This window comes from Parasteatoda tepidariorum, chromosome 4 (assembly GCF_982258835.1).
Source record: "Parasteatoda tepidariorum strain Cologne lab strain chromosome 4, Ptep-v5.0, whole genome shotgun sequence".
Lineage (NCBI taxonomy): Eukaryota > Metazoa > Arthropoda > Arachnida > Araneae > Theridiidae > Parasteatoda > Parasteatoda tepidariorum.
The window spans coordinates 92,008,182-92,073,183 of record NC_141758.1 but is presented as its reverse complement, the minus strand read 5'-3'; the positions used below and the strand labels follow the sequence as shown (position 1 = coordinate 92,073,183).

Below are 65,002 nucleotides of genomic sequence, written 5' to 3'. Positions count from 1 at the left end.
AGCAGTTGGAGGATTTGTCAGCTTGCCTGAGACGTAAAGGTGATTTGGGGCACAATGCAGATCATATCGCCACAGTCAAGCTTCTTGGCACAAAAATGTGGAACTTTTAACTCCACCGCTCCCTTCGCACACTATTGGCTGTTGTGGAAATGCTTTACTTTAGTAAGAAAAAGCGAATAATTCTGAATTAGCAAATAATTAACTTAAAATTAGCAAAGAATTAATAAGTAAATAAGTAAAAAAAAAAATAAAAAAATAAATAAATAAATAAGTAACTGTATAGCGAAAATGAATTCTAAAGACAAATAATCCTGAATTTCTTTTTTTAAAAATTAACTTAATATCAAAAAGCGAATCGCAATTACATATGTTACTCAACAACAATACAATGTTCAGTTATAAAATATTGCTATACTCAGTCATGCTAACATTTTCATATGTTAGGAATCGACATTAAATTACTTAAAGTGACATTAAAAAAGCATGGAGATTTAAAAAAAAATACTACCTTAAACAGTTCTTATCAAACTAAAATTAGATAAAGGAACTCTACCTTAAAGAATAATAGTTTTGGATGTTTAACTGTGACGTCATAGCAACATATTTTTCTAAGTTTCCTTTATGATTTGTGTCTGTTTTTTTCTGTCCAATAACTTTGAACGCAGAAAATAAAAATTTACTACGATAATTTAACGAAAAATATTTATCTAATGATAAATATTAGTCTTTTTCTACGCACCATTTTCAAGAAATTATTTCAGAATTTTTCTGAGCATATGACACCCTCATTTGTTGCTTCAAGATATTGTTAGGATTTTTATTTGTCAAAATATTTATTTATTTACTCTAAAATTTCTGTGCTTGTTCTCTATAACCGTAACTAACTAATACTTTCTCATAAAATTGACACTAAAAATCACATTTACAACGAAGTGTTAGGAGTAAGCTCAAGTATTTAGTGGAGTTACCATCAATATAATGGTCAAATTTAGCCAACAAAACCGTACAAAATTATATAAAAAAAGAAATTCAATTTTTTAAACTATTCGCAGTTTATCTTCCATCCATTGTTGATTATATTAGTAAATAACTTACCTGAAACAAAAGAACAGATATAAGAAAAATCATTATTATTTCCTTCGAAGAGCTAGAAATTTTAAATCTAAATACTTTGTGAATCATGCATTTTTTTTTCACTTTTTACAAAAGAAAATGAAGTTTAAATTATTGTATTACACGTTTTACTTGTTTGATCGTCATGTTTATAGTTTGCAGACAAAGATCTAGTTAATATGCCACGAACATGCATCGTAGAATGTATTACCATAAAACTAATAGTTTTGAAGGGTTTACATGAGATGACTACATTTCAAATTTTACAACTACCTGGAGAAGCTGCAACATTATAATTTGTATTATAACTTTTAAAGATAAACTCAGGTCTATTTCGGTTGCTATCGACTTGGGTCACTTAGGCTAGTTTGAGAAATACTGGACTGGCACATTTTATAGGGAGCGAGCTTCTTTTTCTTTATTTCTCAGATAGAAAACAAATGTTAAAATGAACAGAATGTAATGTTTCTGAACAAAATGTAATGTTTCTAAACAAAATGTATGATGAAATGAAAATTAAGTGTTTGTTTTTACATCTGCCTATGATAAAACGTTACAATAAATAATATAAGTTCCTATGGATGGGTGATCGTGTAAAGCTAAGGGTAGTGGCGCTTGTGGTAAAATTGCTCTTTCAAGACTTCCGGGTTACTGCTTCCGATATATTTTTACGCAGCAGATTGAAAATCGCGCCATCATATTATTGTATCATATCTTTTGCAGTATTTCACATGTACCGAGTTCTTTCTTTCAGCCTTTAAACTTCAGCATTATCATATTAATATTACAATCATTAGAATATTTTCTAATTAGGCTAACTTAAAAAGATATTTTAAAGATATTTTTGGCGACATTTTATTCAAATGTAGCCAAATAAGGGATAAAATACAAAACATGGCAAACGTTAAGAATTATTCACAATGAGATATTAACTTTCCAAAAATTTTTTTGGCCTTACGATCTCTGAGAATCAATACATTTCTGAAAGCTCTTGTGAATGGTACAATTATGTTTAGATTTGAACCCAAATTACAATAACAAAACTGCATAGAATATTAGGCTTGTTCACACATCGTCTCGTAGTCATAACATAAGCGGAGGGATACACCGGAAATTTTCTAAATTTCTTCCGGTTTAAGGACGCTTGTTATTGTTTACATTAGACTACCCATCCATAGAAAGAAATAATCCGCGTGAGCAATTGGGTCAAGAAGACACATGTGACCTATGACGCCAGCTAATCTTTATCACCAAAATGGCGTATTAAAGTTATGGTAAGTTTCTCTACATAATGTATATGTTAATTAACGATAAATTAATTAAATGCGGAGTCGTATCGCGCATTGAATTAGTTGAAATAAAAAAAATTTCTCGTCTACTTCTTTTACTTAACTTCTATTTATTATTTGTTTACGCATTTTATTGTAACCGTGATATATTTTTGTTTTGCGTATCTGGTAACTTCGATGCATAATTAGTTTGTTTATGTTCCAGATGACTTCGTGCCTGTCTTTGTGTTAAGTCTCTGTGTAAATATATTGTGAAAGAGTTGAAATCTTTGAGAAAGAATCTTTGTGAAAGAATTTAGAATGTGCTACTTAAGAGAATTGATACTTGAGGAGCTTGGCTTACTCGAAATAGAATGGAAAGAACAGTTGCCAACTCAAACAAATGCCACGTTACAACAACCAATCAGGATCGAGATACCCACACTACATCACTTGCAGGTATCCCTTTGATGCATTCTTAGAACTACCCTTAACTGTGAGCACTAATGGATTATTAAAATCTGTCTGAGCTAATTAGATTAGGTTTGTAAACTACGAAATTTGTAAACAAAAAGACAAAGGTTTTTGTTAGCTTTCAGACGTATAGAACAATGTCTTTCATCAAAGTATGCATTTATATTTTCTTTACTACACTTTTGCCTTGTATGCAGCAGATAGTTCAGGCAAATGTATAAAACCCTGGTGGACGTAAGTCAATGAATTCTTGGTAGGCAAGCTTCGCAGCATTTTCGGAATAAAATTGTTTTCCTATTAAAAATTTGTCCAAATTTCGAAGTAAAAGGCGTCAGTGGAAGATAGATTTAGTGAGTAGAGAGGGTGTTGAAGAAATCCCAATTCCGATTCCTATAGTTTTGCTACAGTCATTTGTGCAGGATGTGGCTTAGCCGTACCATACAATAATACAGGTGATGATCTGTAGACATATGTAGGCTGTTTTTCCTTAAATTTTTGATTCATTTCGTCTTGTTAGTTGAAGTCTGTCGAAACCATTGAGCCAGTTTTCATAAAATCATAATGAATCACACCATCGCGAGAGCAGCATATATGCCTCATCAGCTATTTTTATTAAACATTACTCTTTGGAGAGTGTCTTGATGCTTCAACTCAAACTCACAAATTTTATACTTTACGACTGAATAATTTAACAATAAAGGTATATATTTCCTAAATTCTCAGTATCACTTGAACAAATTAATAAAATCATTCATTTCTGCTCTAAAGTTGACATATCAAACCTATATTTTTCATTCTTTATGACCTAATAATTTAGCATTGAAAGTAATTATTTCCTAAATTTTCAATATCTCTTGCTATCAAAATCATCTATTTCTGCTTTAAAGTTGAAGCACCAAACCTATATTTTTCATTCTTTATGACTTAATAATAATTTAACATTGAAGGTAATTATTTTCGATATGTTCAGAATTTTTTATTTTTTTTAACAGAATCCATTTCTTTTTCCATATTTCCATCGGAATTGTTCATCCTTTTTGAACCATAAATGGCGTCATACTTCGCTCTTTCTTCTGCATAAACCTCTAATCCTCGCGTTGGATTCTCCTGTTCGTCACTCAGGTTCACAGTGAAAGGTAATTTTGGTTGCCAGAAGAATTTTCTATACAATCTGTACACACCGTACAACAAGATGCACAAACCAAAGAATCCTATGGCGAGGGCTGCGCTGTGAGAACTGGGCATTCTCGTTACTGATTCACTACTTTCTCGATCCCCAACCATTAAGGGATCGTTGGCGCTAATGTCTGAAGTTTCTGAAAAAATAATAGAGAGAGTGATTTTGACAATAAATTAAAATATTTACTTTGTAATATAAGAGAAACAAGGACACATTTTATAAACTTTTTTTTAAACTTTATTTTATTTGCTTTTAATTTTTTTGTGCTGCACCATCAATAATTATTATAATAGTCATACATTTTCCGTGACTCTGTAGCATATGATGCAAATTATTTTTTTAAGTTCAAAAATTTTTAAAAATCAGAAAACTTTGTTTTTAATTTTTGATGCTCCTAACTAAAATTATGTTCCTTCAAATTACACTTGGGCAAGCCAAGCTCGCCATACATTGGTATTTTGCGAAGCAAGTCTGGTAAGTACGCCTTTCGTTTGACAAGAGAGCACCGCTAAGGTGAATGTCCGTCTTATGCCCATCTATCCGTTAGAACCCCTCGAATAGATGGCAGCATCACTCATACGTGAGGTCACTTCCACAATTTAGACACAGATGTGAAGAAGAGGAATTTTTTTTCTATCGAACTCTGTACCCATGGTACTGTTCAGTGATTGACCACACAACTTTCAATTTCCCAAATTTTACAACACGTACATCAAATTTACTTGGTGGTAATGGAGTCAAGGATCATGCCCTGGACATTTTTGGACCGGAGTCGGATTCTCTAACCACTGGGCTACCACGGCCCTACTAAAACTATACTGCTTTAATATAAACATTTTCAAATTTATTTCGAATAGAAATATTCGCATCCAAACAATTTCTGCGGTATTTTCGACAGCAATAATGCTTCATTAATTCTTGTCATAGGTACTAATTGGAATGAAAAAATGAGCTATGCACTAAAGAGCAAAATTAATGGAGAAATAGTACATGTTCGTTTAAAAGAAGCTTAAAAAATCGTCACACTGTTATTGACGACAGTAATGCTTTATTAATTTTGAAAATAGGCACTACTGGTATTATGGTAATTGGTGCAGCTTTAATAGTGTGGAAATATTTGTTTTACGGCCCCTCGAGAAAAGAAAAATACAGGAAAAATTGCTTGATTGCGGTGTATTTTGACTATCGTGATTTGGCCCCGAACAACAGCATCATATAAAATGATACTGCAAGTTAATCTCTATTTTGGTACGTTAAACTAATAATTTTTTTTTGAACTAGTAAAGTAAAGCGACCAGTAAGGACAACAAATAATAAAAAAATTAGAATTATTTTAGTCATGTTAATTTCGTTGGTATATGTCTCTTAGTTTTATGCACGATTTTGTAACAATGTTTCTTAAAGACTCATTTATTACTTACTTTTTTAAGTGACTATACGTAGAACGGACACTCAGCTTGTTATATATAAAAAATATTTTTAAAAAAAAAAGAGTAACGCCCTCTAATTGTGAGAGTAGCAAATAATTGCTATAAAATTCAGGTACGCAATGGTACCTTCCTTGAAAAATTACAACAGAAATTTGCAGTATCATAAATGAAAACATTTAGTTAGCATAATAAAGCTGACAAAAACTAATTTTTGAATCAAAGATTAGAATCACCTTAGAAAAAAAAATTTAAATTTTCGTGGTTTGCGACTTCTTATAACGGGGCTAGGCTACTTTGTTTAATTCCTCAATCGTTGTCTCCAAAGAGTCACAGAAGACAAGTTTTTCTGACAACTAGTTTGTATAGTTTTATTTAAAAATACATAAGCGATATAAAAAATACTAACGACATTAACATTAAATTAGAAGCATATTATATTTCTATTCCACACTATGTCTCTATTCTCTGTAACGTAACTACAGAGTTGAAATTAAACGCGATTATGGACGACAATTTGAATTATAACTTTAAGGAGAATTATTTTTGAATTTCATTTTTTTTCGAAAGCTATTGCAGCTTTAAGTAGGATTTTTTGCATGTTTTTCTTTAACTAATAATTAAATATTCATTATTGTAGAAAAATATTTATTTCCCCAGCAATTTTTATTTAATAAGCTCGTGCTTGACTTGATGTCAAAAGTAGCAAAAAATAAATAAATGGGAAATAAGAGGTTAAATGTTTGCCAGGCATAAATCTTATCATTGAGACCTAAATTTTTAGATAATATGAAGACTGAATATGAAGAATAAAATAAAGACTAGATATAAAGAATTAAATATTAAGACTGAAGAACTGCTTCCAATAGGAGCTATTATATAAGGTTATCGTTATATTTTGCTAGCAAGTAAAATTACGTCTCAGTTATTGTTTTTTATTATGTCGCATATTCTGTTTTTATTTTTTTCCCCTTGGTGGATTCGATTATCTTTCATATCCTATATTTCGTTAAGATTAACAAGTTGAAAAAAATGTGCTTACATAAAATTGTAATAATTTTATGTTTTCTTAGCAAAATGATATTTTTTTAATCGATTTTTAAGAAGAAAAAAAACTCATAAGAAGATCTATGAGTTTATGATCATTAAAGCTGATTCTGAGAAAACACTTATTTGCATCGGACAGGAACAGTTTTTTCCACAGAATAAGATAGGTTGAACTCCGACCCACCCCAGGGGGGGTATACGGAGATAAAAATAAAATTATTACAATAAAAATTTCTCTGAAAACTAAAATTACAGTAAAATTTTGCCAAATGACAGTGGTGGTGATCAGTTAAAAGTGGATTAACGTGACAATTAAAAACATGCCTTAAAGGCAATGAAATCCAATAGCGCCGGTGTAAATGTCGAGAATTAAATAAGGAAACAAGAGACAAAAAATCTCAAAACCAAAATCAATGAATGCTAAAAGTCCTATGAGTAAATATCTAAAAGTAAAAGTCTGACTAGAAGTCGATGAAGTCTAAAATCAATAGTAGATAAAATTTCAAAATATAAGTCTAAAAGTTGATCAGTTAAAAAATTTATGATGACATGCTCTATTGTTGGTTCATGACTGGGGTCAGTTGATCTGGGGCTAAAATGTTCTCGAGGGTTTGTTTAATAATTTGAGTCACAATTTTCCTGCAGATCAATATGGCAAAGAATTGATGTTCCTCTTCGCAATTATTCATGTGGGTTCCACGAAGTGCCCGGAATCTTGGACAGTGCTTAAGTAGATGATCAATGTCCTGTCTCACTCCACAGTAATTACATGAAGCTGATTTTCTGAAATATTTTTGTTGATAGGTCCCGAACACTCCGTGGCCAGTAAGGAGCTGGTTTAAGTAAAAATTGGCCTGCAGGCGCTTTAAGCTGGGGTCTTTAAAGAATTTATAGGGTTGTCTTCCTTTGTAACTAGACCTCCAGTCATCTCTCCAGCGATTAAAAGTGATGTTCTTAATGTAAGATTTAATTTCACATTTCTCACCTGGGATCTCAAAATCAATCTGGCCAAGCTTAGTAGCTTCCTTAGCAACCCAGTCGGCCTCTTCATTCCCTTCAATGCCTGAGTGTGCTTTAATCCAATTTATATTATAGTTACAACTCCACATGGCTTTGGTGTCTTCTATAAGTTTGAGGTGTTTACGTGGGCCCTCCAGGCTCATGAGTGAAGAAAGGGTATCTGTGTAAATGCTTGCTATTGGAGAACCCTGATTTTTAAGCCATGGAGCACTGACTGTATCGCAAGGAACTCAGCCAGATAAATACTGCAGTTGTTATTCAAACGCGCCGAGATGGTACTGATGGTTCTGCCATTTATCTTCATTACAAAACCATATGCAGTTTTATTTATAAGTCTACCATTGTTCTCAGTTTGAATTCTCGACCCGTCTGTGAAGATTTCAATGCCATGGTTAGTTGGAAGAAATTTCCCCCAGGGCAACGCGAGTGAGTTTGAGGGGTGAACCAGTTTGGGAGGTAGTAAGGATCAGGAAAGTACATATGATTTTCAAGCCAATTGATGTCTTCTATCCTCCATTTTCAGATATTTCTTTTAATGTAGATCTCGTCAATGATTTTACAGTAGATTGGTTTTACCCCGGCCAGTATCTGGAGTGCATCAGTACTGACAGTTCTATAAGATTTGGTAATGGTAATAAGCGGAATTCTTTGAATAGATTTTAGTTTTTCTCTTATTTTGACTGTGTTTCTAAACCAGACACAGGCCGCATAGATGATGATTCTCTCGGTTGCCTGGAGGTAGATCTTTTTTAGAACATGATGGTTGAGACCCCAGGTGACTCTAGCTATCCTCTTTAATTTGTGATTGAACATTTGTACACGATCCTTAACTTCGTCAAGATGGGGAATCCAGGTGAGTTGTGGATCCAAGACAGATTTTTCAACAGTATGGCCAAGATTTTTCCACAGTATGATCTCCACTGAGTCATAACTCTCAGAGAGCGGAGGTACCAATTTTTAATGTTATTAATTGTTTTAAAATTAATTCAACCGTAATTTTGCAACAAAAAAAATTTGACATAAACCGTTCTTACTTTCTTTATGGATGAAAAAGAAGAAACCTTGGGGGTCGGTGAGCAAAGCGAACAGGGAGAGGAGCCTCTCAGTATAATATTCAAATTCTAATAATATTTATTATTACTATAATTTAAACTAAATAATCCGAAATACTTACTTAACACTAGAGAATAGTCGTGGTTTTTACAGTTTAACTAATTGCTGTAAAACTTAATTTTAATTGTTAGGCCTAGTTCATTGCTTTCATTTTAGTTCATATAGTTCATTTCCGATTTTATTAATGACTTTTAGAAAAATTAGCATTAAATTTTCAATGCTTACTAAACATTGTACTAGTGATTCTTTTTAGAGAAAAAAATGCACAAAATAAGAGCGAAGAAATACTGAAAATTGCAACGTGACTTATTAATTGACAAAAAATTAAAAAAAGTATTATAAATACTTGTTATAGTATTTGAACATACTTATAATATACTAATAAATATAATATACTTATAAATGTGAATACACTTATTATAAACTAATAAATATAATATACTTATAAATGTGAATACACTAATTATAAACTAATAAATATAATATACTTGTAAATGAATATACTTATTAAATACTTATCATAGTATGATATACATCAATACATACTCACCATTCGATTCGGTAATATTCATATCAATATTTCAAAATGATCTATTTAAAAAAATTTTAAAAAAAACTTTAGATTTTGCACACACTAAACTCTGATGTGTTTTAACTCGCAGAGATGATATCATAACTAAGACAAAAAAAAGATTCATTCAAAAAACTTATAAAATATGATTATGATTATATATTCAGAAATTCAAACAAAAGTGATTTTCACCAAGGAAAAACCTTATTTCATTGTGCGTCTAGTCATGACGAAATATTTTAAAATCAGGCGAACAAAAAAGAATTATAAAATCTGAATATTTTATTACTGTTTTTACCAAGTAAAAGTTGCAAAAACTGGATTAGGAATCATGTTCTTCTTTGAGTTGATATACATATTTTTTTGATGTATAGACAAAAATGAATGAAGCTCGTTTCCAGGCTTACGTAAAAAGAGCTAAAAACCTTATTAATGTTTCGAATTTAATGCATACATTTGTAGAAAGAGCAAAACCTTTGTTCATAGCATTTTTGAGACTTTAGTTACCCTGTAAAAAATTCTAACGTATACTTGCCGCTACCTTTGGAGTTGACGCAAAGCTTTTGTAATTCATGTAATGCTTTTTACCACTATTTACTGTTTCCCTGTTGTTTTAATTAATTATTTATTCAATTTTTGTTTGCTTGTTTACAGACAACACATATTTTGATGCGCAATAGAATTAATTTCAAAAATATTTCCTCTAAAAAACAAGCATATTTTTAGTATTTTCGCACTAATTCTTTCTAACAATTGTTATTTTTTCAATTTTAAGTAACATTTATTTGATCAGAAACTATAAAAGCAGTCCTAGTTTTTAGGGAAACTAATATAATGTTGTTAACTATATTAGTATCGTGTTTGCTGTTAAGTATTTAATTATTTTCAGCAAAAATTGAAAAACTTGTACTATTTTTTATATCAAGAATGAAATTCAACAGAACAAAATGCTTATGTTATTCTTATGGGTAAATACTGTTTAAAAGAAGGTGTTGAATTAAAATTTTGAATATACTTGAACACAACAAAATGCTTAATAATATTCTTGTGGGCAAATACTGTTTAAAAAAAGGTGTTGAATTAAAATTTTAAATTAATTTAAACACAACACAATGCTTAATGTTATTCTTATGGGTAAATCCTGCTTGGAAAAAAGGTGTTGAATTGAAATTTGGAATGAAATTCAACACAACAAAATGCTTAATGTTATTCTTATGGGTAAATCCTGTTAAAAAAAAGGTGTTGAATTAAAATTTCGAATGAAATTCAACACAACAAAATGCTTAATGTTATTCTTATGGGTAAATCCTGCTTGGAAAAAAAGGTGTTGAATTGAAATTTGGAATGAAATTCAACACAACAAAGTGCTTAATGTTATTCTTATGGGTAAATCCTGTTAAAAAAAAGGTGTTGAATTAAAATTTTCAATTTTATCCCTTTTCGGTCGCATTTTGTTTATGTTCAATAATATTCGGTTACTGGGAACAACCATAAGACCCCTAAGGGTTAAAATCTGTGCAGGGTGTTCTGTGATACATAATTTCAGTATCCTTGTCAGAAAAAAATACAAGTAAAACAATATTAAGAAACAATACAAAAAAGCAACAAAAGTTTATTCAACACAAAAAAACAAACAAATGCTGAAATTTTTTTAAAAAACGAAAATTTAGTTTACAAAACACACCTTGAACCAGCCAAGGTCCATATATAAACCAGTTACATTTAAATAAGTAGGAACATTAATAATAAATTAACATATAAGATGATGTTATTTTATTTTGAAGTCAACGTGATTATGAAATATGAAAATATTAAATAAAATTTTTAAATTGAAAAAAGAAACTGATAACTCTAAAGAACTTTATCCGAAGTTTCAATCAAAATTCTCACAAATGATATTCTATTTTTTTTAATGCCATTTTAATTTATTTTACAACTGATTTAAAATATTCCTGAATTAGTTTAGATCATTGTTTAAGATTGTATTGTAAGGATTTCACAATATTTAAGATTGCAATGAAAAGTTTAGTTTTATAATTGATTTTTTGCAATATTAATAAGCTTGAGAATTTAGTATAAGATTGGATTAAAGCTTTGCATCAGTTAAAGTCATCTGGGTCATTCTCACGAAAACTGTCATTTTTCAGTTCATAAAATCCCGAAAAAGCAAAGTGAATAAAAAGCTCTGAAACTTTTTATATTAATAGAAATATGTAATGGCATTATAAAGAAAGTATATATCCTATAAAATATACTTAATATTTAAATTAATTAATTTTTTAAATAATTAATTTATAATTAATTAATTTATAATAATTAATAATTAATTAATTAATTTAATAAATTAATTTTTTAATTTATTTTTCAAATTAATTAATAAGTAAATTAATTATTTTCACTATTTAAAAAGTGAGGGAATGACACTAATAGTGAGGGAATGATATTTTATTTTAATACATGTTTTTATCTAAGTTACATCTACCTAAAGTTTGAAAATGATAACATACTAAGTATATCTAATATTTATTATAATTTACTCTTATATATTTAATAGTTTTTACAGGTTTGGGAAATAAAATTGGCTGGCACGATTGAGCAAAAAAATTTTTTATAATATACTCATCTTGAATCATTCCCTCACTTCAGCGTCATTCCCTCACTTTATACACTAGTGAGGGAATGACGAATTCAATAAAATTTAAAAATAACAGTTAGGCCTAATTAATTTCTGAAGTCAATCACATACAATTATATTCATACAAGAAAGCAACATATAATTATCCACTTTCTCGATGAAGTTGTATTTTACTTTACTCTAAAAAATGACATGAGGGAATGACAAATGTAAAAAATTTTACCTGGTTTGATTCATTCAAATTTATTCCACAGGAAGCCTTCTTTAAGTTGAAGATGGAAACATACTGCAATTTTGTTCTATGATGCCAGTTGTTAACTTCTGAAGTTTTTATTAAAATATTTTTATTCTAAGAAGATTGCAGGTGATAAGAACATTGTAGTGAGGGAATGACGCGAAACACTGGGGACAAAGTTTAAAATAGTGCTGTGTTAATATTTTTATCAGAAATTAAATTTAAAATTGATTTTCGGAATTCTATATTTTAGTATTCTGAAATAAAAAACACGAATTTGTAAAAATTTTTTTTTTATTTCAGTAACAATTTTTTTCTTTTTTTTAAATCAGCAGTGGGGACAACATATTGGTATATTTTAATTACCTAAAATAAATAAAAAGTAAAAATTGATAATTTTATTTTTATTCTTTTGTTAGCTTGCATTCTGAAGGACACTTTCCCTGAATTTTTTTTTTCGTAAGCTGTAAAACAAACATAAAATATACTGGGGACATGAAAATGACTGTTTTTGTGAGAATGACCCATCTAATAGTTGAGATATAGGTAAGGTTTTGCAATAGATACGGTATAGTTAGCGTTTTATGATAGTTTTATAAAGTTTAAGGTTCTGCATTTTGAGTCTATTAATAATTAATGTCACAGTTTATGGTTCTTAATAAGATTTTATACAAGTTAAAATCTCGCTCATTATTGTATAGGTGAGAGTTAACGGTAAGTTAAGATTGGATTTTAAGGTTCTATATTTGATATACTTGTAGTTCAGTTAAGCTCACAGTGAATGGTTTAATAATTATGGTGTTGTTATAGTCAACCCAGATTTAAGAAAGCAGATGAAAAAAAGTTAGTTTTAAATAAATTAAAAAAAAACATGTGAATTTTATGCTAAAATGATATTAGTCTGCGTTCGACTCAAATGCTAAACTATATAACAATGTATTTTTTAAATGTTTTCGAAGTTCTCCAAATATAACAAATACACTATTTATGCCGTAGTAGAAGACATTGTTGATGTAGAAGTAGATTTCTTTGTCGTCGTTTCTTTTGTAGCTTTTACTGTAGAAGTAGTGGTAGTACTGGTGCTGGAAGAAGTCGAAGTAGAAGTATATACCTTATCTGGATCTTTATTATATAGATGTGAAACAATTGACGTTATACCAGCCCACGTTTCTTCGCTGGTTGGCAAGATTTCAGACCTGGGAAGCAGAAATCCATAAACGCCTCTGTCTCGTAGCTCTACGATGAAACTGTGCCGGACGCCAGCTACATCGTATACCCAGTCAGAAGCACTACCACTTGTAGCGTCTGAAAAAAGTGGTAAATAAATAAAACTATTAACTTCAAATATGTATAACTCTCATGCATTAAAATGATTAAAACTAAAAGAACGGGAAGAGAATAATGAATTGATATTTGATACATAAACTTCCTATGTTGTTACACACATAACAACCTATGTAAATGAACCTATGTCGTAATAACAAAACTAAAATTTAGGTACACTGTAAAAAGTTTCGGATCAAATTACGGTATAAAGTCACTTTGGGTGCATCATCTGTAAAATCCATTTTTACCGTAATTTTTACACTAATATTTATTTAATTAAGTCAGTGATTTTACGGTAATTATTACAGTAAAAGTTACAGTAGTTATAGTTATAGATTTTTTTTGCTCCATAACATGCTCTGATAAAAATAAATTTTACTGTAAAAAGTACCAATATTATTACAGTAAGAGTTATCGTATATCTGATTTTATTGTTCCGTAACATGTTCTGATAAAAATAAATTTTACGGTAAAAAGAACCGGTATTATTACAGTAAGAGTTATATAGTGTATCTGATTTTTTTGTTCCATAACATGGTTTGCTAAAAATTAATTTTACGGTAAAAAGTACCGGTATTATTACAGTAAGAGTTATAGTGTATCTGGTTCTTTGATCCATAACATGTTCTGATAAAATTAATTTTACTATAAAAAGTACCGTTACTCTGAGTGCCGGTACCTTTTACGGTAATTTGATCCGGAACTTTTGCAGTGTAGGATAAACAATGCTGTTTAAACCAAGTTAAAACCTATGCAGTTTAACTTTGGATGTTACAAACATAACTACAACCAGTGTAGTTTAATCTGTGGTTTTACACATAATTACACATAATGTGCAGTTACACACATAACGACAACCTATGTTGTATAATCTATGTAGTTACACACATAACGTCAACTTATGTAGTATTACCTAAATACACACATAACGACAACCTATGTAGTTTAACCTATGTAACTGCACACATAACCAGAAGATTTGCAGATACATAGTAGACACATATTTAAAACTATCTAGTAGTTACAAACCTATTTAATTTAACCAATATATTATATAGTGAAACATTATAGATACAAACATATACCCGACATATAATCCGATAGACATGAAAATTAACAAAACATTAATTAAAACAAGAAGCATTTTTTTTAAATAAATATAAAAAACGTACATTTTTAAGATAATTCATGTCAATATACTGATGAATTTTTTATAGCATATTTTTTTGTAATTGCACTACAAATTTTACCATTAATAAAAATAAATATTTATTTTTCTTTTAAGGGGGGACCCCACCTTGAAATGGTAAAATATTAACGTTTTTCTTGAATTTTTTTTTTAAGTAATAGAGACAATGCAGTGACTCCTTGTTTTTTTTATGTTATTAAGCAACAATTTAAGTCTAATTTAAATTTTTTTTAACAAAATAATAAAAAATAAGTTGGTGGCAGTTCCGTGTGTGGCTGGTCATCAAAAAGTAGCACCTCACTGGCCTCATGGATTTAGAAGTCCTGAAGAATAGGAAAATGATTTTGTTTAGATTTTCTGAAACATAAAGACATTATCTAAAAAGTAGCATAGCGATTTTTTGATATTCGCAAAATTACCAAAAAAAGAAATTACCTTAAAAAAAAAGTTAAGTTTTTCATCAAAAAATATTTATTAAAATACTAATATAAAATCGAAATATAAAAATATCAGAAAAATCCTATGCTACTTTCGAAAGAATATATTTTTACATAATTTAAAATAAAGAACAGCTTATTTCGTTGTATAGATCATGAGAAAAACGTTAGGCCAGGTCAAAAAACAGCGTTTTGTGAAAAACGCGTTTAAAGTTTTGACTTATGGTAGGGGGAAACGTTTAATTTCATATATATAATGGTCGATGAATGAAATGCCTACAATAAGTTTCTATATACAGTCAACAGAATGGATGAGACTCAGAAAGAATGTCCCCCCTCCTAATCCGGCCGAACGGGCCTTTCTACCTGCTTAGTGACGACTCTCTATTTTCCGGTATAACTTCCAAACGAAGTTAGGTACCGAGAAATTGTTCTAGACAGACATTAGGAAGGGTACAAAGATTCGAAAAATGCAATAAATTTTTTTTCGAATTTTTGAATTGTTCAGGGTAGTGCCCCCCCTTAAAAAGTAAGATCTTTAACCATGTGATTAAACTTACATAATGTCCGAGCAGATGGTCCATATCTGTATGAAACTCCATGGGTTTTTTCTACTGCTTTAGCCGCTATTTTCAACAATTCCATCTAAAAACAAAATTACACATATCAAAATAAAATAAGTCAAAAAAATTAAAACCGATTAAGGCAGTAGTTAAAAATAAATTTAAAAAATAGCATTACCAATAATTTCATTCCCTTAGAAGTAATTATATGCCTTTCTTTTTAATATAAGGCTTCGGGTTTTACAATTGAAGTGAGTAGTAGAAGAAGATCTTAACAAGCTCCTCTCAGTAAAAGAACGTACTAGTTACAATTTTAAAAACACTAAATTTTCGAAATTTAGAAATATACCATGGTTAACTCTAAGTATACGAGTAAAACATTAACTTACTCTGTAAAGTATTTAAATGAAACCAGCTTTCAGTTGGAAAAAAAAGCATTTTGTAAAAATTTTCTTGATTTGTCATAAATGATATTATTATGTAACTTAACATGTTCTTTAACAGAAAAGGACTTGTTAAGTAGCACTTGAGTAAAAAATTGAGTTATTTTCGGTTGAGGAACATGTTAAGTTATATTAACAAAAAAAACTATGTTCTCTAAGTTTAAGAACACCTCTTTGTTTTAAGTATAGATCATTCACTTTGCTATGTCTTTGATAAGCATCTTCTTAAAACTTCAAAATAATACCAATGAATTTTTCAAATTATGCAAATAAATGATACTAATGAAATTTTCCTATTTTCTGAAATTTACTAAAATGTCATTTGGTAAGTTTTTCTTAGCGAAAGAATATCTTAAGAAAAACTCCTTTCTCTTTAAGTTTAAAAATATATACTGGTTTGCTATAAGTATAGAACATTATTCATTTTGGAAGTTTTTAATTAAAGCAGATTTAACTATTTAATTCGAATGGGGAAAAAATGTGTACTATTAACATCTTTTTGACATTTCTCAACGTTCCAACAATGATTTAATCAAATTTACTTAACAAGTTCTCAATAAATCTTGTTTTTAGCGATGGAAAAATGCTGTAATTGCACGTAAGCGAAAAGCGCTATATATATAATTAGCTATTTATTTTTTCACTTTAAAATTTTGTGAACGTTCATCTCATTTTACTGAGTAGAAAAATCAAAATGAGTTCATTGAGTCTTCACGTTAGAAACAAACTCAATAGAAACATAGAATCGGGTACCTACAAGCGACGTCATCACAAGTAAGTCGAACATTTGCCTAGTCTATCATATTCGACACACACGTGTGACGTCGCTTACTAAAATCCCACTAAATATTATTTAAATCACATAGTTAGGTATAATTACTTTACTTCTTCATGGATAGATGGCAACACCTAATGACTGGTGCTGACATCTATCCGTAGGATTCTACGCTAAGATGTACTTTCATCCTTGCGGTGCTCTCTTGTTAAACGAAAGGAGCACCTTTTCCGGATCATTTTTGCAAAAACTGACCAGCTTGACTTCTTCAAGTGTCTTTAGAAACAACAGCAACAACTTCTTCTCGAGTTGCAAGTACCGTAATTAATTAAAATATGTTTTAAATAAATGCAAAATTTCAGGGATATTGGTGTTTTAGTTCGATATTTAGTAAAAATGTCCTCACGTGTTCTTCGAAATCGGGTGCTTGCATTGTTGTGTATCCGTGAGGGGTCATCCACAACTGAGAGAAAGAATGAAGTGTGAAATAGGCCCTAAGACGATGTCTGATGGCCATAACACCATCTCTGATGGCGGAACTTTCAGCCTCAGAGAAAGGATGGTCTCCCTTGAAGATTTGTGAACACGGAGTGGAGCTCGTGCTGGGACCTAAAAACCAATTTGTGGATCCAAATTAGTGAATTTTGAATATAAATAAAATAATGTTGGGGAAATAAATGAAGTAATTTGAAGTATAATTGAAGGAATTAAAAAAAATAAATGAAAGAATTAAAAATATAAAGGAAGGAATTTAAAATTTAATTTAAAAATGAAAAAAAAAACTATGCATCTGAAAAATACGCATATAAAGGATAAAAAAGGCATGAATTGAGACATGAATCGTAAATGAAAGAACGAGAAAGAAAGAAAAAGCGATACAAAGCATAGATTCACTTTTTCTTTTAAAAAATTGGAATAATTAGCTAGAGTACACATTTCATAATTTTAACTCGTTTTTTTTTAAAAAAAAAGTATTTAATAGGTTTGTGTCTTGGCAAGCAAAATACTTATACTAGATTACACAGATTACACTTTTTCTTTCAAGGAATAGAAATAACAAGCTATAATATTTAATTTAAAAAAATTTTAATCCAATTTTTAAAGCAAAATGTAGTTAACAGGTTTGCATCATCGCTAGCAATACATTTTTAATGGATTACACTTTTTCTTCTAAAAACTGGAATAATAAGTTATAATATTTGAAAAAAGAAATGTATTCAATCCAATTTTAAAAAAGAAATATAGTTAACAGGTTAGCATTTGAAATTAAATAATTATAAATGTAAATAAAAAAACATTAATAAAATAATTATGACTTGAAATTAATTTATAAATATGTGAATGGGACAATTGCGATAGGTAAAATAATAACAAAAAACAATCAATGGAAGTAAAAAATGAAAAACGAAAGTAATAATTATAACTAAAACAATTATGTTCATACAAGAAAAAAAAATTTACGATTATAAAATAAAACTGCTTGGCATACACATGTCAATGGTTAAAGCATATATACAGCATAGAGCTTGATACAAATAATTTCGATTACTGAATCTATTAAATTTAAATTTATATGTTTCATTAAAAAAAATTATAAGAAATACTTTTGAAGAACAAATCTATATTAATAAAAAAAAACTTTAAGAGTGTTGTAATAATTAATTTGGTGCTGCATAAAAATATTTTGTCACCTGCCTCCAAAAAATATATCAAAGTTCCTGTTTGGGTCTGTTCCTCGGCAAAGAAGAACTCCTGGGAAACTTGGAGCAACTGCTCTGTTTTTCCTCCATAGGCGATTCTAAAATAAGAAGCAGTAATAATTATAATTGTAATTATTAATATATATTAAAAATTATTGCAATAAGGATTGCATCGATCTATTTCATTTGAGCAGCGGTGACTCAGGAGAGCAATAGGGAAGCTTCAGGGGAGCATCTTATTATGAGGTGAAACGGGTTCGAATCCCAACGATGGCTGGTTGATACGAATCCACATCCGGCTGATGTAAAATATCCTCAGTGGTAGACGGATCATGAGTTAGAAACCCCTTGCCGTCAGGCTAACCGTGGGAGGTTCTCGTGGTTTTCCTCTCCGTAAAATGCAAATGCGGGTCAGTTCCATCAAAAAGACCTCAACGAAAGAAAATTTCTCCTTATACTTGATCCAGGAGTTCCCTTATCTACTGGATTGGATACAAAATTACAAGACTACGTAGTTGAACATTAGTAGTCATAAACCCAAAAAATTGGGTAGGCTGTTCAATGACGGTTTCATGATATATAACAACTCTGAGCCATAGTGGTTCAGGGAATAAAGCACTCTGCTCTCAATGAGGTGACCCGGGTTCAAATCACAGCGATGACTGGTCGATACGGATTACGCACCGACCGCAGTGCTGACCAAAATATCCTCAGTGATAGACGGATTATGGGTCAGCGAATCCCCGTCTTCTGAGAAGGAGGTTTCTGTGGTTTTCCCCACCATACAGCATAAATGCCGGTTAGTTCCGTCAAACGTCCTTCACGAAGACTAGTTGGTCTCGGTGGATGATCCAGGAGTTTCCTTGTCTTCTTGGTTGGGCTCGAAATCACAAGACTACGGAGTTGGACATTGATAGTCGTAAACTCTGAATTGGATGAGGCTGTTATAAAATAAAATAAAATCTATTTTATTTAAGTTAGTAGTTAAAAAATAAACACTCACCCAGTCCCACGTATGCAAATATCCGTCTGGGTTGACCAAAGGAAGGATGTACCAATCATGTGTATCCACCAGCTTGGTCACTTCTGGATCTGTACCATAATTAAGGAGCAAGTGATTAATCATGAAGAGAGCAGTGGCTGGAGCAACCCATTCTCTACTATGTATGCCAGCATCTACCCAGACTGCGGGTCGCGTATCATTACCTCCGGAACTGATCTATTAGATACAAATGCTTACATTTATTTGCAATATTATTTGCAATATTATTTACTCTATCACAAAAACTATTTACCTGTGCCTGCTATTTACACTAGAAAAAAGAAGTAAGTCAAAACTACCAGAATAGGGTAAAATTTACAGCGTTTCTGGGTTTTAGACCCAGAAACGCTGTAACACCAAATGGCTCGGTAATTTTTTTTATTAAAGCGCTTTGGTAATTATTTTAGTAATATTGATAATAAAATATGGTTTCTTATTAAGTGATACAATTTGGTAAATGTGGTAAAATTTGGTAATTTATTATAATACCTTACAGCATGGCATAAATATCATCTATTCGGTTAATTTTTTTTTTCAGTTTTGCATTTTTTACGAATTGTCTGGTAATAAAAACTATAATTTTGAAAACATGAATTTCCGGTAAACCGTTATCATATGAACGGAAAAATTACCAAATGGCTGGTTCAAACACCTCATATTTTGGTTTCAATTGCCAGAATAAAGGTTTTTGTACTAGAAAGACCATTACCATACAGTGCGATAATTTTACTAGAACTTTTTTTTCAGTGTATGGTAATATGCTATGTTCGCTATTGTAAGGGAACTTTTACGTTACGTGTAATATCAATCACAAAATATATTTTACTCAGCATGTTAGAAAGTACTATAAAATACATAAACTATATTTATTAGTTATTTAAAAGTTTACTATCAATTACAAAAATTATATCGCTATATTTCAGGAGGTGATGACGAATTAAATGCAGTGTAGATTTGCTTTTGTAGAAAAAACAGAGATAGGATCTGTTTGATGTTATCACGGGCATAAATTGGACATTGTAGAAATAGGAATATCAATAAATGTTATTTCTATCATATTTCTACAATTTCTAGAAAAGTCCCCATAGTTTGATCAGGAGAGCAATCCGTAGTTTGGACCCCTTAATGTTCATGATACAGTTTGTGTATTTCGTCATATCCCGAAAACTTTTTAAAAGGAATTTAAAATTTTTTGCTGGCAATTATAAAATTTGTTTACCCAAATATAATTCTAGGCAAAAAAATAAATTTTAGTAAATATTTATTATTTTTTATTATTTTATTAAATAATGTTTGAAAAACATTTGAATTGCAAGATATCGATTCTTTTACTTCATTTTAATGCTTGAAATTACGATGCAAAATACGAAATTCGAGCAAAATCGGTTGAATAGTTCCTGAGAAATCGAACTTTAAAGAGACGTATATTTAATTATTAGTTATTACTCGTATAATAGTAGTACTATTTAATTAGTATATTTGAGGTCATCCTTTCGAATCATTAAGATTGAGACCTTGAACGCGAAAATCCGATCATTAGATCAAAAGTTATTCAGCGTAGTCCTTTTTTTCTTCTTTTGCGCACTCAACATTACATGCATTAAAAAATTGTTAAATTATGCAGTTTTGTGTAAAATTTAATAATGATTCAATTACACTATAAATCTATTTAAAATAAATACAGAGTAATGTCAAATTGCAAATATTAGAAGACTTACTTTCAATAAGTAAATTATATTTCCCTCATAGGTGTCACCCATATTCATGAGCTTGGTAAGATTGGGATATTTTCTACTTGTATCATCTAAGTATGCAATAATCTAAAAAAAATTCGATATCAAACCATTGAAACAACATATAAAAAAAAGCAACAAGCAGAATATAAAAGCTGTTCCTATTTTGCTAATCACGTTAAGAAGATACTTGTTTAGATAGATTAAAGCGTAACAATATTTATCAAATTACAGGACGTTCTCAGTAACCCCACGTTTAATTTAATTTTTAAAAAATCTTTTTACCACAACAATGATGGTTAAAAATTGTTCCAAAAATTTAAAAAAAAATATATAGCAAAAATTTAACCAATCAACACCAAAATCAGCTCAGTTAAAATCTTGAAAACAACTTTTTGTGGGATGGCATCAAAAGATAGTAATAAAAATTTATATTCAGTACAAAAACTAAAAGAGGCACATTTCTTCAAACCTTCGTCAAATTACTTAATAGATCCGTTTCTTTTTTAGGTATCGGTATGGCTTTAAATTATTTGTTACGCTGAAAAAAAATTCTAGATCAAATCACGGTATAAAGTTTGTACTTTGTCATCATCCATAAAATTACTTTTAACCGCAAACACCGTTCTTTACACCTTAATTTTTACAGTAATATTTATTTAATTAGAATGATTTTACAATAAGTATTACTGTGATAAGTACGGTATATCAGATTTTTTTTTGTTGATCCGTATCATATTCCGGTAAAAAAAAAGATTTTATGGTAAAATGTACCGACACCCTGAGTGCCGATACCATTTGTCGTAATTTTATCAGGATTTTTTCGCAGTGCAGCTATCTAAATTACACATGCTTTATAAGATCTATATCCAGATCTGTCGTAAGGGTGGAACAAGTTTGACTTTCGCTAAAGGTCCTACATTCATCTCTAGGGAGCTCTACTCTAGGGAGCATACTCATTCATACTCTAGGGAGCTCCATGCTGGTTATATTAAAAATAATGTCAATAATTATAAAAATTTTAATATTAGTATTGCATTGTTAGTACTTTACTTTCTATGTAATTTACTGGTGGAATTTAAAAGAAGGCATTAGTCTTCAAATTTTAAGGAGCAGTGCACAAAATGCATTTTTATAAATCAAAATAGTATAATTAGAAAACCAAATTCATTCATAAATTTTTAGAGGGATATTTCTTCTAGGCTCTAAAACGTAAAATTTTTTAGAGCCACTAATGTATAATAAAGTTAAGCAGTAGTATAAAATTTAAAGAAAAAAGCGCTATTTGGATTTAGGAATGAAATTCGAAAAAAAAAATCAACTCTAAAAACGAAATTCTGATGTCCTATAGAGGGACAGCATAAAGAAATATTTAAATAACCCTGATTAAAGTTTTTTTTTTTTAAATTATTTTTTATAAAATATTGCAAAATCTAACGATGGTTCTATCAATGTTGAAAATAGTTTATATGGTTACCTATTGGCCTGATGGCTCATTTGCATTTTGAGGTATAAAAAACTGAAAATTAATAATAGAAAAAAATTTAAAATTTGTATTTTTATAGATATTTAGTTTTACTGTTATAATATTTTCCTTATCTTTTTATCTCTTGCAGAAATAACTAAGACAAACACCTCGTCTAGTGGATGGTAGACATCGAATGCAAATCCGGCCGTCCGTCCCTCTAAGTGTGTTCCCGGATAATTTTCTTCTCTTTCTCTCTCAATCCAACTACAAAACAAAAAAAAGATATCGATTAAGAGGTAAGGACATTATATTGTAAATTAAATAAATAATCCCAAGAAACTGAAGTCGTTAGATATTACTTGATTAAAGACGTCACGCGCTTCAAAAATAAACAAATTAGAAATAACAGTCGACCTGCTTCAAGCGCTCAAAAACAGGCGCTCATTTTAAAGATTTTCCAGACGTGAATAAAAAGAAACAGAGTTGATTAGGCATATAATACGTAAAGTTACCAAAGAAAAAAATGGAATTTTTAATCAAGTAGTAATAAATAGTACAAGGAATCACTTTTTTCTGCAGATATTAAACAGAAAATTTTACATTTCGAATTGGTAAGTAAATTGATTTTCGTTTATTGTGATTAGAAATATGCCAATGCACGCGTTTCAAACATTTTATTTTTATTTATTATAGTTTTGATGAAAGAAACGGATTATGATTCTACATAAAAAGTTAGAAAAAATTTTCCGAATACTATAATTTCGATACAATGTGTATTAAAAGTGATGAAGGCTGAATCTATCACCTTGTGACCAGGTCAACGAACTTTAGTCAACAATAGAAATTCAGTACTAATGCTGAATATTTTTTTTTCAAGACTCCATATTTTTTATATACCAAAAAGAGTTGAAATATCCTTGTTAACTAATAATCTGGGCTAGAATGTTGATGATAAATGCATTCAATTATTTATTTATTTGGCCTATTTAGTGTTTTTTTCTTTGTTGGAGACTGTTCATGTTTTTCTTGCCATTTTTGCACATTTTAGAATTCGTCCCTTTTTTAAAACATTTTTTATTAATCTTGAATTAAAGATATATATATTTTTAAAAGTTCTTTTTGCTTGAAAATTTGCTTTTTTTCCCTTATGAAATAGTGCAAATTTTGCATTGAATCTTATTAATTTAAATTTTCTCCAATAACAAGTGCAGTTGTTAAACAGAAATTTTCGAGATATAAGCGCTCGCTTTTGGCCAATCGACTATCTTTGAAGATTATCAAAAACATTTGAATAATACAATAAGCAATTCACATATGATGTTCTTGAAATTTGTAACAAAAAATTAATAAATTCTTTTATTTATTTTTATTAGGTATTTAATTTATTTATAAATAACATACTAACTTAAACTATGACATTATTTTCTTATTATGCTGCTGTTTTTATGACTCTTGGTCAAACCAATCTCGCCAGCCATTGGCATTTTACGAATTAAGTTTGGAAGGAGCACCTTTCGTTTGACAAGAGAGCACTGTAAGGGTGAAAGTACATCTTAGCTCAAAACCCCAAGGATAGATGGCAGCACCACTCAGTCGTGAGGCTACTTCCTCAATTTTGACATGGATTTGAATGGAATTGAAGTTTTCTCCAAATTCCTGTACCTATGCTACTGCTCAGTGACCGATCATAGAACTTTCGAATTCACAGATTTTGCGAGCACGTATATTGCATGTACTCGGTTTAACTTAGCGACTTAGAGGATAAAAAACGGAACGAAATCCGATGCTCTTATCACTGGTCGATCACAACTATTTTTTATCAATTCAAGTTACATTTGATAAATTTTTTAGAATTTTTTTTATCACAAGCCGATTCTCAGAAACTTTTATGGACATTATTTCTCATTTTAAGAAAAATTTTTTTATAATTTTAAAAGTTTTTTTTTTTTTGCTGCTCTTTTCAAGGATATTTTTTAGGAATTTTTAAGTCATCAACATCCAGCCTTGTTAATAATACTTGCCTTTGTAAATTATCAGTGATGGTATAGAAGGGCATCCCTTTTCTTCGAAGTGTGCCTTCAAATTGTTCTGCGGTGGATCCGGATACGTGAAGTGTAACATTTTCCATAACGCGCACAGGTTCCGTCCAAAAATCAAACTATGAGAAAGTAAATAAGGTTATACTATGCAAGTGAGTATTGAATAATAAGCACTTAATTTCATAGGGTTTTCGCTTCAGTAGAAAAAATATTTGTACTATGACACAAAAAGCAAAAATATAACAGTTTAAAACTTAGTAATAATCTAATAACTCTCTGGATAATTGTCTCTAATTGATAATAGTCTAAATTCTTTTCTCACTGTTGTTGGCTGCTGAAACATTCTACTACTGCAATAGCTACTGTGGCAATAGGTGCCTAATATAGGTACTGTGGTAATAAATTATTAACAAGCCCCGATGATATTTTTTTATATATTTTTTTAATAACGGCAGGCAGCATAACTTTCGTTCTTCGAATTAGAAGATGCCGGAAGTGTTGCTCATTTAACGTTACCCAGTGGGCACCTGTGAACCAAAGTCACGGAGGCGAGCAACATTACCCACGCTACACTGCCACAAATACCCGTTCATAGGGTGGGCCACATCCATACATTCACACATATGAAGACAACAGAGAGAGGGAGATACATCCATGCCCAGAGCGAGATTCGAACCCGCAGCCATTGGCTTCGCAGTCAGGCACGCTAACCACTCGGCCAATAGGCCGGCCCCCTCTGATATGGAATAATACCTTTTTTTCTGAAGAGTAGTACTAAGTAGAAAAAGATACTTAATAGTTATAGGGACCATGAACTCGCCAACACTTAGAAACATCGCCGAATTCTGGTTTAAACGGGTCACTTGTTACCGATAAAACCAATATAGGTGTACCGAAAACAACAATATCACGATCATATGACGACTAACGTACATATCGAATACGATAATATTGCGATCATTATTGATCGTCATAATTTTTATGTTAATATTATAAAATCGGGACTACATCATTGATAACATAAAGTATCAAAAAGATAATATCGCAAATATTATAAATAACTGTAGTTTTTAAATACGTTATTATTGTAAGTTCTCATAAATTTTATATTTGGGTAGCAAAAATATTGATTACTGCAAAAACATATTTATTAGATAAATCGGAAAATATCAAGATATACTATTAAACTGATGTGTATATATATATATATATATATATATATATATATATATATATATATATATATATATATATATATATATATATATATATATATATATATATATATATATATATATATATATATATATATATATATATATATATATATATATATATATATATATTCATTTTTTTACAGTACAACATATTAAAATTCGTAATTATAAGTCAAAGAGACCAATGTTTGTGTTGTGTGACTACGTGGAAAAGTAAAAACCAACATAAAATATAAGTTAAAGTTTCCACTGCCGATACTCTCAACTTTTCCCCATATAACTACTCGAGCCGTGATGGCTCAGGGGACAGAGCATTCGCCTTCCAATGAGGTGAACCGGGTTCGAATCCAAGCAATGACTGGCTGATACGAATTCCGCATAGAGCGTACACCAACCACAGTGATGACGTAAAATATCCTCAGTGGTAGACAGATCGTGGCTAACAGTGGAGGATTTTCGTGGTTTTCCTCTCCATGTCAACGTAAATACGGGTTAATTCCATCAAAATGTCCTTCGTAAAAAAAAATCTCCACAAATCTCCCAAATTTGGTCTAGGAGTTCCCTTGTCTTCTGGCTTGGGTTCAAAACTGCAAGGCTACTGTGTTGAACATTAGCAGCCGTGAACCCAAAAATTGGGTCGGCTGTTCAACGACGGTTATAAAAAAATATGAAAATAAAATATATAACTACTCGGAGCAGTGGTGGCTTAGGGGATAGAGCGCTCACCTCCCAATGAGGTGAATCGGATTTGAATCCTAGCAATGGCTGGTCGATACTAATGGCCGATTGCTAGTCGTAAGCCCAAAATTGGGTCTGTTGGTTAACGAAGGGTATAAAATATATAACTACTCGTTGTCGGAATAGTCTGGTCGGTAGAGCGTAGGACTCATGTTCATGAGAACGGGAGTTCAAATCCAGCTAGCCACAAAATACCCGCATATTAAATGGTGGCTATTGCAAGTTAAATCTGTCGGGAAAATTAAATCAGTAAATCACAAAGTCCACCAATTTCACTGCGCTTTGATCCAAGAGTTCTCTTATCTTATGGATTGGGTTCGAAATTACAAAGCTACAGACTTGAACATAGATAGTCCTAAACTTAAAATCGGAGTCGGCTGTTCAATGACGCTTATAAAATGAAATATTGAACTACTTTACCAATTTTTCCTTTCATATAGCTGATAAGTACCCCGAAAAATAGTTAATTCAAATACTATTTTTATTTATTCATAAGTCAAACTAGTGATTTTTAAAAGGCACATATTACCATTTAAATGCTCAAAATTAGTCAATTTAAATTGACTCTTTTAAGTAAACGAATATTTCCGTTCTAATTCTTTTTTCATCAAAATCAGTGAGTCTACTAAATACTTATAATTAACATTATTATTTAATTCACTATAATTTTGATTGGACGAAATAATAGTAAAATTTTACAAATTGAATTTTAACAAGTTCAAAATTTAACACATCTACTGATAGATTTTGGCATGGTTCAATCAAAACATGATAAAACAAAACTCATGGAGAATCCATCTAGTTTTCTGTAATGGGCAAGCAATTTTCATTCAATTTAAACATAATTTCGGAGATAGTAATTTTTGATGGCTATGTGGAACACTTTTGCCACAATTTCCTTTATGTTATTAATAAATTTTATGTTTTTTTTAATTGCACAGATTTTTGGCGAAATTTCAGATTATTAAAAATATTGTTCGTTTTTGGCAAATATTTAATCATTTAAGAATTTTTTTCTAAAGTTTTGCCATTTTCCTTTTCGATATTCTCGTCTTAACCGTGCATAAAAACTCTATAAATTTTTCCTTTCCAATTTTATCCTTGTTTCTAAGCAATATTCTTCAGGATCAATATTCGGCTTACTATCTACTTGTTTTTTTGCTCCTGTGCAACAATCTTCTTCAGGATTAATATTTGGCTGACTTTCCACTTGTTCCGTTCCCCTTAAGCAACGACATTCTTCTTGATTGATATTTGGCTGACTCTCCACTTGTTTCGTTCCTCTTAAGCAACGATCTTCTTCAGGATTAATATTTGGCTGACTTTCCACTTGCTTCCTTGCTCCTAAGCAACGGTCTTCTTCATGATTAATCTTTAGCTGACTTTCTGCTTGCTTCTTTGCTCTAAAGCAATATTCGTTTTTAAAATTTAGCAAGTTCTGAAGACATACTAAGGTTGGAGAATTGCTGTTTTTAATATTTTCAGCGGCAAATTCGACAGCAAAATCCATTGTAATGGAAGATAGCGTAACAGTGGTATTTAGAATTCTTGAAGGGAGAGTTTCTATAATTTCGTCAATTGTTTCCTCATACTCGTTGAAGATTGGCCTCAAGTACCATTGATATAAACATTCCACACCAGATAGCTTTGAAGATGTAAGCCAGAAGAAAATGATGAGAACAATGTCATTGTAAAGTGGGAACCAAAATCTAAAAATAATATCTGTCAGACTAAGGCAGACGAGAAACATTGCAAATAATATCCAGTGTAGTAGCCATTTTGAAATGTCCATTTGATTTTCAGATTTAAGTGCTTTGAGAGATCCATGAAGGGGTAAGATTGCTCCATAGATGAGAAGAATGGAATCAACGAATATCCGAGGAATCATTTTATTTATAAAATTCCAATTGCAAGATATAATTTTAAATTCTATATCATAAAAAAGAATGTAGGTTCTATGAACATATCATAAGAAATATTCAAATTTATTTCTGCGATTTATGCTATTTGCACGTTACATCTAGAGCTCATCTTGCTTGATTGAACCCCGTGAAAAAATGGGACTTCAGATTTACATACAGACATGCTTTAAGAAAAGAATACAGTTTCGTTGATTTGGTGGAAAGAAAAAGTATGAATACCATTTAAGCCATGCAAAACCTAGGAACGTTGATTTTTCATTAATACTTTTACCACTTTTTTATCAACTCACTTTCGTATCACAGAGGGTGATGCAATCGAAATTTCGATCATTTTCCGACTTGATAGAACATTCAAATGTCTGTTGAGTTTTCGTATCTGATAACAATACAAGTTTCAAGTCATTTTCTGATCACCACAAGCAAAATCTATCGTGATTTAATCACCAAATAAAATTTATTGTTGATCGAATTTCCCACTGAACTAAGGTTTTCAAATCTGATCTGGAGCTCCGTATCTGATGACAATGTAAATTGTAATCGTTTTCTAACTGCTATAAGCAAACTTTTTCGCCATATTGTAGTACATAGAAATCTCGATCATTTCCCCACCAAACTAAAGTGGAACTCCGTATCTGATGACAATGTAATTTGCAATCGTTTTCTAACTGCTATAAGCAAACTTTGTCGCCATTTTATCGTACATCAAATTTTTGACCATTTTTCCGCAAAACAAGAGTGCTTAAATCTCATCTGGAACTCCGTATCTGATGACAATGTAATTTGCAATCGTTTTCTAACTGCTATAAGCAAACTTTGTCGCGATTTTATCGTACATCAAATTTTTGACCATTTTTCCGCAAAACAAGAGTGCTTAAATCTCATCTGGAGCTCCGTATCTGATGACAATGTAAATTGTAATCGTTTTCTAACTATTATAAGCTATAATTAGTTATATTAGGCCGTTGATAATAGAAGCAAAGAATATTAAATCTAACCAAACTTTAAATTAATGGTACTTTTCCATTAGCTTGGCACTAGTAAATTTAAAGATTTTTTTTTAAATGGTCGTCACACAAAATAATAAGTGGAATAAAATAAAAAAGAAGAGCACCAGATTAAGATATAAATAACTATAATATGGTCACTCACGAAATACATTAATAAGAAATGGTCGTAAATATTAAATGACATTAGTTAAACTGAAGTTAAGATTCTAACTCTCTCCTGATTAACATAGGTTTACTAAATTATAAAAACCCGATTTGATAAATACCACAATGTGAAGGGAAAAAAACCAGCTCCTAAAGATTTAAAAAGAATTGAAAATTTTACATCAATAAGAGTCTTTCTTTTAAAATTCAATAAGGGCCGATTTACTGCATCAGGTTGAATTGATTTTTATTTTGGGCTTCACTGTTTTTCTAATTTTTGGGACATTTGTTTGAAGATAGTATTTTCAGTTTTTTAAAGAAAAACATAAAAGAAGTATCAAATCACATATAAGTTTAATCGTAAAACAAACCTCAGGATCTTCCATGTAATATCGGAGTGTTTCCACTTCATCTGAATTTCTCGGTACCATTCCCAGTAACTTGTGTCTGTGAAAAAAAAGGGGGAACTATTAAATGAACAGTGATGGTATTAAGAGATTTACATGGTAATCCTTATGCTCCACTTGTAATATCATACTTTTAGGATCAGTAATGAAAATTAAATTTGTAGAATCGACTTTGAAGGGATCGCAAATGGAATCAGCATGTCTACGTTGAAGAGATCGTAAACGACATTATAGAATCTACATTGTAGGAACCGCAAATGAAATCTGTTGGATTCCTACAATGTAGATCCTAGTGTATACGAATTTCAACAAATTCACTTACAATGAATGAAATCTTTAAACCCCGCTTGTAATAAACACTTTTAAAATCAATGTTAAAAGTGAAGCAAATGGGACTTACATTGAAGGATTGAAAATTAAATTTGTAGAATCGACTTTGAAGGGATCGCAAATGGAATCAGCATGTCTACGTTGAAGAGATCGTAAACGACATAATAGAATCTACATTGTAGGAACCGCAAATGAAATCTGTTTGATTCCTACAATGTAGATCCTCGTGCATACGAATTTCAACAAATTCACTTACAATGAATGAAATCTTTAAATCCCGCTTGTAGTAAACACTTTTAAAATCAATGTTAAAAGTGAAGCAAATGGGACTTACATTGAAGGATTGAAAATTAAATTTGTAGAATCGACGTTGAAGGGATCGCAAATGGAATCAGCATGTCTACGTTGAAGAGATCATAAACGACATAATAGAATCTACATTGTAGGAACCGCAAATGAAATCTGTTGGATTCCTACAATGTAGATCCTAGTGTATACGAATTTCAACAAATTCACTTACAATGAATGAAATCTTTAAACCCCGCTTGTAATAAACACTTTTAAAATCAATGTTAAAAGTGAAGCAAATGGGACTTACATTGAAGGATTGAAAATTAAATTTGTAGAATCGACTTTGAAGGGATCGCAAATGGAATCAGCATGTCTACGTTGAAGAGATCGTAAACGACATTATAGAATCTACATTGTAGGAACCGCAAATGAAATCAGTTGGATTCCTACAATGTAGATCCTAGTGCATACGAATTTCAACAAATTCACTTACAATGAATGAAATCTTTAAACCCCGCTTGTAATAAACACTTTTAAAATCAATGTTAAAAGTGAAGCAAATGGGACTTACATTGAAGGATTGAAAATTAAATTTGTAGAATCGACTTTGAAGGGATCGCAAATGGAATCAGCATGTCTACGTTGAAGAGATCGTAAACGACATTATAGAATCTACATTGTAGGAACCGCAAATGAAATCAGTTGGATTCCTACAATGTAGATCCTAGTGCATACGAATTTCAACAAATTCACTTACAATGAATGAAATCTTTAAACCCCGCTTGTAATAAACACTTTTAAAATCAATGTTAAAAGTGAAGCAAATGGGACTTACATTGAAGGATTGAAAATTAAATTTGTAGAATCGACTTTGAAGGGATCGCAAATGGAATCAGCATGTCTACGTTGAAGAGATCGTAAACGACATAATAGAATCTACATTGTAGGAACCGCAAATGAAATCTGTTTGATTCCTACAATGTAGATCCTAGTGCATACGAATTTCAACAAATTCACTTACAATGAATGAAATATTTAAACCCCGCTTGTAGTAAACACTTTTAAAATCAATGTTAAAAGTGAAGCAAATGGGACTTACATTGAAGGATTGAAAATTAAATTTGTAGAATCGACGTTGAAGGGATCGCAAATGGAATCAGCATGTCTACGTTGAAGAGATCATAAACGACATAATAGAATCTACATTGTAGGAACCGCAAATGAAATCTGTTGGATTCCTACAATGTAGATCCTAGTGTATACGAATTTCAACAAATTCACTTACAATGAATGAAATCTTTAAACCCCGCTTGTAATAAACACTTTTAAAATCAATGTTAAAAGTGAAGCAAATGGGACTTACATTGAAGGATTGAAAATTAAATTTGTAGAATCGACTTTGAAGGGATCGCAAATGGAATCAGCATGTCTACGTTGAAGAGATCGTAAACGACATTATAGAATCTACATTGTAGGAACCGCAAATGAAATCAGTTGGATTCCTACAATGTAGATCCTAGTGCATACGAATTTCAACAAATTCACTTACAATGAATGAAATCTTTAAACCCCGCTTGTAATAAACACTTTTAAAATCAATGTTAAAAGTGAAGCAAATGGGACTTACATTGAAGGATTGAAAATTAAATTTGTAGAATCGACTTTGAAGGGATCGCAAATGGAATCAGCATGCCTACGTTGAAGAGATCGTAAACGACATTATAGAATCTACATTGTAGGAACCGCAAATGAAATCAGTTGGATTCCTACAATGTAGATCCTAGTGCATACGAATTTCAACAAATTCACTTACAATGAATGAAATCTTTAAACCCCGCTTGTAATAAACACTTTTAAAATAAATGTTAAAAGTGAAGCTAATGGGAGCTACAGTGAAGAGATTGAAAATTAAATTTGTAGAACCTATGTTGGAGGGAGCGCAAATGAAATCAGCAAGTCTACGTTGAAGAGACCGTAAATCTGTAGGACCTTCGATGAAGAGATTATAAATAAAATTAGTAGGACTTTCAGTATAACAGTTGCTCAATGGTTTTCTAGATGAGAGAAGGAGAAAAAAGTCTCACGCCAGAACAAATTTGAACTGAAATTTGACATTCACAAGTCTAAATGCTTCCTTTTTATTTTTTTATTCTAACTCAATTGAAATTGGTTTAAATCTCCACGTTTTTCATGGAGTGCAAACCAAGAGTTTTGACTGCTTCTGGTTTGCATACAGAGTTTCAAAACACTTTAATTAGCAAAAAGGAGTTGGATGTTGCATTTTGAGTACTTTCTGCCGATAAATTCGTTATGAAATCGCTAGTATTTCCCGTCCTGTTTTAATGAAAAAATGCTTTTCCAATCAGATCAATCACATTATACAGAGTTTGATTTAAAGACTGAGAAAGCTTCTTGAATTTTTGTACTCGTGAAACATGGTTAAAATTGATTTTAAATGTGCATAAAAAAAGTTAACACACATCACCTAACCATGAACAAGCCCCTATTTTTTTACGGCCATGGTTGGAGTGCTACTCAATTTTATCCTTGATCAGACGTCTGAGGCAGTGCCTGAGCTAGCCCTTTCTCCAAACCTCCATAGAACAACAGACAAGAAAACAAACGACAGATTAAACGTCACTTAAGTTTCAGTTGGCTACCAGGATCGAACAAAAAAATTCATGTAAGTTGTTAATAACCATCAAATACTATCATAAATGCAGGATTATTCATAATTCCCTCCGCCTGTAAACGTCATTTTTCTTTACTACAACTGGATTCAGTGGTACATGTTACTGCCATCTACCGGCAACTGCTTAAATTAAAACTTGAATACTTTCAGAATAATTTCATATGTTCTTTTTTGCCATATTCGTCTTCGTTTTCTTACTGTAACACTTCGAAAACCCGGAGGGAATTATGAATAATCCTGTATATAATAATTGATGGTTAGAACAAGAGAAAAAAACAAACATTTCAAAATTAATTTTACTTACCCAGTAAAATTTTGAAACGCATTCAGATGACCAATGAGTATAAATGTTATAGTATGAAACAAAATTCTTTTCCGCAGCGTCATTTTTCTAAAATAAAAAATAAACAAAAAAAAAATTAATCAGAAATGCTATTACGTAAAATAATAATAATAATAAATACTAATGAAAACAATCTATGACATCCTATATATTGGTGGACAGAAGTTTACAGCTCATAAAAATATAAAAAAGAAAATTTTTATAATTATTAAATTTTGCAATTTAATTCAACAATGCTCGAAAATTTCTTAGCATATCAGTCCAAAAAAATTTCTCATGATTTAGAAATATTTTAAACTGTAAAATCCTAAATGTATCTAATACAATATCTATGATTCTAAATATATCCCTATATGTACTCCTAATACAATATCTATGATCCTAAATTTATCTCTATATGTACTCCTAATACAATATCTATGATCCTAAATTTATCTATATATATGTACTCTCAATACAATATCTAAGATCCTAAATATATCTCTATATGTACTCCCAATACAATATCTATGATCCTAAATTTATCTCTATATGTACTCCCAATACAATATCTAAGATCCTAAATATATCTCTATATGTACTCCCAATACAATATCTATGATCCTAAATTTATCTCTATATGTACTCCCAATACAATATCTATGATCCTAAATTTATCTCTATATGTACTCCTAATACAATATCTATGATCCTAAATATATCTCTATATGTACTCCCAATACAATATCTATGATCCTAAATATATCCCTATATGTACTCCCAATACAATATCTACGATCCTAAATATATCCCTATATGTACTCCTAATACAATATCTATGATCCTAAATATATCACTATATGTGCTCCTAATACAATATCTATGATCCTAAATATATCTCTACATGTACTCCCAATACAATATCTATGATCCTAAATATATCCCTATATGTACTCCTAATACAATATCTATGATCCTAAATATATCCCTACAAGTTTATGAGCAATGAATTTGCAAAAGAGTTGTACTTTGCTTCTCGAAAACTATTCAGCTTCGAATCAAATTTCGTATTGTGTTGAATAACTTAGCGAGAATGGCGCCAGACTTTGCCGGACAGGGGGGCTCAAGCAAATTAATTCGAAATATTTAAATTAAAACGAATTTTATACCTTGCATTTTTTTTTCTCACATCATTTTTTTCAAGTGCGTTTCTAAGAATCTAAAATCACTAATATTGATAGCATAATGTGCAGATTCATTTTAATGTAAATTTAAATAGAATTTTTTTCTGTTATTGATGTATTTTGTACTGTATGGTGGAATTTGCAACTCATTGTAAGCTTAAAAATTACTGAAATTAAATGCAAAACTTTTTCAATTCGCTTAAAAAAAAATTTGGGAATATAGTGAAATACGCAAAAACTAAAGTTAACATTTAAGGGTCCAAACTTACAAACGCGCTCCTGAAAATGTCACCAGATTGAAGCTACTATATTTTAGGGACCAGAAATCTGAATCCGTCGAAAAAAGGTATGTTTAATCAGAGAAAGTGGTTCGTATGCCTAATTTCCTAACTTAAAATAATTTTAGCACTAATTAATTAGTATAGTTGACGTCACCCTTCCGAACCATTAAGAACGAGTCGTGGATAGGACTGGGCGATATTAGAAATTATATATCGTGATGCATCGTCAGTTTTGCATCGCGATATAGTGATGTATCGCGATATAGTATTTTTGAATTTCATTTACTTGTAAGGCACAGAAAGTCAGATTTCTATCAAAACTTCCTACTCAGATTGATTTAAATCAATTTATAAATTTAAAGATATATATGTTTTGCTTAAGAAAGATATTAAATAAATTGACTACAATGTACAAATCTTACTTAAAATATTTATTGAAATGTTTGTTTAGAAACTCATAATACGCGTAAAACAAAGTGTTAAAAACTTTTTTTAAAGCGTTTTTTACAAATTAATGTTTTCTTGCACTATTATGCATAAATAATTACATAATTATTAAGTTCGATCGTAATGTTCAATTTCTAAATTAAACGTTAAAAATTATTTGCATGTTTAAAACAAAGTGCTATATAAATTTTAGAAAAAAAAAACGCTTTTAAAACACTATTTTTTATTATTATCATTTCAGTTATTATAGTTCTATTATAGATCATTTACGTCACACTAGAGCTGCACAATGGGCTATTGGCGACGATCTGGAAAACATCCCTGAGGATGATCCGAAGGCATGCCATCACAATTTTGATCCTCTGCAGATAGGATGGCACCCCCTGCTTCGGTAGCTCGACGATCTGCACCCGAAGTTGAACACTTTACGGTAGAACAGTTTAACGAGGACCAATACCTCGGACCCTCGGTCCCTACGCAGACTGATCCAAGTGGTCACTCACCCGCACACTGACCGCAACCAGTGATGCTTGACTTTGGTGATCTGCAGGGAACCGTGTCTTAACGATCAGTCCACTGCGGGACCTTATCATTTCAGATAAATAATTAAATTGAATTATATAATGACCGAAAAACAAAGATTTAATTTCTTAAAAATAAAAAAAATGTGATATTCGATAATATATTTAGCTAATTAACAAATAATATGAAAAGAATATTTTTAAAAAAAAAATTATTATACTCTCTAATAAAACGAAGTGCTAAGTGATTTAAAAAAATGAATAAAATACGCAAACCTTTCAAATTTTTTTGTATAAACAAAGTTGATTGACTTATGTCCAAATCTAAATGACAAAAATAAATTTCGTTTTAACTTTATTTCTAAAAATAAAAACAACAAAATTTATAAATTTAAAATCAGTAATAAAAACTCATTAAATTATTAGAAGTTTCATCCAAAAAGTTTTTAATAAATTAAAAGAAAGTAAAAAAATAACCTAACAAATTCAATTCTTTGGGCGCCTAAATTAGATTGCCGATAATTTTCACATTTAAAAATAAAAAGAAGATTTTTTAAACAAAAAACTTATCTAATTAATGAAGAAACTCTTCTTTATATATTCTTTTCAATAATAGATTGCCTTCAGAACAAGGTAGCATCGGCGATCACGAAGTTAGTCCCACTGAAAATAATCTACAAGAAAAGTCGCGACAAAGAAAAAAAAAGCTAAGAGATGCAAAAAGGAACATGCGATATAACGATATGTGTTCTCAAAACTCTGATTCTGATTCTACAGCACACCAATCAAGGTCATTTCAACATAACGAAACGAACATCATCTTCCACAGCGCGAGTCGACATCGGAACGTAAGAGAAGAGTCTTATATCGCAATATCGTTACATTATATCCTTGCGTGTCTTATATCGCTATATCGTTTTGGACTCGTTGTCTTTACTCGACGGCTTAAATCAGACTTCTGATGCATCGCCTTGAATGAAAGTCGCTGTATCTCTTGCCGATATATGCTTTAAATCGATATGTCTCGATGCATCGATTTAAAGCCCAGTCCTAGTCGTGGAACATGAAGATCCGAACTTTAGAACAAAAGTTATTCCGGTGGATCCATTTATTTTTTGCGTTCTGTGCATTTATTGAAGTATATGTCAATATTGCTGTTAATAGTAAAATATTGTTATATTTTGGTATAGGAAGGTAATTTAGCTGGTGTTTATCCACATATATATGCTTTGATAACTTTAAGGATTATGATTGGTGGAGGAAAATAATGTGAAATGATGTTCACTTTCAGTATTAATATCTGACATAAATAAATAAAAACGTTCTCTATTTTGTCATTTTTCGTTAATTTTAGTAATAGAAAAATTCATTTTACTTAAACGAATTTTTGCTGCTATTGCGGAAAGCTAATTTTTTTTTTTTTTTTTTTGAACTCGTTATAAACAAAGAATTTTTGTATCTTAAATATTAATGTTTTGAAGGCATCGTAATATCGGACATCTCGCAATATGAATCTCGATATATCAAGCTTTCACTGTACTTTTAATTTGCAAAAATAAGAAAGGAAATTTTGGTTTAAAGAATAAAATATTTGCACCTATGGAAAGTGTATTAAAATTATACTAAACTAGTTTTGATTATGTTGCAAAAAAGTTCCAAGAAAAAAAGTTACTATCTTTATTTTTTATTTTCATTGAGAATTTTTTAATAGTTTTTTTTTAAATTTTAAAACATATTAAATTTAATCTGAATTATAGACTCAAATCTATTAATGAAAAAGGAAGGAAAGGGTAATGAACCTTGCAATGTATGTACATTTACGAGACAAAAATAAGTTTATTCTAAATTATTAAATGAGAATATTTTTCATTTCATACAAAATTCTTGTTAAATAAATAAATATAGAATTTACTTTTTACCAAAAATAAGTAAATAAATATTAACAAAAAAATTTATTAAGGTTCATTTATTGCAAGACTTAAGGTATTAACTTTATTTTAGTACTGGTATTAATTCATGCAGATGATTTTTGCTTTTAACACTGAAACCCGTAGTTTTGCTATTTTGAACCAAACTTAGAGTACAAGGGAACTTCTTGTAAAGTTTTATGACAAATTCACTTTCATGGAGGACATCAGAATTGAAACAAGCTCACATTAGCTTTACATACACATATAAGAAATAACAGGGCTACATCCCTGTTATCATTGTTTACATTTAGCTTAAATAAGTAAGTCGTGAGCCAATTATTCCTTCATTAGTTTTATTTACGGATAGGCTGGTGGCTATAACATGTCACATCCACTCTCCACAAGGGAGGGGGTGGACAAAACTCCGGATGGTTCCAGCAGATCTTACATGGAATACATGATACAGCAAGAGTCGTGCGAAATTAATCGTTCCCGCATTAAATACTAACAGAGAATGATGTAAACAGGCTCAAGTCATACATACCTTGTAACTCAACGCATAATCGATAATCATTTAATGCTTCTTAATATGGAAGTGAAAGAGGGACAAGATTCTAAAAATAACTCCTCCTTTGAAATATAAATCTAATTATAATTCAATGGTATGTTTTCATCCTTGAAGTCCCAAAATAGAATTTCTACACCTATTCTTTACCAAAGACATTTAATGAAAACGAAAGAGTTTTAATAGTTTTATTAATACAAAAGTATATATATATATATATATATATATATATATATATATATATATATATATATATATATATATATATATATATATATATATATATATATATATATATATATATAAAAACATGAAAATACTTCATGGTTAGCTTGAGGGTAAGATTATTCTCACACATGATCCCTTTACCAATGGAAGTATTGTATGTCAGAACTGTGTTGTCAGTGGAAACCAAATGCAGTATATGAATAAACATGGGAATTCGAACCCAAGTCTCATCAGTAGGAAGTGAAATCAATTATCACATAAGCCATATCGGCTGTAGAACATATGTTATTTAAGTTGTAAAAAACAATGGAAAATTTAATATGCAGTATTATAAATTTCGTTATAATGTAAACGCGGTTTTGCCATTTCTCCATCGCTCGTAATTTTGGAGAAAGCGGTGTCTATAATAATACAAAAAACAAATAAAATTCGGAGTAATAGAATAAATTCTTATTTTTGTCGGGTTTTTTTCGCTGTTTTTTTTTTTTTTAATTTTCTCGACAGGAAGACGAACTTTTCCGACGAGAGCAGAGATTACAATCCTGATTTGTTTGTCCGTTTTGTTAATCCTAATTTCTGTTGTTCTTTCCAATGCCACTTGCCACACGGACAAGCCTGCTTGGAGAAACCGAGGAAATTTAAGGCAGAGTGTGCGTTGCTTGCTTTTCAGTGGCGCCATCTATGGCCAAGAATACGACTTCTGCCACACCATACGTCGCACCCGTTTATAGGACGGACCCATTCATGCATCCATTCATTCATCCACAGATAGTAATTTTGACCTGAATCAGATAACGATCGATCTCCAATCCAGTACCCCCAGAGTTATTGATTTGTTATTGGAACATGGAGGACTTTTGCGACTCGAAAGATTTAACGTGCGCCGGCCAGGTGGCCGAGCGGTTACCGCGCCTGACTGCGAAGGCATTGGCTGCGGGTTCGAATCCCACTCAGGGCATGGATGTTTCTCTCTCTCTCTCTCTCTCTCTCTCTCTCTGTGCTGTCCTCTGTTGTGTGTGTGTGTGAATGTGCCCCCCCCTATAAACGGATTTGTGGCAGTGTAGCGTGGGCAATGTTGCTCGCCTCCGTGACTTTGGTTCACAGGTGCCTACTGGGTAACGCTAAATGAATAACAATTCTGACATCTTCATAGGCAAAGATTCAATGCCTGCCATTAGGAAAAAAAAGATTTAACGTGCATCAGTCATTTTACTACACGGGGAGTCTTCGACCGGCGGGATTCAAACCCACGAACTCTCGGACATGGGCCTAGTGCCCTACCGACCAGGCTATCCCAGCCCTCCTAACTTCTTTATTATATTAAAAAAATTATGTCTTTTCATGATTAGAAACGCTATTTCTAATGGAATAGAACTTGCATTTTAACTACCGAATGATTGTGGTCCTCCTTATTGTAGTTCATAAGATAACTTGGAAGTTATTACAAATCCATTTTAATGTTTTAACTCATGTATGAGCAATTACAATTGAATTTATTAGCATATATAAATATATATGTTACCCGCAAAGTTTGAAATGCAGCATTCTATAGAATGCCTAGGCATTGTGTATAATGCCTAAAACTAGCCGGCAATCTATGAAACGATTTATATTTCACACATTTCCTAGGCATTCTATAGAATGCCAAATGAAAAACCGGAAAAGTGTAAATTACATCTCCGATTCATTTCGTAACGTAATGAAATGTAATTCAAAATGTCATTCAAGCCTGCCATGTTGCAACAAGTAGGTTAATTTCTTATTTTTTATATGAAAATTTTATTTCCCTTAATTAGGAACAGCATTTGTCATTCTATAGAATGCCTAGGTATTATATACAATGCCGGAAAGTATGAAATACTCCTCATATTTCATACCTTGCCTAAAAACATCCGGCATTATATACAATGCTTAGGCATTCTATAGAATGCCGGCGTTTTATACTTCACCGGTAACATATACACTATTTAAGAGCAAATTTAAAGAAAAAGATTGGCAGAACAAACTTAGTTCTTCACTACTTCCAAATAATTTAAAAATCGAATTCTTTGCATTAAACGGTGTGATGTTTAACAAAATACTTTTCTTTATTGAATGCGGAGAAAGTGTGCGTGCATTATCATCAGTCTCAAAAAGTGCGGTATCGTGAATACGATGGGGTAGGAGCTATTAAAATTTTAGAATTTAAAATTTTACCATATTAAATTAAAAGGGAAAAGTACCTTTTCATTCTCCCTCAGTGTATTTTCCTTAATGTTATATAAATTAAAAAGATCTTAGTACCAAAACATATGTCTCAACATAGGACATTAATGAGAATTTGAGAAAATTCAATTTCGAAACAATAGGCGAAGTTTTTCTTCCTGAATTAAAAACCATGTTTTTTTAATGAGAAGTAGAATAATTCAAAATGTTATTGAATTTAAAATTCCCCAATGAATTTTCCAACCAAATCCCGTATTTTTAAATTTATAAATTTAACTACATTAAATTTTTTATTAACATCTTTCTTCTAAATGATTATCAGTTGTGCATTTTATATGTGGGAAAAGTAAATTTGAAATTAAAATTTAGTTTGGTTTATTTACTTATTTATTTTTTTAGAATATAAAATTTTTTCCATGACTATATTTTTTCACAAATTTCCTTTTCCCTATTTCTTTCTTAACAATGGCACTTGTATGGTAACAATGGTATAAAAATGGAACCCTTCTTCTGTTGGTTCATTTTGAACGAATCATTGTTTAGCATTGTTGCGTATGTACTTCAAAAGAAAGTATAGTATATTAAACAATGATATAAACCATTTCTATTAGAAATACTTTGTATGCATGTGCTCTGAGTTTAACATTCAATTCTAAATCAACGATGTTTAAAGCGATCAAGAAAATGTAAGCAATTTTTAAATAGAATTTAGTTAATAACAATTTAAATTAAACATATCAGGCTCTTAAAGTATATTTAATTTTGAAATTTCTTACAAGGAGAAAGCAAATCACTATTCTAAATTAAAAACATAAGTCATAATCTATTCAAAATGCATTAGACGTAAGTTGAAATTTACTTAAAAGTTTAAAATTGAAATAAATGCAATAATGTACTTCACTACAAATGCAGATGGTAAAGTGATTTAGAACAATTTCATAAACTGAATTCGCTGATTTTAGTTTACTTTAGTACCATAGTTTAAAATATAGCCGTTTTAAAAATGAAATATATTTATCTTGAATTAATGATGCAGTGGTATAAGCAAAAGAAATGTTTTGAATTGCTGTCTAAAAATACTTCGATAAATTTAACTATGCTTAAATGAATGCCAATTTGGATTTTATTTAAATTAGTATTTCACGCGGAGTTTGATAGCTTTAAAAAATGAGGTTGGCTTAAACCTGCACTTCATTTTCGCTTAATGCATTAAAACTGCATTTCTTCAATTTATCTATTGTGACATCATGGAATAAACAAATCTTATCAATTCTTATCATTAATATTTATCATATTTTTTGATCTTTTGTTCATGTTAAACAATCAGAAATTTTCCATCATAGTTTCATAGAAATTAAATATTGGAACGATCATGAACAACCATCATCCCATTGTAAAAATTCGGACTAATTTATGATAGTCAACATAAAAAAATAATTGTTTTGTTGGTATATTCCTGTAAACCAACAAGAATTCCCTTTAAACTATCATCGAAATGTATAGTTGGAGCCATCACGGATTTTAGGTCCATGAGAATCAAGCTTATCTTGATGGTTAACCATCATAGTATCAAAGTAGCATTTCCCATCATGGAATGATGGAAGTTTGTTGGCATGTCAAAAACCATGAGCGTGTGATGAAAATTGTTGGATGATGGTGATGTTCAAATGATGTTGGACCATTATGAATCGCAGGAAACCATCACGAATTGTAGTACCATGAGAATCAAACTTACCTTGATGGTTAACCATCATAGTATTAAAGTAGCATTTCCCATCATGGAATGATGGAAGTTTGTTGGCATGTCAATAACCATGAGCGAATAATGGAAATTGTTGGATGATGGGGACCATCAAATGATGTTGGACCATCATGAATCGCAGGAAACCATCACGGATTGTAGTACCATGACTTATCTTGATGGTTAACCATCATAGTATTAAAGTAGCATTTCCCAACATGGAATGTTGAAAGTTTGTTGGCATGTCAAAAACCATGAGCGTATAATGGAAATTGTTGGATGATGGTGACCATCAAACGATGTTGGACCATCATGATTCGCAGGAAACCATCACGGATTGTAGTACCATGAGAATCTAACTTATCTTGATGGTTAACCATCATAGTACTAAAGTAGCATTTCCCATCATGGAATGATGGAAGTTTGTTGGCATGTCAAAAACCATGAGCGTATAATGGAAATTGTTTGATGATGGTGACCATCAAATGATGTTGGACCATCATGAATCGCAGTGAAACCTACATGAACCATCAAAATGTTTTGATGGGACCATCTAGAATTTTGACTTGGGGAGAATGATTCTCTTGATCCCTTTGAGAGAATTTCTCTTCCTTATTTTATAGTTTTGGAATGTGGCCATGTTCATCACAATAAGATTTACTGAATAAATAAATTTTTCCTAAACGATTTTATTTATTTTTATGGGATAAATATCTCTCCTTCGTATCCAAACTCTCACACGGTCAGAAATTATACTCAGATTCTGCAAAAAAACTACTGACCACTAAGAATTTGAACTGAACTACAACGAAAGTTTTATAGTTGTTTTTATGTATCTAAAATGATTTTCCTCTTCCAATTTTTTATTCTTACACTTCCATTTTGTTCTCTACGCTATGTGTTTCATGAATTTTAAATTCTATAACTACACTTTTCGAACGATAAAAAATTAGCTGCACAATCGTATTTTTTTCCCAAGGAGGTTGTATTTCCTCCCAATGCAAATATGCTGGTAAATTTCAAATGTAAAGCAATTTCAAATTTTAGAACATTTCGAAATTTGATGATCAAAAACTAGTTTATAGCTTATATTTCTAATTTTAAGGGGTCACAATACCTTTGCAACAATTTTTTAAAATAAAGGTATAATCATTCATTTTGAGGATGCTTTACATACTCATTTAAGTTATAATCAATAATTTATCTTCAAAAAGTAATTAAACTGTTTAATTTTTTTTAAATTTTTAAAAAAGTTGAAAAAATTCTAAATTTTTAAATCCCTAAGGCTTTTTTATTTTAACATATTTTCAAAACAAGTTTTTTTCATAGTGCTTGTAATATTTATCTTAATAATTTTGTGCATTCATTTGTTGATATATCAATTAGAATATTTTTTATAGATTATTTTGTAAAAAAGTAGAAAAAAAAGGGTAAAAATTCCTGTTAGGTATATATAACATGCCGTAAAAATTGTAATACCTCATAAAATGCTTATTCCATGCACAGTTTAAATAAGTGTATTATACTTAAGAAGAAAAAAGTTTACTTCAAAGCTTTATCTTAAATAGAAAAAATTCCTTAGAGATTTAATTAAGATTAAGACACAAAATTATCATCTATGCGAAAAAGCACTTTAAAGTCAGACTGCTGAGCAAGTTTCTGTATTAGAACAATTTAAAATCATTCATAACTTTTTTAAAAATGAAGATAGAGAGATGAATTTTTTTCTGTACATTTGAAATACTTTGAAGTTTTATTATAAGCAATAAAATTCTTTTTGGTATTTTTGTCATTTTTTGGGTACTGTGACCCTTTAAAAAGCAATATTTTGGTTTCCATCAAAAATCATCATTAAATTAAAAGATTTTTAAATGTATTCATGAGTTAGATAATTGAGTTAGCTAAGTTATCGTATAAAAAACAACAATGATCCATAAGGACTGAGATTGGGTGAAAATTGGAATATTCTGTATATCTATTCAGAATATATTATTCAGATTGTTTTCTTAAATTTTCTCTAAATTGTAAAACGGCTAATTTGTTTTATAAAAATATTTATATTTCTTAATTCAGTTATAAAATTTTTTCTTCGATCAAAAAATTTTCGTGGAGTTAATATTTAATTAATTTTGTTTCTGATTATAGTAAGGTAATGCCTTTACTTAGCAACAGGGATCACATTGTGCTGTTGAAATATATTATACATTCCCTGACCAAATTATTAGACGCACTATAACAGGGGTGGCGAACCTTTATGTATCAACGTGCCATTTTTTCTAAAAAAATGTTTAATTAGGTCATAGACGTGCCGTCAAATAATTATTGGGAAAATAATAATACTAAATACTATCAACTCAAAACTCTTCATTTACTACGGAAAAAAAAAAACATTTTGCAATGTCTCAGTTATACACGTAATTCAACTTAAAGTTAAATCAGTGTGACTTCTGTTGTTGAGGATTAGAAGACAAATAACTTATATTAGGGTTGTAAGATGATAGTTTAAGCAGAATGCATGCTGAACTGGAGTCATCTGTCAAACGGTTTCTAAGCGAGTCTTCAATGTTATTCTTCTCAGGCATAGGTAGATGAAAATATTGTTAAAATAGCACGATTCTTCAATTTCCAAGCAATCGAATTGGGACAAGTTCAGTTTATCAAATGAAGTTATATCAGGGTACATAATAAACTTGAGTGTTTCCGATAATTCTTTGAACTGAGAAAATCTCGCTGAAAATTCATTGATTGTAGAATCAATTACAGAAAAAAATTCTTCAGTGATTGTTTCTTCTCCTGGTTTTTCAAGTATATCTAAATCTTTGATATTTCTTTTTAAGTTTGAAAAGTACTTGTAGCTTCTTGTAATAATATCGTTCCTGAAAATATGCAGTTTAGCGTCAAGAGCGCGAATGAGATCTATCATGATGATAATTGTTTTATTAGGGCCTTGAAGCTTCACGTCAAGACATTGAAAAGGTTGGCATATGTCGTCTGTTAAAAACATCAATTTTGAGAGCCTCATAACATCCAACAACTGTGGGTATTGTTCAATTTTTCCCTCATTTTGCAGAAACAGTCTGATTTCTTCCAAGCAATCAATAAATCTTTGAAGTACGTTACCGCTGCTCAACCAGTGAACATTATTATACATCAGTAAGCCATTATACACCAAGTTGACTTTCTCCATCGAACTTTCGCTTATTAACGGCCTGCGACGAAATAAGGTTGACTATTTTTGTAACTACCTCCATTACATTATCAAGAGATGTTAAACCACTCCTAGCAGACAAGGCTTGTTGTTGAATGAGGCAGTGGAATTCAAGAATCGAATGTCCTACGTCTGTTTGAAATAAACTTATGAAACCACATTTTTTGCCCACCATACTTGGAGCACCATCAGTTGTTACTGAAACAATTTTTTTTCAAATAAACTTTTTTCTCAATAAGTCAATTTAAAACAGCCGTACAAATATCTGTGCCCTTTGTAATTGTTAGTAGCGATGTTATCTTAATTAATCCTTCCTTAATGACGTTTCCTACGCAATATCGAGCTAATCGTGCAGATTTAGTAATGCCAATGCTTTCGTCAAGACATAACGATATAAAAGGAGTGGAGTTAATGTCAATTTTTTGCTGATCTGTTACATTTTCGAATAGTTTTAAGATTCTCTCCTTTATTGCATTTCTAGATAGAGGAGTATCTTTAATGCGCTGAACTATCTCATCTTTTTTATCGAAATCATCAAAAAGTGAGGGCGCACAAGCTAACCAGGCTTCCTTCGAAAACTCTCACACTTGAAAAGGTTTACTACGCCTTTGCTTAAGTGTCATATTATGTCTTGTACAGTTTTTGTTTCGCTTTCTTTCACTCGCATAGCTTAATTGTTCTTTTGTTTTGTATTTTATTAATTATTAACTGTTAATTTTTTTTGCTTGTTATTTATTGTTAGCTTGTTTTTTATGGTTAATAATTGTTATTTTTTGCAAAAATTGTTAATATTTTTTAATAATTATTAATTTTTTTTGTTCGAGTTTTGTCAATTTTAATTTAATTGTTAATACGTTTCATAGTGAACTTTGTGATCGGTGGCGTGCCCAAAATATTCTGTAGCGTGCCATCAATGGCACGCGTGCCATTGGTTCGCCATCCCTGCACTATAAGATTCTATGTAACATCCTAATTATCAGGGGGTACTATACAGCTTTAGTGTTTTTAAGCGGCTGAAACCGGTTTGCACTTGTTTACGTTCGTGCATCAATTGGTTAACATTGTAATGCAATACGTTAACAATAAATACAAATAGGAAGTATATAAAAAATCTCCTGAATAAAAACCCATTACATGTATGTTTAAATATAAAAGTATTGAACTCACGCCACACATGTAATTATTAAAAATCTACAGTGCGTCTGATAATTTGGTTTAATTATTATAACATACTAATATAATAAACATTCTATATTTATATATCGTCTGATTTCTCCAATTGTAGCATTTATATTATATATTGTCTAATTTAACCAATTGATACACGATCGTAAGCAAGTGCAAAAAGTCACATAAAAATAATAAGGCTGTTTAGTATCACCTGATAATTAAGATTTTACATAGAATCTTTTAGTACGTCTAATAGTTTAGCCAGGGTGTGCAATTCAAGCTTATAACTTAAAAATGTAATGCAAATTTTAATTAAATATTATAAAAAAAAATGTTTGTGTGTGTAGTTTCCGTCTGGGAGGAAAGAAGGGGAGTAAAGAAGAGAAGGAAGTACTTCTTGAGAATGAAGAAGTGAAACACCAGGTAATGGAAGAAAAAAAGAAGAGTTCGTGCAGAAACCATACTGCACAGAAGATCGTGTAGAGGCTCGGTTCGTTGAAGAGTTCGACCAAGTAGGCAACAGCTACCTCACAGTGAAGCCGCCTGCTATTTGGTATCCGAACACTTACTCGGATGACTTTGGATGGTTCGAAGAATCCACGTACAACAGCAAGAAGTTCCATGAAATCTGGCAATGGATTGAAACGAAGGATCTGGGTTGGTACCCCTACGAGGATGAAGGGGAGAATGATTACTGTTTTGATGAAGAGGAAAGAAGGGACCCGAAACCACGACTGTCGGTTAGAGGACAGAAGGTCATGAAGAAGGACAGCATGGAGGACTGGTTGGCAAATGCATTGAGACATAAGTTTGCAGAAGCACATTACGACATGGATGGTTTTGAGAAAGAATGGCATTTTTTTGATGACTTCGAATGGGCAGTGCCTGATGATGAAGTCAGAATTGGAGTGAGAGTGACAGTAGAAGATTTGGACGACGAAGATTGGATTTCTACAAATTACTAAAACTATGGACAGTGAAGGCTCGGGATCCTTAAAGAAACCCAACATGCTACCGTAGACAGTGAAGGCTCGGGATCCTTAAAGAAACCCAAAATGCAACTGTGGACATTGAAGGCTCGGGATCCTTAAAGAAACCCAACATGCAACTATGGACTGTGAAGGCTCGGGATCCTTAAAGAAACCCAAAATGCAACTGTGGACAGTGAAGGCTCGGGATCCTTAAAGAAACCCAACATGCAACTATGGACTGTGAAGGCTCGGGATCCTTAAAGAAACCCAACATGCAACTATGGACAGTGAAGGCTCGGGATCCTTAAAGAAACCCAACATGCTACCGTAGACAGTGATGGCTCGGGATCCTTAAAGAAACCCAAAATGCAACTGTGGACATTGAAGGCTCGGGATCCTTAAAGAAACCCAACATGCTACCGTAGACAGTGAAGGCTCGGGATCCTTAAAGAAACCCAAAATGCAACTGTGGACATTGAAGGCTCGGGATCCTTAAAGAAACCCAACATGCAACTATGGACTGTGAAGGCTCGGGATCCTTAAAGAAACCCAACATGCAACTGTGGACAGTGAAGGCTCGGGATCCTTAAAGAAACCCAACATGCAACTATGGACTGTGAAGGCTCGGGATCCTTAAAGAAACCCAACATGCAACTATGGACAGTGAAGGCTCGGGATCCTTAAAGAAACCCAACATGCTACCGTAGACAGTGATGGCTCGGGATCCTTAAAGAAACCCAAAATGCAACTGTGGACATTGAAGGCTCGGGATCCTTAAAGAAACCCAACATGCAACTATGGACTGTGAAGGCTCGGGATCCTTAAAGAAACCCAACATGCAACTGTGGACAGTGAAGGCTCGGGATCCTTAAAGAAACCCAAAATGCAACTGTGGACGGTGAAGCCTCGGGATCCTTAAAGAAACCCTAAATGCAACTGTGGAGAGTGAAGGCTCGGGATCCTTAAAGAAACCCAACATGCAACTATGGACTGTGAAGGCTCGGGATCCTTAAAGAAACCCAACAAGCAACTATGGACGGTGAAGGCTCGGGATCCTTAAAGAAACCCAAAATGCAACTATGGACTGTGAAGGCTCGGGATTGGTAAGGCTTCAGATCCTGTCGGAATTCAAAATTTATAAGGATATTACTAATGAGAAGGACCGCTATTTTTTTTTCTTGTTAGTAATTTTTGAAAATTAAAACTTATGCGCATTTTATTAAAAATGTGAAATATCCATTAAAATTATCCTTTTTAATTTTTTGTACTTCTTTTCTGTGTTGTAAGCCATTAATAAAATTTCGAAAAATTTGTATGCGTGCACTATCTTGCACGTGCGTACAATATATATATGTACAGCATCGTACAATATCTTTCCCCATTCAAAAAATAAATAAATAAATGAGTATTTCTTGAAATCTGAGCAATAGCACTTGTAGGTTTGATTAGATTCTATAAAATTTTTTCTAAAAATTCTATAATAAAATATTCTTAAAGAAGGACAGTCATCTTGTTTCCTCTTATCCCACAGGGGTGTTGAATACCTTTCCATATGGAGACAAACAAAATACTTGTCCCTCAGAATTTTGTGAGGAAAAGTGAACAGGAATTTATTGGTAATGTGCAAGTAAAAGGAACACATTTCATGTTAATTTTTTTTATTTATTCTCATCTACGAAAAAATAAATAAATAAAAAAATAAAAAAAAAAATTTATTAAAAAAGCTAGATTTTTATTTTTAATAATGTAATTATATTTCTTTTCAAGACGGTAGTGTTAGTGTTTTCCGACGACACTTAAGTTCGTCCCGATAGGGGGGGGGGCAATTGCCCCCTCTGACCCCCTACTGGCACCGCCCTTGTAACTTAGTTTAAAATTAAGTGAAAATTTGTATTATTCACAGTTCAAAACATCTTCAATCATTATTAAATTAAATAATAATAAATAGCACAAAATTTATCAGAATATTATTCTGTTAGAAAAATTAATTTTTTTTTTTTAGTTGAAATTATCTTTGGATAAAAGATATATGAAAGGAAATTTGATTTGTTTGAATAATTCCAGAAATTTACACTAGATGGCAGCATCAGAAATATCTGAAAAATTTAGTTTCTCTTACAAATCGGACTAAGTTGAAAGTAAAATAGAAAATGGTTATAATAAATAATTAATCTTAAAAGCCTTAAGAAATGTTACAGATTCTGAATTGTGAAGCCAATTTCTTCAAGAAAACTTAAAATGAAAATAAAACCATTAAGAAATTCCACTAATTTGCTTAATTACTTTAGAACTTATAACATGGGCAACCTCGCAATGAGAATCAAGAGGTTGTGATTACATTTCCTAAAAAAAAAAAGAAAATAATAATTAAAAAAAAGAGAGTTATGTTTTAAATATTTTAATTTCAATATTTTATTCTTATTAATCTAAAATTACGCGTGTAATGCTCCACAGTGAATAAATGTTATTTCATAGAATAAATATAAAGCCGCGAATTAATAGATTAGTATTAAGAGATATTTCCAAGAATAAACTTTTGACTCATTATCGTTGAAACTTTATAAGTTTATAAAATACAATTTCAGAGCAACGCAGATAAATAAAATACTATAAATTATAATGATTGCACAAATGTAACTACTTTTTGGTATTAAAAACCACAATTCAAATCTTTTAAATGCAACCTAATTTTACTATTTTTTTTTTAAAAAAAAAACACAATGTGCCAATTATATTTTCAATATGTTATTGAGCTGAAACTTTTGAAATTATATTTATGTCTGAGTATTTTAAACAGACCTAAAAAAATATGAGACGTTTAGAATTTTTAAATAAATTTAAAAAAATTATAATTAAGGCACTATTACACTTCGCACTAGGCACTTTGTACTATTACATAGACATTTTTTAAAAAATGAATAGGATGTATTGTGCAAAATATTTTCAACAAAATATGTTAATGGATTTAATTCGTTTTATATTTAAATGTTATGCAACATTACTTCTGAAAAATGCTAGCTTATTCAAACGCTGATGGACCTAATTCGAGGAAAAGAGAAATAGATATGAATTACAATAATAATAATGGTATATCATCTAAAATACAACACGAAGTTATTTTTGTCAAGTTGTACTTTGAAAATAAGCTCATAGATTTTGATTTTGTATGATAAAATGTGTTAATCTAAATGTGTTAATCTGTGTTAATCTAAAACTGGTACTTTTCTGTTTGCCAGGTGAAAGCGAAAAGTCGCCAAAAAATGCAACAAACTATTAAAAAAATTTTTCTTTATTTTTTAAACGCATAGAAATTAAATAAAAAAAGGAAAAAATAAATAAATAAATGAAAAATAAAAAAGGAAAAAAAAATAAATAAAAATAAATTAATAAAAATAAACAAATAAAAAAAAAATAAAAAAGAATAAATAAATAATAAAATGTTATATTATCAATGAAATATTCCTTGTTTTTAATTTTGAAGGAACCCTTTCTTACGTTAAATTGTAAAATGACAATCTACTTTCTTATTTCGTAATTGATTGCTTTAAAATTTAAAGTCATTTTTTTAAAAAATGAAATGCAAGTGCCAATTTTGTCTGCAAACAAAAATCTTAAGAGTTTTTGTTGCTGTTACTAATGCTATAATACCTGCAAGCCTGTTATGGGAAAGTAATCGATTTTAAGGAAAAGGGTGCGTTTCTTGTTTTTCAGTGGCGCCATCTATGGCCAAGAATACAACTTCAGTCACACAAACGTCACAGCCCGTTTATAGTTCGGATTCACTCATGCATTCATTTATTCATCCACAGATCGTAATTTTGACCTAAACAGGAGAATGATCAATTCAGAGGTATTGATCGTTCCTCTCAATGTCCCAGAGGTGTTGATTTGTTATGAAAACTTGGAGGACTTTGTAACCCCGATAGATTTAACTTGCGTCAGTCTCCATTTATTTTAAAAATTGAAACATTAACTGAAAGGTACTTTTCCAACTAAACAATATATTTTCTTACATTTAAATCTTGATTATGTTTTGATTTGAACGATCTCCGAAGATAAAAAAATATACACATTTATGATATAAAAATCATAAATTATTCTGGATTAAGAGTTGATTAAATATGTAAAACAGATTAAATGAAAGCGTGATTGTAAAATTAAAATAATTTCTATAAGTTAGTTTATAAGGCAAGATTTGTTGGCAAAATTCCACGCGGTGAGTGCATTTCTGGTAAAATTACAGTGCTGTATAGTAACGACATATTTGTTTAAAAAAATAGTAATAATTTTGGTTAATAAAACTAATATATATGGTATTTAAACCATTAATTTGATAATTTAACCGCTCATATAATTACGGTTTATCTAAAATTCTAGTTTTCAAAATTATAATTCTAAAACTCACATTTAGTAATAAATATAAAACTAAAAAGTAAATCTGATCTAATAACTGGTTTTTATGACATTCACTAAGGTATCATGTTAAAATTACCAAATTTTACCACATTTATCACATATTATAGAACCATATTTAAATTCTTAATTTTACCAAAATCATAAACAACGCGCTTCGGTAAAAATTATCGAGTTTATTGTTCCCTTGGAGCCAGAAACACGGTATATTTTACCGCATTCTTGCAGTTTTGACTATTCTATTTTTCTCAGTGCAGAAACACCGAAATCATTACCACAATAACTGGAAAATTGCATAAATAAATGTTTGCAAAATTTGCCCTGTAACAAAAATCATAAAAGTAACATTTATAAATGAAATGGATATTTCTTACTGAAGTACAAATTATTTGTGTATCAAAATGATTATTTTCGGATAATATTAATAAATATCCCCAAGTATATAAACATATAAATTTATGCAGTGAAATTCATAAATCATTCTGAAGGGTAGATAAAGTTTGCAAGACAAATTTAATGAAAGTGGAAGGGTAAAATTAACATTGCTTTTTTTACCGTAAACTTTTAATAAGGCAAAACTACGTAAACATCAAAATCCCTACAGCAAAACCTGGTAAAATTACAGAACTAAGTCAAAATTTTTAAATTTTGCTAGTAAAAAAAAAAATTATTATTATTATTGTTTTGCACCGTATAAATTTATGAAGTAAAATTCATAAATCATTCTGAAGAGTAGATAAAGTTTGCAAGACAAATTTAATGAAAGTGTGAGGATAAATTTAAAATTGTTTTTTTACCGTAAACTTTTAATAAGGCAAAACTACGTAAACACCAAAATCCCTACAGCAAAATCTTGTAAAATTGCAAAAATAAGTCAAAATTTTCAAATTTTTCTAGTAAGCAAAAGTCTTTAAAGTAACATTCATTTTTCGTTCTAAACTGTACATTTCATTGTAAATAAATATTAATTATATTTGGACTTGAATAATAACTATTACAGAGAATATAAAACATAAAAAAATAAATTATGAAGTGAGAATCATAAATCATTTTGAAGAGCTGTTAAAGTATGCAAGACAGGTTTAATGAAAGCGTGATGGTAAAATTAAAATTGTTCTTTTGCCGTTAGCTTTGGATAACAGAAGAAAAAAAAGATAATCAAATCATTTTACTGAGGGGAAAAAAATTCCAATTGCACTGTAAGAATACAATTTAGAATACGAGAGCTATTAAAAGAAATTTAAAAACTTACTTCGTAGAAGGTGGCAGCAGGTGAGTATAAATAAATGAACTTAAAAAGTTCTTCTCCTTCTTTGAAAGTCGCAGGTGGCGCTCAAGTTCAAATAATATTCAAGTTTTTCTCATTTCATTTATTATTTTATCTCCCACCCTACTACCGGAATTTTTGGTTTACCCTAAAGCCGAAGAATGACCTAATAAACCGGAAGTGACCTCTGCCGACCGATATTGTTGGCGACAGATTGACGTCAAAAGAATTAAATCAAGAAATCGGTTGCATATTTAGGTAATTTTCTTCGAAAGTGAGATTATTTTGCGAAAAACCACAATTATTAAAACTATGTCAACAGTAGTTATAATTAATTAGATACTATAATTAGAAATTGATGCCTGAAAAAGAGATTAGAGCTTGGTAAGAAACACAACTTCATTCTCAATCTAGATCAAAGAATAAATGAATAAGAAATAATAATTTTAAATAGTTTGCAAAATGAGTTTAAAAACATTTGATTGTAATTAAGTGAGACCTTTTTAATGGTAAATTGAAACCAAGAGTAACGAGAGATAAAAATTCCCCTCTCTTGAACTTAAAAAATTATCTTTTTAATTTTTTATATTGGTATAGCGAGTGAATAAAGTAAAGGGGAAAACAAAAAAGCGAAGCAAGAAATGAATGAATCAGACAAACGGCAAATCAAACATTTTAATTAATCAGTAATTTAGGAAATGAGTTCTTCAATAAATTGATTAATCAATTTGTAAATAAAAAACGGGTGCTGAAGTTGATGACCACAATTATTATTATTCAAGTTATCTGCGTTCATATTATTTTTCATACAACCGAAATTTTATAGTTTTAATAAATTGTCTAAATGGAAGAAAAATTGAATCGTGAAATAGAATGAAGTTAAAGAATTTCATTCCATTTCAGGATTCTTCGATTGAATTAAATTGAAATTCAATTTAATTGAAGAATTTAAATTAAAGATCAGTGAAAAATCTTTGATTATCAGATTGATAGAATTATTGAATCAATCTAGTGTTGTTAAATTTAAATAGTTTTTGATTCTATCGCCATCGTTAAGAAGCCTGTTTTTTATTGTGTATTTGAGGCAATAACTTGTAATTTTGAGTTGAACTTGGAAGACAAGGAAACTTTCCATTGTAATTTTTTAATCTAACTATAAAAAAAAAAAATTTAAAAAAATTAGGGAACTCTACATTTTCTGTTAATTTTAAATTGATCTCAGAAGACAAGAGAACTAATTCAAGTATCAAGACACAGCAATTTTGAGTTAAGAGGAAGCTTGTCTTCAAGAAATTTGTGAGTAAAACCGCATTACAGGGACAGGAGAACCGCAGAACAGACTTAACACAGGAAAGGAGAATTACAAAAACTTCCCTCGGTTAGCCGGACGAGAATGGGGTACTAATAGTCTAACCAAAGATCTGTTTCGGATGGAAGAAGGATATTATCGCCAACACCGGCCATCGCCAACATTTCTATTAAGTCGCCTGAGTTAAAAGCTGCTTTTCAATTTTGTTTATCGTTATATTACACTCTATAACAAAAAAATCGACGCACCAAGAAGAAGCAATCATCCAATTGCTTTGAAATTTCGTATGCATGAATGTTTTGAACAGATATGGCTGGAATGATGCCGACTGGGGACGTATAGTCTTTAGAGACGAACCCCGCTTCCAACCAACACCTCCTAGAAAAGAGTAGGCCTCTGCACGGGTTACCATAAATATCCTTTAGTAGTCCAAACATAATGACTTATTTCGTATTTTCAACCACTGCGCAGCTTAGTACCCTGAACGTAATGACATCTTTCTTATTTTTCATCAACTGCGCAGTTAACTTCGTCACATCGGACTACTAATTTGATCCGTGCTGAGGCCTTCCTTATTCTAGGAGGTGTTGTTCCAACTGTGTCCTGACGATCATCGAAGACGTGTTTGGAGACGCAAAGGGCAGAGGGGGATCCTGCCTTCACTATTACACGCCACACCCGCCCTCAACAAGGCATTATGGTCTGGGGTGCCATTTCCTTTGACAGCCGGACCCCTTTGGTCGTCATTAGAGGTACACTTACTGCACAGCGGTACATTGATGGCATCTTAAGACCTGTTTTGCTACCGTTCTTTTTGCAGCGCCCTGGGCTGGTTTTTCAGCAAGACAATGCCAGACCACATACAGTACGTGTTGCTATGAACTGTCTGCAAGCTTGTCAAACTCTTCCTTGGCCTGCCAGATCACCAGATCTCTCTCCCATCGAGCATGTCTGGTATATGATGGGAAGGCGATTGCATCTGGCACGGAATGTTGATGACTTCGTTCGACAATTGGATCGAATTTGGCAGGAAATACCGCAAGAGACCATTCGGGAGCTTTATCGGTCTATGCCACGCCGTGTGGCACCTTGTATTCAGGCTAGAGGCGGGTCAACACCTTATTGAACTTGTTACTGCAACTCTGCAATAAATTATTCAATTGTTCTGAAATTTTAATCAGTTACTATTCTGTACATTGTCTTCCTATCCACCAATTTTCGTTTCAATCGGACAACTCCTTCTTGGTGCGTCGATTTTTTTGTTATAGAGTGTACTTAAAAACATGATTCATAGTCTAAAACTGTTTTTCACTGTTGTCGGGATATTCGTATTGACCGCAGGATCATTTGGTATGGTCAAAGACTAACTATCGCATGAGGAAATGAAGCACTTTTCCAGAACCCCTCATTTTAAGAGCTCTCGAACGTCACTGAATAAAATTTAAATATTTTTTTTAAATTTCTAATTTAAATTTTTTTTTAAATGTCAGTATTTTAGGCATTGTTTTATAGAATTTTATACTTCTCTATATAGAATTATTAGTTCAATAGAATTGTTAATAGGCACTGTTATATAGAAGCTCTAACTCTTTGAAGTTAAAAATAATTCTAATGTTTCATTCTTAAAACCGAAATATCAGTTGAATTAATGACGCATTTATATCTATACTCATTTGATTCAGTGAAAACATTTGTCACGTATTTATCATATTTTACTGCTCTTTAAAAAAAAAATAATAATAATAATAATTCTGGTTAAGTGGGCGAATCACTATGACTCTAAGCAACAAAATCACTTATTCAAATCAATAGATTTAAATCACAAATGGGAATCATTTGTGAAATGGATAATAAATTGCAGATGAATCAGCAAATTTGAATAGGGATTTATTCAAAAAGTTAGAATTGATACCTTATTGCATCACTAATTCGAATTAACAGATTAAAACTTCTAATTCTAATCAGTGTAAAAATTAATTCTAGTAAGAATTTAATCAAAAAGTTTTCATCAACAGAAACGTATAAATTTGTATTAACTAAAAGGATAAATTAATTCAAATTGCCATTTCAAGAGAAATTATTAAAATTAATAAAATAAATGGAATTCAAATCGCAAACAATAATAACTGAAATCATCGTATTCGATTTACAATGTCCGAATCACGAAAAATTTAAAAAAAAAAAAGTCGAAGTACCGCTGTCTTCAATATATATATATATATATATATATATATATATATATATATATATATATATATATATATATATATATATATATATATATATATATATATATATATATATATATATATATATATATATATATATATATATATATATATATATATATATATATATATATATATATATATATATATAGGGGTCATTCTCACAAAAAGGTGATTTTTTAAGTCCCTGAGTAATAAATATTAGGAAATACAGCAGATTTCTTATTATTTTTCTTTATCATTTTTCGTGAAGCAATCATATCTAACAAACATATCTAACAGCTAACAAATCATATGCATTTCTGCTAAATGTATTTAATATTTCATTCTTATTTTTTAATAAACAAGACTTCAAAATCCCCTCCGTGGACGTCCCTACGTCTGTGGCACAAAATAATTTTTAATGCCTGTTAAACAATTTAAATGTTATTTTAATGATTTTTGTAGTTTTACCTAGTTAAATGTTTATAGTAACTTTTTATTTAATATTTTGTTTAAAAAAAATTATTTTTATAAAATAAATGATTAGTAAACTTTGTCCATCAAAAATGATGTCTCCCTCCGTGGACAATTAATATAGTTCTGTAAATATGCAATAAAGGGCAGCATATGCGAAATCCCTATAAGACAGCTGCTGGGAGGGGTAACCATTCCATTTTCTAATGTTAAATATCAGTTGTTTTTGTTCTCTTTGGTGTCAGTTTTGGATTGTTGTGTTCAACTGGGGTTTGGTAAAGTTCTCACCGTATACTCCGTGGACATCATAAAGAAGGTAAGAGAAAATAATTTTATTTTTGATAGATGAATTTTAGATTGCAAAAATAGTATATTTAACAAAAAGAACTGCCCCATTTTTGTAACTTCAAAATTAAAAATCAGAAAAATTGGACATAACAAGTCCACGGAGGAGAAGACACAGTCAATGTAAGAGACAATGTGTTAGATAGCCATAATACAATTTTAGTAATTAAAAAACTATTTTCTTTTAATTGATATTTTTTAAAATGGAACAAATGTGTTAATTTGTTTCTATTTTTAAAGAAAATCAATTAAGTTTAACTTCTTCTTATCGGAGAAGTAAATATTGGCAATTTTTCTAAATAATTTCTGTGATGTTTAACATTTTTTTTCTCTTCAAATTTTAGGAAAAAAATTGCAAAACCAAAATTTAAGAAAAGAAAGCAATCAAATGTTCAAATGCAAAAGAGAAGGGAACAGAAAAAACTGAGTATGAGACAAGCTAGACAGAAATTAAAAGAAAACCCTATATTGTTTGAAGAAAGTAAAAAAAAAAAAAAAAAAAAAAGAGCAAGAAACTTTAAAATTTGTATCAGAAAAAGATTTAGCAGAAAAATCGTGATTAAATGTACTTAAATTTCTAGAAATTGATAGAGCAAGCCGTTTGTGCCCAGGGAAAAAATAAACAATAACAAGAAGAAAAGAGAAAACAAAAACGTTATTTGGATGACAGTATGTTTAACTTGCATAAAATGGTCACAAAAGAGTACCCTCAACACTCAACTTTCATGTGGAGTCTGAATTTTTATTTCAATAGTCTTTACATTTTAATTTATTAATATTCAGTAAGAGTTACTTAAGAAATTGTACACCTAGGTTAAAAATGGATGTTTCCTTTCATAGCAGCATGATTAATCGGAAGTAGCTCTATCTCTAATAATGAAATATTTTATTATTTACTTATTAATGTTAAACTCATATCAGTTGTGCCCAATAATTAATGAATTAGTCTTCATTGACATTTTATATTTTATAACATAAAATGTCTCCTCCGTTGACTATTGCATCTCCTCCGTGGACAAGGCAGAATTTAAAATATTTTAAATCTTGTAAAAAATAAAATAGAAAACTTGACCATTATTATAAGGACATATAACAAAAATAAATAAAGGCATTTATGTAATTTTTTTCACTTTTTTAATTACTTTAATTTAAGAAATTTTTTTAGTCTATTTATACCTTTTCAGTGAGAATGACCCATAGCACGTTTTCAAGGAATTTGACCTATTACAGCAGATAAAAAGAAATCGCAATTTTTACACACACACACACACAAAAACTAATTAAGTCAAAACAAAATATTAATAATAACAATAAAAAACATACGTTCTACTAAAATTGCATGAGCATTTCGATAAAATTATGAGACTTAATTCTGAAATATGAAATATGAGTTAACGTAAACAATGATAATCGATGTTTCATTTGCATTTCCTTTTTCTGAGATAGAAAAAAATTCTTAAAAAAAACCTTAGATACTGTAAAATTAATAATATAAAAGTTTCGTTTTTTAGAAACTGTGTAAAAATGATAAAAAATCTTCCTTCATATTTTCATATTTGTTATGGGATATTAGATCATATTTTTCTTTTTTACAATTTTCTCTTATATTTTAGAAAAAAAAAAACTACTCACATCTTTTAAACATTCATAGCTCAAAATATTGTACGAAAGCAAGTGCTGAATATTTCCGTAAATTCAAAAATCGTCTTCGAGAAAAAATTAAAATTAAAACTGTTTTCTCCGTGCAATATCAAGAATTTTTCAATGCTCAATGCATGAATTATTTAATTTTTTTAAAACTTTTATTATTATTATTTTTTTAAAATTATTTTTACCATTTCTTGCTAACTGACTATTTTTTCATTTTATTTGCAATTATTTATTTAAAAAAAAAATTAAATATACAAATCTCCCACACATCTATTCAAACATTTACATATTCCTTACAGTTATTCGTTGTAGGGGATACTTAGGGGCTTCTTATCTAGTGACCTCATATTTTTCCAGGCCATAAACCCCATTTACCCTCCTTCCAAGCTACCCTCATTTTTACGAAGAGGGCCAACATTTGGGAGTATAAATAAGCCCCTGCAGATTCCCTGAAGGTCGAGGCCCCCCTTAAGATTGAAGTTATCTCCCACATTGTCTTATGTCTACATGCCTGTCGTTCAATGAGGCCAAACGGGGGGTTAGAGGGACCTACTAAGCACCCCCTTATTCTATATCCTGCTAACTTCCTTCCAGATATGAGAGAGGCCCTGAATTTCTGGAGAAGAAATCGTCCCACTGACTATCCCTGCTTGCACCCCTGCATCACCCCCAAAATTATGGAGTATTTTCATGGGGATGGTGGAATTCGAACTGTAACGTTCCATTACATTTTTGATCGTTTTCGTGAGATCGTTAATTTGTTTTCTCCAATCGCAGACGATCCTTATAGGTATATTGTTGAAAATTTCGGAAAGGAAAAGTGGATTATTTTCTTATTGTTGATGTGACGTGCTTTAAAAATAAATATATTAACTGTAAAAAGGGAATAAAGTATAATAAAATTTTAACAAATTGCTTTAAATATAATATATTTACTAAGAAAAAAAATATGGTCAAAATTACCAAAATATGGCAAAATTACCAAAATATGGTAAAATTTACCTTGTTTCTGGCTATATCTGAGCACCAAAAAGCTCAGTAATTTATATCGAAATACTTTTTTAATGATTTTTGTAAAATTAGAAATAAAATAACGTTTAAATAAAAAGTTCGGAAATAAAAACAAGCAAAAACGAAATTCTAAAGATATGTATGTTAGCAAAAACAACACTTCCTCAGGGAACGCACTGCCCTGTAACACACTGGAGCCCTGCTGCTTTTCTGTAATCAACATAGTCAGTGTAGTTTTTTTAAATTTTTCTTCTTCTTTTTTTTAAGAAAAAAAAAGTTTGCGTTAAAATTTGGTAATGTTATCATGATACCATCGTCAGAGCTTGGCATAAAAACCATTTATTTGTGTAAATTTACTTTTCACTTTTCGAATTTTTGTTAAATGTGTGGTTATAGGAAATATAATTTTAAAATCCAGAATTTCCAGTAAACCGTTACCATATGAAGGGAAAAAATACCAAATTATTTATTTATTTATTTTACTTTTTTTTTGCAATTGTTTAATTACCGTATATTTCGGTTTTATTAACCATCATAATTCTCGAATTGTTAGCTTGAAGAAAAAACGCGCAAAAATAGTCAAACAGTAAATTATTCGTACTAAAAATAAATAAATTCATATAATTGTATAAAAATATAAAAATAAAAATCCATAACTATTATTCCAATAAAAGTGATAAGAGAGATAAGAATGTTTGATATTACCTTCACCAGCATATTAAAAATTCGAAATATTGCATTCGTTAAATAGTAATCCTCATACTGAATATCGCAAAATGCCTGTTATTGTAAATTAAGATTGAAATGACCCCATAGATTATGGCCTTTTATTTCCACTAAATACTAAAACACAACCGTCTAGTATTCTTGTTAAACAAATATGTTCGAAAAGTGGGACGAAAATAAAATCCTGAGATTATTCACTTGCAAGAGTTAATCTTAATGATTCACAGGGTTGAACTTAAGTATGCAAACTAATTAGAGCAAATAGTTAATTTAAATTAAGAAAAAAAAGAACTTTTTAGAATAAATATACTTTTTTTTAATTTGCAGATTCTGGTATTTTACCATCGAAATAAGAGGATAACCGCCATCTGGAAGTTATGGTTCGAATAATATAGTCAAGAGAGCAGTCAAGAATTTGGATATGACTTTTTGCGCTTTTCATTTTATCATTTTTAAAGCTCGTCGAAAACTTTCTGCTAATGATTATTAAAACTCTTAAAAACGCACAAAAATAGTTAAACAGAAAATTATTCGTACAATTTAAAAATAATTAAATACATACAAATGTATAAAAACATCAAAATAAAAATGCATAACTACTGTTCCTATAAAAGTGATAAGAGAGATAAGAGTATTTTTATATTACCTTCACCACATCATATTAGAAATTCTAAATATTGCATTCGTAAAGTAGTAATCTTCATCCTGAATATCGCAAACATTTGGTTGTTGTAAATTAAGATTGTAATGACCCGATTGATTATGGCCTTTTATTTCCAGTCGTTATGTCTACAAAATTCAGTGCCTCTCCCACAAAAAAAAAAAAAAAAAAAATTGATGTTGCGTTAGCTAATTATAATCTCGTTTAGGCGACATGGTCGATGCTTGAGTTGGTAGCATCCTATAACAACTTCCATGTCACAAGAAGGGCATTTAACAACATCGTTAGATTTAACATGCACCAGAAACTTATATGTGATAGATTTTTAATTATATGTATTACTATTACTATTATGTTACTGTTTTATCTGTTAGTATTTTTTTTTTTAACTTTGGCAACTCCAATCTTATGCATCTGCGAAGCATGGAGGCGAATGATGTTGTATCAAATGATTATATACTATAGAAGAAAAAAAAAGAAGAAAATAAGATTTTAAATAAGATTCAATAACGTGAACGAAGTGAGAAATTTAAACTATAAAAAAATTGTCGTCGTTGACTGCCGTACGATAACTTATAGGCTTGAAAGCTTTTTATTTATAGAAAACTGATTCGCCAAATCAATGATTATCTTATTTAGTGATACATCGACCGATTCGCTGCTTCGTTCATTCATTCGTTGATCCGAAGCATTATTTTTATCTTTCCATTTAGTCACTTAACCAAGCACTCACATATTTATTCATTAAATTAATGTAGCGTATCAGAACTTGGATGGGAGGAGGGAGGAGGGGGGCAAAAAATTTCTAGGGAAAGTGAATTTCTTTTCAAAAAGTAATAAATGAAATTCAAAAAAAGTAAATGAAACTAACTTTCTTTTAATTTAATCATTTTGCGCTCGCATATAAATACTTTCGTTCTTACTCTTTTTGTACATTCTACGCGTACACATAATCTATCTGGACATTAAAAGTGATCTGAGGTTTGCTTTATATATATATATATATATATATATATATATATTCGCTATTGAATTCAAGTGTTCTTTCTTGCATTTTGTTGCATTTAAAAAAGTAAAAAGTAAAAGAAGCTTCATTCAAATTTAATTTCACCGTTCAAATTTATGAATAAAAATCTAGATCCAAAATTCTTAAGCAAAAACTATGGACAAAGAAAACAGTTTTAAGAATAAACCTTTTCTTATTTGAATTATTTTTGAGTTGTAGAGGAAAAGGGTCTACCGCATCTGCTCGCTGCGACTTGCCAACCCCACGAGCAGCTTCCGAATCGCTTAGCAGACGCTAAAACAACACAGTCGAGTATTCATAACTAATGTATTCGGGGGAAAAAAATCCTATTAAAAATATGACGGGAAAAAAATCTTGAGATAATTCACATTTAAGACTTAGTCTTAATGGTCCAAAGGGTTGAACTTAAGTTTACTGATTAATTAGGGCTGATAATTAAATTAGATATGAACTTAGGTTTCAATAATTACCTTTTTAGAATAAATATACTTTCTTTAAATTTTTATTTATTTTTTATTTACAGATTTTGATGTGTTTGAATCGACATAAGTGGGTAGCCATTATCTGGAAGATGCGATTCGAATAATATAGTCAGGAGAACGGTCAAAAATATGGGTATCACTTTTCGCGTATTTCGTGATATTACGAGAACTTTCGTAGCGTGTAGAAATTTTCTGCACGCAATTATTAAAACTCGTTTATCCACAGTTAATGCCATTCACAAAATATAATTTTGATAAATTATTTATAATTATTTATTATTTTATTTAACGAAAACTTTCGGATCGAAAACTTTTTGAAGTGTTAGATATGGAAATTTTTAGATCCTCTTTCAAACTAGGTAATTTTACATGATAAAATACAAAGTTTGAAACAAATAAGTCCAATAGTTTCTGAGTTGTACAAATTTATAATAGTTTTTATATATATATATATATATATATATATATATATATATATATATATATATATATGTGTGTGTGTGTGTGTGTGTGTGTGTGTGTGGAGTTTGGAGCTGTTGTTACAGTATTATAGTGTAATAGCTTCGAACATTACGTCACTCACCATCTTGTAATATTAAAGGAAGTTGCATCATCCTCTTGACATTGAGAGGCGCCAGCCAGACCAGAAGGGGAAGTCCCGAAGGGAAACTCCCGAACTTATAATTAACTCTTAACTTTATACCATGGAACACTCTAATTTTTAGTCACATGCAATCCGGAGACCACTGCGAGAAGGCAGCTCTCCCCATATCACTATTATATCGTTCTAAACTTTTATTTCTATTAAATTGTTATGTTTGTTAAATTATCGTCATCATTTACTCCTATGCTGCACTATCTCCCACATATATATATATATATATATATATATATATATATATATATATATATATATATATATATATATATATATATATATATATATATATATATATATATATATATATATATATATATATATATATATATATATATATATATATATATATATATATATATGTATATTTGAAAATTTCATTCCTCAAAGCTATTAGGCAGTATTCGTTTGAAGGTTGCATTTTTTCATTTAAAATTAACAAGATAATGTTTTAAATGATTTAAAAACTT

The 65,002-nt window shown here is 30.4% G+C and overlaps 3 protein-coding genes across 3 annotated transcripts; all 3 read right to left on the bottom strand.

Moving 5' to 3' along the window:
- Window positions 1–869: 869 nt before the first annotated feature.
- LOC122272207 (uncharacterized) lies at window positions 870–9,314 on the bottom strand. Its single transcript, XM_043055582.3, has 2 exons — window positions 9,193–9,314; window positions 870–4,171 (listed from the first exon to the last, which is right to left on the bottom strand). The coding sequence occupies exons 1-2, from the start codon at window positions 9,212–9,214 to the stop codon at window positions 3,822–3,824; spliced, it is 372 nt and encodes a 123-aa protein (XP_042911516.1). The 5' UTR covers window positions 9,215–9,314; the 3' UTR covers window positions 870–3,821.
- A 3,078-nt stretch (window positions 9,315–12,392) lies between these two features.
- Window positions 12,393–54,107, bottom strand: LOC107444533 (carboxypeptidase B). The gene is made up of 11 exons (XM_087160397.1): window positions 53,965–54,107; window positions 33,851–33,937; window positions 30,198–30,273; window positions 24,781–24,917; window positions 22,927–23,023; window positions 21,277–21,378; window positions 19,520–19,735; window positions 18,512–18,614; window positions 17,223–17,425; window positions 15,596–15,680; window positions 12,393–13,388 (listed from the first exon to the last, which is right to left on the bottom strand). Exons 2-11 carry the CDS (start codon window positions 33,931–33,933, stop codon window positions 13,069–13,071), a joined length of 1,422 nt encoding a protein of 473 aa, XP_087016523.1. The 5' UTR covers window positions 33,934–33,937; window positions 53,965–54,107; the 3' UTR covers window positions 12,393–13,068.
- On the bottom strand, window positions 27,393–28,726 carry LOC147812022 (uncharacterized). Its single transcript, XM_087160396.1, has one exon. It carries the CDS (start codon window positions 28,639–28,641, stop codon window positions 27,826–27,828), a length of 816 nt encoding a protein of 271 aa, XP_087016522.1. The 5' UTR covers window positions 28,642–28,726; the 3' UTR covers window positions 27,393–27,825.
- Window positions 54,108–65,002: the final 10,895 nt, after the last annotated feature.

Excerpts from the sequence above, each read along its gene's own strand:
- LOC122272207 (XM_043055582.3), bottom strand. The coding sequence starts at position 9,214 with ATGAATATTACCGAATCGAATG. Across the intron at positions 4,172-9,192 it reads GAATATTACCGAATCGAATG|AAACTTCAGACATTAGCGCC; the intron begins GTGAGTATGTAT and ends TTATTTTTTCAG.
- LOC147812022 (XM_087160396.1), bottom strand. The coding sequence starts at position 28,641 with ATGATTCCTCGGATATTCGTTGATTCCATTCTTCTCATCTATGGAGCA.
- LOC107444533 (XM_087160397.1), bottom strand. The coding sequence starts at position 33,933 with ATGACGCTGCGGAAAAGAATTTTGTTTCATACTATAACATTTATACTC. Across the intron at positions 19,736-21,276 it reads ATATAATTTACTTATTGAAA|ATCAGTTCCGGAGGTAATGA; the intron begins GTAAGTCTTCTA and ends TGTATCTAATAG. Across the intron at positions 17,426-18,511 it reads CTTTGATATATTTTTTGGAG|GTCCCAGCACGAGCTCCACT; the intron begins GCAGGTGACAAA and ends ATTGGTTTTTAG.